Source organism: Corvus cornix, chromosome 2 (assembly GCF_000738735.6).
Source record: "Corvus cornix cornix isolate S_Up_H32 chromosome 2, ASM73873v5, whole genome shotgun sequence".
NCBI classification, from domain to species: Eukaryota; Metazoa; Chordata; class Aves; order Passeriformes; family Corvidae; genus Corvus; species Corvus cornix.
The window spans coordinates 48,246,608-48,318,696 of NC_046333.1; the positions used below are offsets into that span (position 1 = coordinate 48,246,608).

General features: G+C 42.5%; 1 protein-coding gene across 1 annotated transcript; it reads left to right on the plus strand.

Annotated features, from left to right (window-relative positions):
- The first annotated feature begins 41,371 nt into the window (after positions 1-41,371).
- On the plus strand, positions 41,372-45,567 carry SP8 (Sp8 transcription factor). Its single transcript, XM_039570580.1, is given in 3 exon segments — positions 41,372-41,407; positions 42,470-43,787; positions 43,790-45,567. Coding segments are annotated over 3 exon segments (1,497 nt in total). The 5' UTR covers positions 41,372-41,386; the 3' UTR covers positions 43,948-45,567.
- Positions 45,568-72,089: the final 26,522 nt, after the last annotated feature.

Below are 72,089 nucleotides of genomic sequence, written 5' to 3' on the forward strand. Positions count from 1 at the left end.
GATGAATCCTTCCTGTTGTTCAAAGAGGAGGATTATTTTTATGCAATATATTTCAAAAAATGGTTCCTGGTATAGAATCACTTTCAATAAACTGTGCAAGAATTTATCTACTAATGAGTTAATAAGAATTACTGCTGAAATTATTACCTTTACTACTGCTTAAATATATACATGAAGTTTAATTTACATTGATATTCTTCTGAACTTTGACTCTGTAAAGATTTTTAAATTTTTTTTAACCACCAAAACTTGTTGCTTTTTGATAGAGTATCTTGAACTAGAACTATTACAGTTTAAAAACTGATGGCAAATATGAAGATGCTTTGTAGTTAAAATGGCAGGTAAAAATTACTTTACAAGAAAGCCACCCATAATAAAATATTTTCTGAGGAATAAACATGTAGTCCCTTAATTTACATACTCCAAAAGTTCTTGCCAGTTCACTCTGACCAAGCTGCAGACAAGAATGGCTCAGGAAGCACATTATTATAGCAGTATTAGGTATGATAGGTATTAGGGCCAAGTACTGAAAATAGAATTGCAAATAAATCATAATTTAGCCTCAGAAAAACATCACCAGTCACACTTTGTATCTTTTTCTTTACCAAACAGTGGCTAGTGATTTTACAAGACCTGGTACAGATGTCTGTCTCTACAGTGGCACTAAATGCTTCTAATCCCCAGTTCCTGCTGCAAACACATAACCTGAAGTATGGCCTTTTTCAAAATACCTGACACAAAACTCTGGTTTTTCATTATCAAGAAGAAATCTTCCACAAATTGTTCCTGAAATTTTACTAATGGTGTCAGCTCCTGCTTCTCCCTGGAGAACCCAGACCCTTGATAGCCAGACCCTGCTTCACGGCACCTGGCTGCCAGAATAAGAAGTATCACTTGAATCAAATTTCACCCGGAATAATTGATACAAACTGGATACAATATACTTTTTATCACTGCTTTCTGCACTGCTATATCTTGTGTTGCCACTGACTGATCAGAAACCATGGTCTTCCTAAAAGCAAAATTTTGCTTTTCCAGCAAAAAGCATTCAGATTGTGGTGCCTTCAACAGCATCAGCACTCCATGTTCTTTAATTCTTTCCTTTCGAGTGCTCCTTCGCATCTAATTCTTCAGTAGAATTCTCTTTCAATGTTTTCTCCTTTCTTCCAGCCACAGGCTGACCTTCCCCATCCTGCTTAGTCTTAGCTCCATAACGTGCTGCTTCTTTCCTACAAGCCCCACTGTACTTTGTTACTCTGTCCTTCTCTCCCTCCCTTTACATAAACACCTAAAGAAGTAATTTCATGCCATTTAGAAAGTCTGACTCCTCAGCTTCTCGGGTCTTTCTCTCATGAACAGTCTAACTGAATCAGTAGGTCTTTTCACACAGCAAAGCTAGGAGAATTTTCCCCCCAAAATGTATCTTCTCTGAAATGGTAGCTTAAGCTTTTCTCCAGGTATGGTTCCTAAATCTGTAATTCATCCTTAGGATTAGCCAAGCAAACAAACTACCCCAACCCCCCAAAACCCTCACAAATACTGTAAGAACAATTTTCTCTATTTAGCAACAGATTTCAACTTCATCAAATAAATAAAATCGAGTTTTTCTAGACAAGTTATAAACAGCTGAAATTAATTACTTATGTCAGGGTTGTTTGGATTTTTGTTTGTTTGTTTTAAGATTGGCTTCATTTTATTAATATTGGAGTTTATTCTGATTTAAATTGTTAAGAAATTTTACACATTTTTAGCAGAAAGATCTGCAGACCTCATCTAAAAATAAAATAAATGTAGCAATCTGGTAACTAGAGCAATATAAACCATGAGAGGTTTTTACCCTTCATCTTCCCCATTTGTATTGTAATCTTATGTCTTTAAATCATTACCAACATTTTCTATTTGCAATTCTGTTAATGTTTCTAGGTTAGTATTGGTAAAATATCTGACTGGAAGGTACATACAAAAGTTACCACATATTGGGCAAGTTTTGGGCAACATCTGCTTTTATTTAAAGCAAAAAAAGAGTGAAGGGTTTTGGTTCAAATCTTACTCTTAATTTTGGTTATTGACAGCTAATTTTTCAAATGATCTCACACCCTGAAGTCTTCAAATACAGCATTCCTTCAGTTCATAAAATTAAAACTTCTTAAAGCTTAAGGGAAACTTGCACAGATCTCTGGGTCTGTGTAAGAGAGTCACTCTGTTTCTATTTCCTTGCAGAGCTATTTAAGGAGAAAGGCAAACAGGAGGCTTTCAAAAGACCAAAGGTTTCTGCTCAGCATGTGTCACAATGGGAGCAGAAAGTAAAAGTGGAGCTGCACTTTCTCCCAAATTTATTTCACAGTCTGAGCATCTGCAGGGAACACGTGGCCTTTTGCAACACCCCTTGTCTTTACAGCCTGCAAATGGCAGCAGGCCACAGCTCCCTCTGAATTCCGCATTTACCACTGAACGGAGTGGCAAAATGTCTAAGATGCTGCCAGCACTCATTGGAATGTGCTGCTACCCCTGTCCAGAAACACACAGGCCAGCCTACCCAGGCCATTCACAAGCAAGCAGAAGCAACGATGACAGTGAGTAACTGTCACCAAAGTAATTAAGGAAAGCAGGTGTAAAGCACTGCAACAGGGATTTGAGCAATTTGAATGTGATTTGATCTCAAGAGCTCCAGTTTAGACACATATGCTTTGAACTTTATGTGACCTTTGTGGCCTATATCTCTTAGGTGGGAAGGTTCAAAAAGAGATGGAGCGATTGTGCTTCCTCCTTCCTGTCACTCCAGAAGCGATGAATGATTAATTTCTCCTGTGTTTCATCTTCAGTACTTCTGACTTCCACTGCAACTAAATGATGCAAGAATTGAGCAAGCTTTAACGAACTCTGAAAAGTTTAATATTTGGATATAGATTCAGGAGGATCCCGTGTGTATCCAAACCTGATTTCTCCTCTGAAATGTGCACCAACACTCTAAGTTGCATATACACCCAGTTAAGCTTTGCATTACAACAAACAAAATTAATCACAGCTGATGAACTGAAACTTGCCACAGAGTCCAGCGTAAACAAAGTAAGCACTTTACATATTCTGTCTCCCTTGTTGTTTAAACAAAATAATTGAAAATTTTTAAGGTGAAAAATTTTCACGTATCAGACCACAACAAGTCATTAGAGCACTTTCCAGGAGCTGAGATATGTAACACTAATGAGAATGTGGATAAAGAAGAGCAGCACCACAGTGGCTTTCCCTACTGCCTCGTCCTGGCAGACAACCCCTCAGACCTGCAGTTCTGCTTGTGCCTACAAGAAAACTGCAGGGAGGGAGCAGAAGCAGTGCTGTGGGAGAGAGGCAACAATATAGGAATGGGGAGAGAGTGGGAGGGTGATGGCAAAAGCCCAAGGAATGGTGGGAGTGGGAATGGAAATGGAAATGAGGGAGAGAAGAAAGCAATAGCCAGGAGATCCACATAAAGCAGGTTGTGAATTACAGGGTTACGCATGGTAAGCCATCTGTCACTTCTCCTCAGGCAAGGATACTTGTTTGGTAGTGAGATGGATAACACTTGGCTGTGTTTCCATAGCAAGCATTCCCTTACTCCAAGAGTAACCAAATTTTAACTGGGACAATCCCCATTGCTTTTGAAGATGCATGGGAGGGCCATATGCTTTGATCAAAGCCATCTACACTACCAAAATCACAAAGAAGATGTCAAAGCACATCACGAGACATCCAGACTGACTGTCACAGTCCAGTCAGCACATTCGTTCTCCATCCAAGACAGTCACAGACTCATCACATGATTGGCCCTGTGTCTGAAAAAGCACAATCTTTTGATTTGTCGGTTTACTTGCTTCTCCATCTGAGGGCATGGCTTTGATAGAATCTCTGTTCTTATTACCAGATCTCCTACAGTTTAGATATTTGCTAAACTTTACCCTCATTATTTTTTTCATCTGATGGAGCCACCCTTCTTTTCTGGTATTTCTATAGTATGCTGGTTTTGGCTGGGGTGGAATTAATTGTCTCCACAGTTGCTAGTATGGGGCTATGTTTTGAACAGTGTTGATAACACAGAGATGTTTTTGTTATTGCTGAGCAGAGCTTGCACAGAGCCCAGGCCTTTTCTGCTTTTCGTACTGTAACGCTGGTGAGGGGACAGGGGGTGCATGAGAAGCTGGGAAGAGACACAGCCAGGACAGGTGACCCCAACTGACCAGAGAAATATTCCAGACCAAGTGACATCATGCTCTGTACATAAAGCGGGGGGACAAAGGAGGAAGAGGAGGGGCTGATCTGGGTTCAGAAAGGGGGGTCTGGCATCAGTCAGCAGGTTGTGAGCAATTGTATTGTGCATCACTTGGGTTTCCCTATTCATTATCATTTACCATTATTATCATTTACCATTATTACCGTATTTTACTTTATTTCCAATTATTAAACTGTTTTTATCTGAACCTACAAATTTTTCTTTTGATTCTCCTCCCCATTCCAGCAGGTTTGGGGGGGGGAAGAATGGGGGGGTTTAGCGAGAAGCTGTGGGTACTTAATTTCCAGCTGGGCTTAAACCACGACAATTGCTATAGCTTGGAAAAGCACTAGCCAAGGACAGAAATGCTACTGCTGCTGATCCTCTCCAAACAGAAACAAAAAGGGAATTCCTGTTCTGAGGAGCAAACACTGTTGATGTAAATGTATCCCTGTTTTCATGGAGCATTCGACCAGCCAAGCAAAGAGTTCTACATTTGCTTTTTATTTTCTTTTTCTTCTTTTTTCTTTTTTTTTTTAATGATAGTGTAATTTATGTTGGAAGGGACATAGAACGCCATTGGGTTCAAACATTGCTCAAAGCAGGGATAACTTCAAGGCTAGATTGTGTTTCCTAGGGGCTCATGCAGCTGAGTTTTTCATACCTCAAAGGATGGAGATAGCACAGCCATTCTGGGCAGCCTTTCTAGTGTTAAATCCACCCCCCAAGCAAGAATCACTTTTCTTCAGATGAATTTCCCTTGTTTCAACTTGGGTCCACTGCCTCTCGTTCTGCTGTGCATCTGCAAGAGCCTGGCTTAATCTTTTCTGTAACAGAGATGAAGATAGAAAATTATAATTATCTCTCTTTAGCCATCTCTTTTCCAGGCTGCAGAAATGCAGCTCTCTCAGCTTCTTCTCATATGTTATCTGCTCAATGCAAATGTTTGCATTTTCCTAATCTGTCAAATCTTAGTGGGGTATTTTCACTGTTTGAAAGTATGTGTCCTAGTGGATGTATCACAGTGGGTAATCCTGACAGAGATTCACTAAGCAATCAAATCTGGCAAAGCCCTAAGAAGCCCTCTCTCTGGTGAGGCCAGGGTTTCACCCTCAGAGCTATCATACAGTTTAAGACAAAAAGACACCCAGGCCTCTTTGTTTTCTGGCTCAATTGTTTTCCCAGACCTTGCTATCACTGAAATCTATCTTGATTTTCCACAAAGGGCACTGATTTAAGATGTCTGCATTCCAAATCTGATTGCCACCTGTGCTGCTGTTTTCACTACCATATTTGCAGTGGCTTATTCCTCAACACTGTGATTTGATCTTACCCACAAAATATGCAATACTGCACCCAGGCAAGTACCTTGGAAAAAATCAATTACTACACATGCATGCACAAACTCAGTAGCTCTTCTTTTGATGATACACCACACTGCAGATTGCATATACAAGGGCAGATTGAGCTTTTAAGAACATAAAAGCACTTAGAGGACTTCACTGTTTAACAGACACAGACTAATCTCTTCCTCTCTGACAGTCAGGCTTCAGAGTTCACCGTGTGTGCATACAGATACAAGATAATGAACAGATATTTATTCTATACAGAATTCAAAAGTAGAGTGGAAAATTCTCCCATTTCTACTGCGTGATATTTCAGATATCTTGCAGCAGTAAAACAAATTGTTACCCTGTATAACACTGTAGCTATTCTATCCAGTATTCTTTCCCAAAAGTTAATTGTGTTTCTTTCATTATAAGCCATTTACAGTCTCACTTGTGAAACACATGCCCTTTTCAGTCCTCCCTTTCCTTAAAGATAACGCAACAGTGCAATATGTCAGACCATTCACTGCACATACATGTCTATCTCTTTGCACAGAGAATGAAAGCTGCTTCCTACAACTTGAAACATTTCCACAATGACTAATTTTGGTCTTCTAATCAAACAAGAGAGTGTGCTTTATCATTTAATTTATTCTCAGTGCTTGAAATGAGCCAGCTGCTTAAAGGGAAGTTTGTTGACTTCCATCTAAATTCTTATCTTCATTAAATGACTATTAGTAATATAACAAATAAATGACTTAATAAACATAAAAAATTGCTTATCTAAATGTAGTTAGTGAGAATTATTGAACCAGATAATTTTCTCTTAGTTTTCTGAAAAAGATAAACCTATGTTATCTCACTTAGGTCACCAGGGAAATTAACTTCTCCACTATCAAATCTCTGCAAAGTCCACTTCCATTGAATGGGTACTTGTACCTCCTTTGATTACCTCCTTTCTGTAGATACCTTGAACAACCATTCAATGACTTTTCTTAGTAATTTTGCTTTTGGAATGTAAGAAAGTTAGACCACTGCTTTCTTCTGCTCTTTCAGTTGTCCATTTACACAGAAAAAGAACTTAAAATCCTATAAATATTTTAGGTTTTCTCAGAAGTTTGTTCTCACCACTGCCAGCCATGGAGAATTAAATAGGTCTTATTTTGTGCCAATGTAGGCAGGGTTAGGTATTCAGAGTCAGCAGCTCAGCAGCTCTAACTGCTCTGCTCAGACAAATGAGTCCCAGAAAGGTCCCAAAGAGGTTCAGAGTGATCCTGCTTATGCAAAGCACTGTTCTTCATGAAGGGCTGGATTTCCCCTCCTGTGAAACCTCCCAGACATATAATGCAGGTTCTCATACAGATTTTCAGCACCAGTCAAAGTAATTCTCACTTGCATTGCAATGTTCAGGTCTCTGTTTAGAGGGCTTTAGGTTTTTTAAACAATTGGGTTTGGTTTTTTTAAAAAAAAAAATCAACCCACACCAGCCTGATGTTCACCTTCATAGTCAGCTCATAAATCAGCAAGAACAAGATGGCAGCAATTCTTTCCAGAAATAATTATAATGCAGACTACCTAGAAAAGACATTTAAAACTTCTCATGTTCACTGAGTTACTGTCTTTAGATAATAGTGCACTTACCTTAATCTTGGAACTTCTAACATGGAAATATTTTGTCTCTCTAGTATTTTAAAAATAGAAAAATACAGCACTGGCTGCCTAATCAAAGATATTTCTGAATCTGTATTTTATAAAAAAGAGGGGTTTCTAAATCCTAAAGACAATTGATTTTTTTCCAGGAATGAACTTCCTGCAAATGAAACTATTTACAAAAAACCCCATGCTTTTTCACCAGTCAGGAGTCACAAGATGAGAACTAGCTCCCACCAGAAGTGAAAAAACCACAAAGTAGGTAGTATACATCTGGTTAAAAAATTTGAACCTGATCTCTATGACGATATGACTAAGTTTTATTCACCACTTATTACTTCTTATTAATTCACTTAAGTTGCAATTATGCAATGTAAAGAAAATCAAGGAACTCAGAAAATATATCTAGTTCATCACAACAATATTTCAAATATTATTTATATAAAATCTTAAGATCTCGCCTGCAAAACAGATGCTTCCACACTGAGGGCAAACCTCCCTGGAGGCAATAATAACTTAAGCAGCTCATCTGGAGCACACTGGTTTGTCTTGTTTTATAAACATTACTATTAATGATTTTTTTTAGTTTAAAATTAAATTATAATTCTTTACTTGGATTTCTAAGCATTAACCATAGTTAAAATATTCTAATGACCCACCTTAAAACATTAGCATTCAAACATCTTTAGAAATGTAAGAAAGGCTTTTCCGATGTTCCTGTTTTTCTGTGGGTCATCTCTTGCCCTTGGGTTCGTCCTGTCAATGAGTTCATGGAGTTTAAAATGGCTGCATTTGTGTTGAGCCATGGATGTGCTGCGAGGAGAGGGAAGAATCAGGCTCTGTTAAAAGAATGATCATGTAAAACAGCAACAACAAGTAGAGAAGTGAATCTTTATATTTGGCATCTTCCTCACACCAGATATTAAAAAACATTCTGTTCAACATCAGCAAGCTCAATGTCTCATTTATTTGAAGCTCAGCTCTCCAACTACAATCCTTTTTCTGTCTCTGGCACATGCATACTGATGCAACAGGTATCCACAGGTTACTTGCACAGATTGTCACAACAGATTTTTAATCTATAATAAAGAATGAGAAGTTTGTGTTGACTGAAAAGTAATGAAACTTTCTGTCAAGATAAATTTTACACATTAAATCTGCTCCGGGTTTAGATCAATGCAGATAGTGTCAAATAAAACAAAATACTACAAGGGAAGAATCACAAAAATTGATTGTGGCCAAAATACGCCCCAGCACTGTTAAGAGGTTTACTTCAGTAATGTCTTGGTCATTGACTAGATCAATGAAACTCATTCTTTCAACGGCATCCAATTATCAGTTTACCGTGGAGTGAGCTTTCTAATAAATCAGTATACTTTACATAAAAGTAGACAAAGCTTCAATGAAACTTAATAGCAAGTACAAAAATATTTTGGTTCCAGGAAACAGAGGTTTCTATCACACCCAAGAAAAAGGCCATTACTTTCCTTATTTAAGGCTGCCCCACAAGTAGTAACATTTTGAGGCAGTAACTTTCTGTTGGATAGTTTATGGTTAGCAGGATAACAGAGTTTGATTCAGCACTTAGGATAGGTGATCAAAATGCTTCAGTCATATTTACTGAATAAAAAAATGGCAGGCACAGTGAGTGCCAAACAACATAAATTCAGGCATGGTATCAGATAGTCAATTAAAAACCACTTTCCACAACACAAGTTCTGAAATGCTTTCTTACCAATATTACATGTCTCAGGTATATGTTTTTCTATTTTTTGCGCAAATAGTCAGCCAGTAACCATTCGAGCTTTACAGCAGAGTGGATAGAGTGGCAGACTTAGGTTCTCTATGGCTACTCTTCTTTGTGCTCTCTAAGAGGTAATGCCATGAAGAGCCTCCAAACCTGCATGCCGACAGAGACAGAGATAAATGTGAGCACCATACAATCTGTAATGTGTTTGTGTCACACCACCTCTGTAGAGCAGAGGTTTTCTAACTATCTCACAGTTAGGAAGTCAAAAGAAAGAGATGAAGGACCAGATCCTGGGAAAATCTTATGAAGATCCATTTAGAAATCCCAGCTGGCTGTCACATAAAACCAGGGGAAACCAAACAGACATACCTACGGAAAGCATGCAGCACTGAGACCCAAAGGGTCCAGTCTCAGAAAATCCAAATTCACCCTGATTAGCTGTGAGATTGAAGATCACTTAAAAGGAGATATTATTTGAAAATACTGAAATTTTACCCAGTTCAAAGCCAAATGAATGTCTCCATAGTGATTATAGGCAGACAGAGGCCAGGAATGGGACAGATGTGTCCAAATCCATCTCCAGAAGCCTGAGGTGAGGTTTATAGAATACAAAAGGCCATCAATGCCTCCTTCTCTCCTTGCAGAACGTGTATGTGTACATCCAGCTCTACTTGGTCCATATTTTTACACCAGAAAACCATATTCTGCTGTTATAATCTCATTGCTCTCATGGGTGCTGTTATTTAACCTTTAGTGTGCTCTGAAAGATTCTGCAAAAAGTGTAGATTGTGTGAGATAAACCACAGTGTCATTGCTGGCATATTTGGCCCCTGCATTCACAGCAGGCCTGGTGCCGCTGCCAGGCTGGCTTCACTGCAGTGCTGGAATTACTAGGAGCAAATCAAAGGAATAAAAACCTACAACACCTGAAGGTGAGCCTGGCCACTGCCCTGCACAGAGCAGAGCACTCTGAGAACACTCCCTGGTGCTGCACTGCACTGTTCCACCTGCCTGAGTTCTGTTTGCAGTACCACAGATATCTGTGGGAGCGGTGACACGTGCCCTGGGGGCATCTACTGCATCACAGCAGCCACTACACGAACTTGGATAAAAGAGCTGGAAAAGGGCAAACCCTAAAAGCCAGTTGTTATTTTGTCAAGCGAATGGAGTGAATGCCAATTATTTAAAAACCTAACTGATCAATTAATATTGATTCTGCTTTGCTTCCCATTGATTACCAGGCTCAATGTAAGAGAGGAAAAAGAAATTGTTCTCTTTTATCCTTGATCCTGAGGTATAGTTGTGGCAGCTCAGCATACAGCAGTAGGTTGTTCTTCATAAAATCTACACAGAACACAAATTCCTATTGACATCAGCATGAAAAAAATGTCTGATAACTCCTTCATCACAGATTGTATTGTACTGAAAAACTCACCACGGTGTGTTTTTCATTTTATGTGTACCAGAGGTGGTATATTTGAATGGAAAAGTCCATGGCTGTAGGAAATACAAATTGCCCACAAAAAGTTATCAATCAATCAGATACTGGAGTCAGCAAGTCATGAGTACCTAAGACTGGTACTTGAGGGGATATGATTTTTATTTTATGGATAAATTGAAATTACCCACAAAGAAGGAAAGATGGGAAGAAGGGAAGATGGTAATGGTGAACATCCTTTCCAATGGCAATAAACTCAGCAAGGTTCTCATCTCCTTTCAGCAGCAGATGTTTGTTCCTCTGTGCATCCTTGTGACAAAACTACTGCTTTAAAAAAAAAAAAATGCAGTTTAACACAGTGAGGCATAATTCCCAAGTAGATGATAAGAGATCACAAAAGTTCATAAAAATCAGTTTATCAAAGACAATTCAGTGAGGCATGTTTTGATCAGTGAGAAGTACATACAGAGATGGTACAAGCAGATTTTTAGAGATGGTACAAGTAGATGAGTTTCTGTCCTAGGAAAATTCTCACGTAAGTTGAAACCTCTGAACTTGATCTTTCAGTTATGGGAAGAACCCAATAAAGGCTCTGAGCCTGTTGTTCTCATTATGCTGGCAAACACACAACAGCTACCACTGAATTTAGCCCCCTTGCAGCCTCTAAGCCTACAAGTTGTCTTAGGTGTATCTAATTTGCTGGATCGCTCCTAGGAAAAATTTGGCAGGACTGTCAGATTCCAGCTTTGCTGATTACCAGTGCCACAGCAGCTTTAAACAAAGTCTAAATCACATTGTTGAACCTACTGTTGACACAGAGATGTTTGAACCTGGGTGAACCTGGAGTATAAAACACCTAGTCTGGGCAAAACCTCGTTATTTATTTCCAGAGGTTAAAAACAAAGTTAATACCTTGTGCTCTAGATACAATCCATTGACTGTGTGGTTATAAACATTTACATAATGTTCACACCAAATATTCTGTGTCTTCCCACTGTGTTTTAGTATTTGTGGGACCCACCCACAGCTAACATAAAAATCTGTGCATACAGACATCTTCATCATGAGCCTTAGCAAGGAGGTGAGCAGACCATATGCACCTCTGCTCAGGCACGGAGCCAGCTCTGGCTGTTCTGTGCCTCCCCCAGGACACACTGCAGTCCCTGGAAGGCTGAGCTTCTGTTCTCCAGCTGCAGCTGCATGTCCTGGGCATGGACAAGATGCACCCCCAGCTAGTTAGGGGGTTAGGGATGAAAGTCAACACCTTGAATCCTTGAATTCCCTTGAATCTGGGAGTATATAGAGCACTTTGTCTTAGAATTAGACTAATGATGACACAGCACTTTCAGAAAGTCCTGACATATCTTTTAAAAGCTTAAATATGAGCTCACCTGATCATTTTGGAAAGCCATCTAAAAACTCCTTTCTCTGTATTATACTCATAACTGAAATAGTAAAATATAGATATAGACACAGCTTCTGACAAATCTGTTTTTTACATTTTAGCCCTAAATTCCATTCACTTTCAGATGCTTACATATGCATATTTCCATATTATAGTTTTCATCTTCTTCTATGTTTTCCTCACAGTTTCAGTTTCTCCATTTAAAGGAGTAACAACTATTTAAAATGTAAAAGCTTTCTCTCAATTTTGAAGCACAGCTCTGAGATATTCATACACCAATAATTAGATTCCAACACTAAACCATCTTTTACCTTGTCTATTAAGAGTAAATTTATAACAGACTGATTATATCTCCCCTACAACGTACATACAAAAAAACTCCAATGAAATTGATTTAAGATGGTTTAAAACCAGCATCATCAAGATTAAAAAAAAGGACCTAGAAAATAATTATTTCTGTTGCATTCTTGTAGCTTATTATGAGAAGCAAATCCACAAAAGTTATGAATCTATACACAGACAGACATACAGACACACAGATATTTAGCTCTCATCAGGAAGACATGAAGACTCTCTTGTGTTTTGATCACTTACCTGCATTTCTATCTCATGCAGTATATTTTTCATGTAAGACTTCTGTTAACAAGCACTTTAATAGATATCTTTTTGGATGATGTAAGAAAATAGCCAGTTTTCATGCCTTCCTTATTAAAGAACTCTTTACTACTTATAATTTTTACGAAAAACTTTTTTTAATTGCTCATATTTCCATGCATATAGCTTCATACACTAGAGCAATTTTTATCCAAGAATCCTAAGGTGCTTATAGAATTAAATTAAAAATCACAGTGGTAACATGGACCAGAGATTTTGTGGGATGTGGATTCTTGCATGTATGTCTCAAGATGGGAAAACCAAATGATAAATTATGATTTTGGTTATGAAGTAATTTAGTAAAAACCAATTAATAACAGATATTTGTAATGATAGTCAGAACATAGCTAGGTGACATATTGTTTCTAGTATCAATGTCCTGGATAATCCATGACATCTGCAGTTACTTCCAGCAGCAACTAGTAACTCATATTCCCTGAGTCACCCACTCTGAAGTATTGAATGTGTTACTTCACAAACCCTGACCTGCTATCACTTGTTGAAACTCTTCCTGTAGTCAGAATTAGAGCCTGAAAAATAATTTGAAGATGCAAAATGCAGAGGTCCTTGGAGGAGGATATTATCTGTTCTGTCAGAATAATAATCGTAGCAATCATAATCAAGATATCTGAATTACTGGTGTTAGAATGCAAAGTTAATTCTGGCTCTACGATGTGTAGGAACAGAGCAGGACAGAAGGTCTTGAGGACTGGATCGTACTCACAATTTTATAAGTTATTTAGTTACTTAAAAAATATTTTGATGGGGGAAAAAAGTGGATGTGTAGCTCCAGAGACAGCAGAAAAGCAGCTTTCAAGATACATGTGAATTGGAAATGCTACAGTTGAAAGGGCTGCGTGTGTACCTTGGTCGCCCTTTGGCTTAGAGAATTACACAGTTACATGCTGAAAATTCTCACCAGTGTTTCACTTTAAGCACTAAGGAGAAGAAAAGGACTCCTCTACTTGGAATCAGACGCTTGCAAACAGTTGACCAAAACCTTTGTGTACTTCACTGCCGCATAAGAAACGTTAGCTCTGTAATGAGTCATAGGCTGTACCCCATATGGATTCTCTGTTGTTTCATAATAGAATTTATACTACAGTCATTTTCTCTGCAGGGATTCTAATACATATCTTTTTTCCACTATACAAATACCTATTTTCATGAATTTCACTGGAAATTCATATAATTGAGCCATCTCTTCATTGTTACATCCATTTCAAATTGATCAGTGAGTTAAAACTTTGGTAAAGGGAGTCTCTGGGCATCCTGGTAGAGGTATCACATTAGGCTCATTTCCTTAATGAGGCAGGTTAAAAACACGCATAAACATCTTTCCAAGTATGTTACTGACCAAGTAACAATAAAGTCTAAAATAAATAGCACGGCCAGGTATAATGCAATAGTATGTTAGGATCAGCATAATCACTGTTTGTCTCTGTGTTTTGCTACTATTTCTACATGGGTCCAGGACATGGCAGAACTGCATGACATGCTGATGCTCTGCTCCAGCATGGTAGGGGTGATTCAACAAAAAAGGAGCAGAGATTCAATAACACCACTGGGCCTTGAATTCAGTTTCTTGCAAGAAATTAAAAAATTCCACGAACAGTTTCTTGTACCACACGTTGATATTTATAAAATATAAGATAATGCATCATCAGGGAAATGTTGCTGATCTTACCTAGAAATAAAGTTGTTATTAGAATTTTTATAGTAGCTTGGGAGCTGTACCAAGTGAGCTATACTATCAGTTGGCTTGCAAATATCTTTCATGTTTGTGTTCCTAAGGCTGCTTCTACTGCAGAATTAACTTTTATCATCAACTAAGTCATTACCTTGCTTAGCATTTTCAACATTTCAATACCTTGTGTAGTTAGGAAATTATTACCAAGACTTAATCATCTTCAGTTTCCATACTTCCCTCTTGCATTGCTACAAAAATAGCCTAGTGAAGGTAACAGCTGAAAAACCTTTGTATTGATACAGTGAGAACACCTTGATAAAGTGAAATATGCTTGTGCCATCAGCCGAGAACAGTGAATTGGTAGAAGCATTACTGGGAAGAAGAAAATCAGATTAAATAATTAGTGTCAATTAGCCCAAGCAAATAATTCTATAAACAATTGGTCTCTAGTGCCCTGTTTAATTATGTGAGACTTTCATCGCTTCTTATCAAGTCTGCTTTGATTTATGTTAGACTCTTGAGCATCCCAGAAGTATAATTAATTCTTGTCTTGTAAATAAACCTTTGGTAATTAATGGTAGCAGGAAACAGTACACTGTCTTTTTTAAACTATCCCACTATGGAACTATGAACACTTGAAAACTATTTTAGTTTTCAGGGTAAAAGGGATTCACACTGCAGAAGGAGACATGATAATTGTAACTAAAGGCAAACTTTTTAGAAGGAGTAATACACTAACTACCATTATATTAAACAACCATTCTGTGTTACTTACTATAACCAATGTACACCTTTGTAATCTGGCTTTAGACTCTAATATCTATTTTACTTATATTCAACTCTCGATCCCTATATTAAAAGAAATTAGAGAGTTAATTCTTTTCAGATGTAGGCAGCAAATACAATTTCTGCAAAAGAAATTCATAGCTAAGATAAACTTCTCATTAAATGGCAATGCTTTGAAATTCCTAGCACAGTCAGTCCTTCCTAGATACAGGAATCTCAGCTAATCCCAGAACTACATGAAAACAAGTAAATCGGAAGAGAATGGAAAATCACTTCAGTTGCCCAAATAAATATAGTACACAACCTGAATTGTGCTATTTGAATTTGTAGGTGCAGCTCCTGTAAATCACTTGATCCTAAAATTCCTCTATTTGATGGCTTTGTTACACTTGAAAAATAAATGCAGTATCCTTTGCCTTGAGTAGATTCCCACAGCTAATGAGCGCAATGGCACAGCAAATAAATAGGCACTGAAAATGATCAGCTAATGTAAGTGTGTAGTAGGTATTTTCTAAATTCATTGGGAACAAGGTGAATTTCAAAAATGCTCATAGCTGGTCCATACTGTGCTTTAAACTACTGATATTACTACTGGTATCAGTGACGAGGTATGCTATAGGTCTTTTTGGGTCTGGTACTGCATGGTACACCATCACTGCACCTTAGCAGTTCTAGCACTGTTGGAAGCTTTTAAATACAACAAAGAGTACTAAAACCTCAGTCCTTTGAGACTTAGGAATGACCCACAATCCTGGCCACTTATTGCCCAGATTCTGTGGCTACCTTTCCCTGTTTTTATTCAGATTTCTCTCCCACAGATATTGGGGAAGACAGGACTGAGGATGAATATAGGGAGGAAACAGGGGGAGAGGGACAGTGCATTCCTGAGCATTTCCACCCCAATATGGTCTTGAGCATAGCATGCATCCACATGCACAGCTGGACATTCTTGAAATTTCAGTTACAGTATAGTGGGGTGCTAGTAGGCCATTGTATCTTTTTACCAGCTGTCAAAATTGAGCTTGACTCCATCATTTCTACAAATCTTCTGCAATTATTATAAGGATGCCATCACAGTGTTCCTTTGCCTCCACTTTTCCAGATTAAAGACCAGTTTCCTCAGCCTCTCCTTGAAAGGCAAATGATCTAAGTCCCTGACCTTCATAACCCTCTGCTGGCCCCACTCCACTTTCTACACATGCTTTCAGAACTGGAGAACCCAAGGATACAAATATTCCCAGTACAGCCTCATCAGTAACCAGCATAATGGAATAATAATATCCCCAAATCTACTGGCCTCAGTCCTTGCAGTATGGCTCAGTAGCAGATTTGTTTTATTTTCAGTGAGAGCATACTTTTGGCTCATTCTCAGCCTGGTGGCCACTGTTCAGGACCTCTTCAGCCACGCTGACTCTCCTCACCTGTACATGCGTGAGGTTACTCAGGACTCTGCACCTCTTGCTGAACTTCACAGATATTATGTTGGCTCCATCCTCACATTTCTCAAGGCCCCTCTGGACTGAGTCTCTCCTGCCTAGCATGTTAACTAATCTTCCTAATTTGCTAAGAGCACCTTCTATTATATCACTGTTGTTGATGATGAACACATTGAACTGAGTCAGTCCCATTTCAGCATCATGGTGGTCTTTTTATTGTCAGCTGTTAACTGAACATGAAGTCCTCAATAAATGCCTCTGGGTCCAACAGCCAAGACAAGACCAAGTGCATTTATCAGTCGCTTATACGGGAGAGCTGTGGGAGATGGCATGAGAACCTCACTAAAGTCAAACTTCTTATCCACCACTCCTCCCCCATTCACATAGCCAGTCATTCCATTATATCGAGTAATCAGGCTGGTGAAGTCTGATCTGCTTGGCATTTGTGCTGGAAAATTCATCTCAATGGTCTAAAACCTTCCTGGATTCCTTACACGGTGCTACGCTGCCTGCCCAAAAAATGTCTCTGTGGTTGAAATCCCAAGGCGGGTGAAGGCCTGTAATCAGAAGATTTCTGTAGCTGTTTGGAAAAGTCTTGCCCATTCCATCCTTCAAAGTTAACAATTGTGTGGAAAGCTGTCAGGCTTAATCTTGGAGATGCAGTCCTTCACTGGGAATTGAGGAAGCTGTTCTCTCCTAAGATTAGAACCTTTGATTCCTTTAATTCTGACTGCCTTGTTTAAAACCAACTGCCCAACACAGAGAAATATCTAAAAAGTCAAGGAAAATCTAGACAATGAGGGATGCATTCCCTGTAGAAATTGTAAATGTTATGTGAAAAACCAGAATGGTCATAAAAAAGGGATTGGGATAAATGCAAATGTTAAGCCAACCCAAGCATGACAAAGTCTGGGAGACAACACTTCAGGTACAAGTTCAGAACACTGGGTTATGCAGAGAGTTAAAGCAGACAGCAGGCACAATGACATGTTAAATTACCCACATGATGTATAGCTTAATGAACCCCCTTGTGTTGATCATGCTTGGCATTAATCAAGAGCCATGAACAGATTCCCTTATTTTCTCAATGCTGCCCTGATAAACTGCAATTTCATTTAACCTTGGACAGGAACTTTAATAGCTTCCACGGGACAACTGTCAATACTTTCCTGGGTATACAGTGATTAAACTGCAACACAAGATGCATGTCATGAATTTTCTTCATTTGAAATTAGAGTTTTCATTTTTAACAACTATTTGCATAAAATATGCTGAAAGTATGGAAATATGTAAAGGCTTGCATGATCCTTAGATAGAAATACACCAAGACGAAGGTTTTTAAAAATAAAATAATTAACAACATATTAGTTAGCATATTGAAAGCTTCAAATAACCTTATGTTTGGGAAACAAGACAACAAAAGACAGTAATCCAAAGAAGGGCTTGACAATGTGTCCTTAAGTTAGCTCATTACACATCAGATATTGGACATTACACGCTCCTTTAGCAAAGGCAATACTTAGAGGCTAAAGGCTTGGCTAAGGGGGGAAAATGCGTTGTTCCTCAACTTCATTGGTTTCTAGAGACACCTCTGGGTGCTTTTTTCCTCTAAAAGCAGTTCTGGTTACTCCTTGAGTCTAGCCTCTCTGCCTCAGAGGCAGCATAGAAGAAAGAATTACTAGATCCACTTGGTCTGGAGGTTACTAGTCCAGGTGAATGTAAAAGGGGACAAAAAACAAGAGAAATACAAATCTAGCGCCTTTCCCAGGCAATCCGTTCTAACAGTGTTCTACTAACTACTCCTTTTTCACTACCTTCATTTAAAAGATATTTTTATTTGTTGACACTGATGACAAGGGGAGAACAAAACTGGATCACAAATGACTGAGAAATTTGTTATTTTTAATTCTCAAAAATCTTCATTATAGTTATGGACTACAATTGCAGGAACAACCAAACTACAAATGCCTCTGCTTAGACATCATCCGTTATTTTTGCAATTTTTTCTGTGTGTTGTTTTTTCTACTAAACATCAATAATCTTAATAAGAAAAAAAAAATTCTACACTTTCCCAGATTGCACTGGTACCAGTGAAAAGCACTACTAAGAGTACTGGTAGCAACCTGTTTGTAATAGCACCAGCTAAAATGCCCTGATGTTGACTGATGTGGGCCATTTAGCAGCAATGCACAAAATACACACAAAATAGGGAACAGGTAGGAAGCAAACCAGAGAAAGAGAATGATTCTATCAGGATCATGCACAAGCTAAGATCAGAGATGGAAAGAGAAACCAGGAATAGGGTGACCAGGGCCAACATAAGCACATGATTTAGCAGCTTATATTAAAAAACTGCATCTCTGAAGGTAAGTGAAGGTAAAGTTTCCAAACCTTCAGAAGCGGATCATTACTGTCAGCTAAAATGCTGTCTTGAAGAGTTCCCATTTGTGCAAAATGCTTCATTTGCAGGTAGAAATGTAAAAATCCTTCACTGAGAAGGAAAAGTAAAAAAAATCCAAACATCCTGCTTCCAGTCAAAGGCAGAGCAAAACTACAGGGTAAGGTAGAGCTGGAAATAGGTTGCAGGGTTGGTGCCTGGAATGTGTGCAAGTTTTCAAGCTTTTGTCCTGATTTAAGCAGAGTATAAACAGACTGAATCACAGCTCAGACTGCTTTTAAACCATGTTAGATCAACAGCCGTACATACAGCTAACTCCAAGCCTAGGGTACTAAAGAGAATTGTTATTTATAGTGTTACAACTATGAGGTAACAGTTACTGCTGGCAATTGACACCAATGAATCAAACACTTTTTCGATATCTCAACAGGTGTTCATCACAAAATGGACTGTAGCTGAACAGGGCCTGGAAAACCCTGGGCAGTCACAACAGCTCTGGTGTGAACCCATTATGTGCTCAGAAAGTGCACTGAGTGCACGTAGGTGAACTTAACACACAGGTGAACTTAACACACCAAGAGACAAAAGGAGGGCAGTTGGTGGTGTAAATGTGAACAAAGCAGTTTTGATCTCCTAGGCTTTTTCTTTCTCCCACAGCTCCTCCATGAGCTAAGTTTAAAGTTTACCCCTCCACCAAGAAAAATGTGATTCTCTACTCTATATGCTGAAAAAATGGGAAGTCTGTGAATAACTGGAGACTTGATACTCTGTTTAAAGGATAGTAATGACCTGGACAGCACTTAATATAAATTTAGAGACTCTGATGAAAGAATACCTTGCACTTGAACATGTTTCACACATTCCCAGCCAAGACAGTTACAATTGTATGCTCTTCCTTCCTGCATAACACAAGCTACAGTTATCCCAACAATTTCTGCCTCAAGCCACAGCTTGTGATAAGGTTGTAGTGTACCTTCAGAAAAACATGCAGGTTTGATTTAATTTGTATAAAATTGACTGCATCCTTTGGCAGTATTTTCCACTGGTTAATTGTTCTCCCTCCTCAGAACTTTCCAGTTTAAAAACTGCTGACTTTGATTTCTGCCATTGTATAAAGTTATATGTGGCCTTCTGATTTCTTTTGTTTTTTTAAAGAATCTTCTTACCTCAGCTAATACCTTGCTATGCAGAGGGTTATAGACCACAGTCAAGTTATTTCTTACCTTTATTTTTTAAATAATCTAAATATATTAAGTTTCTTTGGGCTGCCACTGTAAAGAGCACTTTCTAAGTCTCCAATCATTCCTGGAGCTTTCTTCTGAACCCGCTCCAATTTAAATTATCCCTTTAAAAAGTTAATATCTTAATGGGACCCAACATTCATATAGCAACACTGACATGCAATTACTACTTATTAGTGATAGCCAAATCTAGGTACCTCTCTAATATCGAAAATACAATTTAAGCTAAGAGAAAAATGCATATGCAGCTGACTTAGAAAGAGTTGCTTTTAATTATTACTTAAGAAATCTTTTTACTGGCAATTTAGCATCCCATCACAGTACAGTAAAGCCAGGAATAAATATGTAAAAGTTTTAATTTAAAAAGAACAGCATGAAGCTTGAAGGCTGATTTAACAGATATTGCCAAGCTCAATCACCTGATGTTAAGTTGGAAAACGTTTCCTTGGTGCCATTAGAAAACACTGTTGGCTACAAAACTACAGCGTAACTAATGCTGTTAGATTTTACATATATTGAAAAAGTAAGACTCCTGGTCCCTAATCTATACCATCAGACAAATCAAGAAAGAGAATCAGGCCAAAAGAACAAGCAATGAGCAAGAAAACTTGGAAGGTTTATTTCATCGTGAAGCCCTGTGTACTCCAGTTTAATAAAGACAAGAGCCTTGCAGTTAAGCTGTACATCCTCTGAATTAGACACCTTTAAATAAAAGGGACCTTTTCCATTTTCTTTTTCAAATGGCAAATACATTCTATACCCCATGACAAATCTAAGGAACTACAGTAAATGTTGAAGGTGACAGCTGTAAGGCTATATGAACATGTTTCTTTTCAGAGAGATAAGGGCATTTTGGGACAGATTTTGTGATCTTTGGTTTGCCCAAGTCCTCCAATTTATTTGGCTAAGATTATAGAGTCAAAATCCCTGGATTATCTTGCCCCTATCTTCTTTCAAATGCATCTTGTAAAAGGCTGCCTACTGTGGTCTATAACCCTCTGCCTACATGGGTAGGAAAGTGGCAGTTTCCACTGACCCTTTTGCCGTTTCTATGGGGTCTCCACAGACACCAATTCATTACTCTGAGGGAACTGGTGGAGACATTTGCATCCAGATGTTTCTAGCCATAAAAAAACCTCAAAGATTTGCAAGAGATCTCAATACCAGGAAACTACCCCTTCCCACCGCAGCTGGTAAAGGAAATACAGCAGGCATGTCCTGCCACCGGAATGTGCATACCTGAAATAAGATGGTTTAATGGCATCACCATCTATTTAGGTATATTTCTGGGGGATTTCCAACAGGTTGATATGCAATTTTTTCTGCCATGTTAATGCTATTACAAGCTTTACTCTTTACCCTAAGTGTATGACTGGGAGATGAAGGTTTTGATTTGTTGAGCTATGTCAGCCAAAGCTTAGAATTACATTTATGCTTAGTTCATTCCTGCTGTTAAAGAAAAGCTATCCAGAGTATCAGCAGAACAAGTATTATCTAGATAGTTACTCAAATCTCTAATGCAAAAGAGAGGAGAAAGTTCAACATGCTTTAAAGAAAAAAAGTGAAACAAGAATTCATCTATTTAGTATGCCAAAACTCTTATTACCAGCCAAAAGTCATTGACTAACTCAAATATTAAAGTAGACTATTCCTAAAATTGAAAAGAGAATCTTCAGTCCAGTCAATAGATGTAAATTACTAAGGTATTTTTGCAAAGAGATGTTTGGAATAACTTTTTACAGAAGAGAGGTTTAAGCAGAAAAGTGTATAACGCAAAATTACCTAAGTCAGTCTGTTTGCTGTTTATCAGCGTATTCTGAAGATCAGATATTTTGATGACTAAAACATTGATAATATTTTAACACTTATACAGTACCAGTGATCTGAAAGAACCAGGTGTCAAGGCGATTTAAAGACTGTAAGTCTGAACATATATGTGAAGAAGCCTCAGAGGTGAATGGATGATGGATCCAGGAAAATACAGAGATAGCTGGCACCAGTTTGTCCTTTGCTGCTAATTCTAGCTAGATCTAGAGCAAGATCCCACTGCAGGTATTCCATGTAAAATATACCTGCTTGCAGCAGAAGGCAAGAGGAGTAAAGCATTATATTAAAATCTTGTGCTCTGCTTGAACTAGGGTCTCCAGCTCATCAATAAAAGTTAGAGAAAATTGCAATGTCTGGGGGGAGAGACAGGGTAGGCAAGGTAAGGCAAAGCACAGCATGGCAAGGAATTGTTAAACCCTGAAATTCCTATATATTCCACATAAATGTTCTGCAAGATTCCTTTGAATATCTTAGAAAACATTAAAATATAAAGGCTTGGTGCTCATGGTCCTAACTGTTTGTTCAGCTGTTTGCCACAAGGCAGACACACAGCAGTGGGACAGAGGACTCACAAACTCCCCTCACTACCTGCCAAGAAAAAAATTAGACTAAGCTATAACTTTTGGTTGATTCGAGGTCTGTTGTGGGACACTTCTGAGGTACTCTAGAGATCCTCTGATGGATGCTTCAGAGCATGACATCAACAATGGATAACAACAGCATCAAAAACAGCTGCCCACTAAGCAGTGCTTTAATTTTTTTTATCCTTTTCTGGTTTTTTAACTGTAAGAACTAAACGGCAGAGGATGTATCCAGAACTTTCATGTTTTGGTATATGACCAGTCTTAAAAGATAGAAACCATGCTGCAGAGTATTTGTAATTCAAATACTTATCTGGAGTTATTTATATTCTTGTCACTTCCCCCACCCCCAGCTAACATGGAGTCAGATTCTATTCTCAGTTAGCCCGATGAAAGTCCACTGAAATCAATGGAATTACTTGGATTCACTCCAATGCAACGGAGAACAATGGCACTGAACATCACCATTGTGCTTTTGCACCTAAGCTGCTCCTTTAAAATATAAGTATTTGAGTAATTCCTGCTCTTTATTTTCAATGGAAATACATCTGCTTCTTCTTCACCTGGAAATTTTAAGTGAGTAGCAATGTCCAGTCTCTTTACAGATGCACTGTCTTCCAATGTGCTTGGTAAATAATCTAAATCGACCTCCCTTCCCCCCTCCCACTACCTGGTTCCAATCCCACTCAAATCATATTACTTATTATTCCTGCTATGAAAATCATCAAATACAGTAGGTAAAGATTTATTGTATCTCTTTAAGAAATAAATAATTCATTGAATACATTAGATGGAGTATTGTAGACTTTCCGAAAATCAACAAGATAGCTATTTCTCGCAGTTGATATGGTTTAGAATGCTTTTAATCTTGGAGTAGATAATAAGTTATGTTTCTGGAAAAAAAACGAAGTAAAAGGGAGAAAAGAGAGTTGTGTAAATAAACAATACTGCTTTCTCCTCAGAAATGCATCTATGTCCAGAAAAGCATTTAAAAGTGCAAGAAAAATTAAGAGCTTACTTAAAACAATACAATTCAATATTTTAAATCCTCTCCTGACAAGGGATGATACAGTTTTCTCTGAAATAATCTTTAAGTTAGTGTAACAAGAAAATATAATATGGAACAGGACTACATCCAGCTGGGAACCCAATATATTTGTTATGAATTCTGGGATAAAGTGAGAATAAAGCAAGGGGTGAAGCAGATATTTTTAACTGGCTTTTCATGACCAGTGAAATGAAATTTAAAATACCACTCTTGTTCTTTCCAGCACTCAAAGTGTAAAGTAGATGACAGGTTCAAAATGACTGGACTGCAGTTTGGTCACAAATAATAGAAGACCAGCATGTCCACTGACTGCTCCAGGTGGTTATGAAAATCCAAGCCTTTGGTCTTTGATCATAGATGACATACTAAAAATAGACCTACATCCTTGAGTGAGACAGAAGGAGCCAGCAGTCTTATTTCTGTACTGCAGAGGTCTTCAGCTGAGATCAAGTAATTTTGTCTAGAAATCTGGTCATAATTCAGAACATGTTTAGTAGGGATTATTCATTTGGATCAGGTAGATTTCTGAAAGATTGGGTTTACATCCAAAGATATGTACAGTCAGTTTAATCTAACATCTCTGTCTTAGAATTTGATTGTCGTGGATGTTGCTACTTCATTACAAATGAGAAAGGTATTCAGTCATGCTGGATGGGGATATTTATATGTAAATACAGGAATTTTTGCTTTGGCAATAACTTCATTTCTGGGATGGAAGTTTATGCAATTCTCCCAATGCTACATTAACCACCAAAAAAACCTGACACAAAGTAAAGCCAAAAGACAAGCCCGTTACTCTGTCCCTGAACACATATAATGCCTCACTTCTACCCAGCAGCCCCTACAAAACTACACAATCAGACAAAGAAGATGGTTCGAGCCAAATTTGCTCCTGATGTCAGTCCCCGGAAAATCAATACATTTGTTCCCAGAGTGACCCAGGCCACATGCATGCTTTATGTAAGTGGTCTCTGGGTCCACTGACACGGGAAACTTTTCATGTCTTCAGGAGGAAAACATGAAAACACAGAGATGTTCACACAAATTATTTACGTTGAAAGTATGTTCATGTTGCAAATTTAAGCCCCCTCAACTTCTGAAAAATCAGAATTAAGCTTGCTTCTGCAACTTTAATTTGAGCTCCTTGCACATATGCATGATAATAAGCCTTTAACTGCAGAGACACATACATCATTCAGTTCATAGGATGGACGATGCTCCCGGAGTGAGCAGCTGTTCAATATTCTTTTTATTCTTATCACTCAATATGTGGCTCCATGCCTTCCTTACTGCACATCATTCAAACCCTGTGCAGAATACTGAATTATTAATATCTTTATGGGTGTTTCTGTAGCATTCTCTACTAGGGTTTCTGAGTGCTTCCCAAATACTAATTAATTTGCCTTTAAACCTGAGAAGTGAGACTGTACTATTAGACTCACTTTATAGATGGGGAACTGAAGTGCTGAGCCATTATGGCCAAGATTGATGAAAACGTGTACTAATTTGGGATCCTCAATATGATGTGCTTAGAACTAGATTATCCAAGATGCTTAGCATTTTTATGGTATTTTATGTGTTTAAAGCATAAGTCCCATTGATTTCAGCAGCATCTGTGAATGCTCAGCACTTCTGTGAATCAGTCCTCAGTGCACTCAGGAAATACGGAATACACAAGTGCATTCCACCTATAAACTTTCACTTGAACCATGTGAGGAATCTGAGTCTACAAAAGGGACAAAATCAGGATAGATGAGGGTTCACTTCTGGAGCTACAATTCCAGGAGAATCCTTTCATCCATCACAACATAGAGTTGTTTTCACAAGAGAGCTTGCTGGCTCCCTGTTCTGGTTTCATTTATGGCAGTTTCTCAATTTTTCATGATACTTGAGCAGATGACAGCATTTTATGTTAAAGTATCCCAAGAAACCCCTGTGCCTGACAAGGTGTGAATGCTGTAAAAACAAAACAAAACAAAACAAAACAAAACAAAAAGACTTAATTTTACAACTGATACATAGCATGAAAGAAGACACTTAGAGCTGGCAAGGAAAGATTAATTCTGTCCATTTGTAACCTCTCAGTTGAATGTATTCAAGAAAATAATTGTAAAATAATTCTTAAAATTAGCTAAAAGATGCTAGCTCCTAAAATTAATTTTGGAATTTATGAGATTTTAAATTCTAAATTATTTTTTTCTTTAAACTTCTTTAAAATGTCAAGATTTTAAACCACTGGTATGGAAAATTTACCAGTTTTAATGGAAAAATTCACAACATTATAAGGTGGATAAATATAGAGACTTAAAATGGAAACTATTGAGCTTCTTCAGCTTCAGAATTTTGGAGGAGGTAGAGGTTGGACAATGACAGTATATTTATTCCTTGTCAGATTCTGACTGTCTTCATTGTCTTCTTTTCTTACACTATTACTCATATCCCTTTGATTTTAAAAAAAAAAAATATTCACCTTGATAACTATTGAGCTCTCTTTTTGGTTATTGTTTGGAGGGGTTTTTATGGGTGGTGACAGTTTGGGGGTTTTGATGATAGATTCTCTTTATACATGGCCATATTCTATATTTGGCTACTTTGTGATTTTCATCCTATTTTGTAAATTGATTTCCTTTCAAGGAACGTGTGACTTTTTCCCTGGGATGCATTTAATACCTACACAGAGAGGCTGTGAATAGGGAAGGATTTGGCAGCTACAGCCACTGTACTGTGTTTCTCAGCAGCCTGTTGAAACTCTAATGACTGATCTAATAAGCCAGAAGTATTAGAAGGTCAGAGTGAACAACATTGTTCAGTATGACCTTCCATTATTTATGGTTTGTCACATCAGCTATCAAAGCTCCAAGCCAGGAGCTGATAAGGAGCTGAATCAGCAGCACAGCCATGACACTGCAACATTCTCCGTTTGTGTGAATAGTAGCCCTGCGTTGTGGTGACCTGTGCAACCACCCATGACACATGTCCCTAAAGGTAGTCCCTGCCTGTTCACTATTTCATGTAGAAACTCTCTTTGTAAAGTTCAGGATGAACAATACAGTTGGCACTCAACTTTTGCTTTTCTTTGCCTTAGAAGGTCTAGAGACTCCCAAATAATCTTTGGATTCAAAGGCTCCTCTTTTTATAACAGATCTATTTTCACACTGTTCAGGCCATAATTTAATTATTAGATAAATTGTGTGGTTAAAACAAACAAACAAACAAATACAGTTTTAAACTTGGAGGAAATTGCATCTTCTTCATCTGAGAGAAAGGGATGTCACCCCAGCAGCAAAATTGCTTAATAAAGCAAAGACAAACTGGAGAGAGTGAATCAGTTCCTAAAATCAACTCCTGTCTGCATTTTAGCACAGAATAAGATGGACTGGTTTAGGGTTGGAGCAATCCAGTGGGTGAGTGTTACAGCCCTCAGTATGTTAGACTCTCAGTGGGATCACGGAGACAGCAAGAGGACAACTCATGGCATAGCTCCTGTAGGCTGTGGGATACTAGAGGTGCTAAAGGATCTCAGAAGCCAGTGCACACACTCTGCAATCCAAGCCAGAAATGGATGCACACAACCATCCAAGTATCAGGTGTTTGAATGCTGTTCTCTTGTATGCAGATCAGGGTAACCACGTTAACAGGTGTTTTCTTTATTACATTGGTTTTTATTCTGTCATTATGAAAATGTGAATGTTATTTTATCGGTTTCTGATGTAATCAATGGCAATGTTGTTCTTCACTTCTAGAGTGATTTTCTGGAAGCTGACAAAGTGACAGTATTGTTCAGGTCATTAAAGGCTGCAAATTTGTCTCTACTTATTTCACATAATTTAACAAATCATGATAACATACCTTTCAAGGTTGCTAACCCAAAGCACAAACTACATATCATAAGTAATAAGGAGTTTAAGAGTGATTCCTTTTCATAAGGCAAAGGCTCTGAGTTGCTCCAGTGTCTATGTACTCATTAAAATCTTCCTAAGCTTATTAACTTTCAGGATCTGCTTCCTCGAGAATATTTGGAGGAGGGACTCAGTCAAAACATCCCCAAGGATAGTTACAATGTTTATAACTCTTGCAATTTTATTGTGTCACAATATTTGGTGTTTTTTCCAAGCTATAGACCCCAGAAGAAAATGCTGTTGCAAAATTCACAGCTCTCATTAAAAATGCACACAACCAAACCAAATTCTATTCTGTACTGTTTCACAAAAAAAAGGCATAAAATAAGTGTATACCCCAAACTCATAAACCAGAAGGAAAATGCAAAATATTTAATCTGTATCATCTCATGAGAAGGCCATGCAGAATTGGCAATGGTTTGTTTGCCTTCTGTTACAAAGCCCATGAAAATTCCTATACACAGTGATCTGGAGAAAACTTACTGGGATATTTCTATTGGAAAATGAAATTTCCAGGCCAGGGTTGGCTTTGTTTACTTTCTAAATATGACAGCTGACAGGACTGTCTTTTCTGAGCAATGAGAGAAGGCCAACAACTAATTCAGTTACATGTTATTTCCCCCAGCAGACACATGAAGGAAGGTATTGACCTTTGGGCAGTCTAGCAAGTCCCTGTCCTTCCTTTAAGCTATTGTCCTTTTGACTAAAATCTTCACTCCTGCTCTAAGATTCCAACACTATGGAAACAGAGACCTGAGGAGGCACCAAATCAACTGCTGTTTCCAAAAATCTGGGGGCCTAGATGAAGATGAGTATGTCACTCCATATAGGCCAGAGACAGGTTTGGTATGTATATGAAAAAAAATAAATGAAATGGAAGGTATAATTTTAGTTCCTGAACCAGAGAGACTGGAGGGGAAGTAGGATCTCATTGTTCATGATTCTCTTCTGTAGTGCAGGAGATTTTCCTGTTTCTGTGAGATTCTTTTCTGGGTTGGTCCAGCTATGGACCCAAGATGGTTCTTCTATCTGTAAATAATAATAAAAAATATTTTTTGATCTTTTTATGCAAACTTGGGTACCATTTTTGTAATTGGTAGTGACACATTAAAATCTCCCCTAAATATAATCTGATATGGTCTTGTAAGGTCTCATTGTAGGACTTGATATGGGTAAATGCCTTGAGATTAGACTGGCATTTCTGTGGCAAATGTAATTCATTTATTTTTGTTTAGAAAACATTAAATGAATCAATACCAGCCTTACTAAGAAGCTGCCTCCTTTCTGCATTTTTTAAGATGAGCAGATAAACAGTGGTTAGAGCTCTGAGAATCCAAGCAGTAGGTTACAGTGGGACTGAGATGCTGAGCCATCCTTTCAGTGGCAGCATGGGTGAAAGGCAAATCAAAATCACCACGTAACCACAGACTAAGTGCCACCAGCCACACAACAGGCAGCCTGTCAGCCTAACTTCAGAGGGTGGATTGCTCTGCACAGTAGAGCTGTTTCACAATGTTTAAACCCCTCTGTGCAATTTGCACTTCATGCTTTCCCCAAACCTTAGGACTGCGAAGCTGAAATTGTAGGTCACAGAGGTGTATGCTTCACACAATTGCTGCTGGATGGAACTGAAGTTTATCACAGCAGCTCTTAATTTTGGTAATAGGAAAAGCAATGCACATTCTACTGTTGACTACTAGCTTGTCTACTATTGGAAGAGGACATTACAATTAATTTAAAAATTACTTTAATTTCTGCTCTGGGTTTGGGTGATGAGTTTTTTTCTATTTGTTTTTTGTTTGATATTTCTGTTCATTTGTTTGTTTCTTGCTTTTGACAAATTTGCTGGATATTAACCTAAAGATAATGACGTTAAGCAGTTCTTTTACATGATCCTTCTTCCCAGCCTCTTCCATCTCCTTCTCCTCTTCCTCTATCTCTTCCCTCTCTTCTCTGCTCCATACATAGTTATGTCAAAAGATACCACTTTTGAGCTTGTGAGGAATAAGCTAAATTACATCCCTCATTTTCATCTTCCTCCAGCAGTCAGCACTGTAGGGTAATTCCTAACCTCTAAGAATAAGTATTTCTGCTTTATGCTCATGCATATATCTGCAATTTACATGCCTGTGGGCCACCTGCCTAGGTATAAATTATCACTAAACACTTTAATTACAATTAAAATATGTTTTATTAACAAATGCAGACTAAACTAACTAGATATTAAAAAAAACAAACAAACAAAAAAAAAACCCCAACAAAACCCAAAAAACTCATAGTAGGATCAAAATTCCAAAGACCTTTTACACTGCAAATTCTACTGTTCAAGCAGTGGAAAAACAATACAATTACATGCAAGGGCTTGTAGAGACTTGCTTAATGCATGATGAACACGCTGACCAAATACACAGTCCTCCTACCTCTCTCTCCCAGAAGTATCTGAAAGGAAGAGGACAGCTGTAGTCTTCCTGATTTTGGGCCATCGCAGAGAATGGGATGACAGATGTTGAGCTATTCTTTCAGTGCGGGCAGGAACTCCTCTCTGTCAAACAAAGAAGATTGACAGTCTCAGAGCCCAGTTTATTTGTATAAAAAAGCCAGCTGCTTCTTTAACAGTTGAAGGCAGTATTCCTAGCATAGCGAAAGTAGATGAATAAATTAATAACTACTAACGTGATGTCTGTTGAATGATTCTGTGGAAACAGTAATTCCACAAAAATGTAGCACAGACTCAATGTCACTTTTCCCCATGGAGTGAAATGCGTCTTTACTACTGAACATACCAGGTTCCTAAATTCATACTTGGAGCCATCCTGCAAGATCTAATTAATGCTTACTGCTATCATATATAAAACACGGACTGCATCCTAATAAAAAATGACTTTAAACTTTCTGCCTGTGAGAGATTTTTCTGGCTTAAACAGATTTCTAATTACCAGCAAATGAACTTCAAACATTTCAGAAAATCTGTTTAGTATTTGATATCTCTTTTGTCTACTTTTAATATAGCATGATACAAACTGATATTTAAAAGGCCATTCTTTACAGTACTATTCAATTTTTCATTAGCCAAGAACATCTAAGGAAAAAAGTAGTTTATGCCATAGAAGTCAATTTTGTATTGCAGTGTCTGAAAAACTGAGTCCGCATACAAACAAACTACGGTCCTATTACAAACCTTTCCTAGTCACTAAAACTGTAAATTCCTTCTAATTAGCTATCATCCCGCTGAACCCTCCACGGCCGGACCCGAGCACGAGGAGGCGTGTGCTTTACTGCTCTCCACCTGTATCGGCTTTGCCTGCGTGGCTGTGGAAAAGGCAGAATTGGGGCTGCTGGTGCTGAGAGCGCTGCTGCGCCGCTCGGGCTGGCGGCGGCCCCGCGGCTCCGAGCGCGGCCGCCTGTGCGGGCGCCGCTCCCGCGGCGGGGGCGGAGCGGGGCGGGAGCGGGCGGAGGGGTGGGGCGGGGGGCGGGCGGGGGCCGGGCGGGGAGGGCCGCGCCCGCCCGCGCCTTTTGTGCGGCGGCCTCCCAGCCTGTCAGCGGGGCGGCCGTGATTGAGGGGGAGGCTGCGTGCGAGAGCACGGGGCAGCGCACCGGGGCTGTGCCCGCGGGCTCGGGCTGCCCGCATGGCCTCCTGCGGGACTAAGGCAGCAGGCTGTGGCGGAAGGGTCGGGTACGCGGGTGCGCTCGCTCTGGACGCACTGGTGGGTCAGGACTTTACATACAGGTGCACGTGGTCTGTGCGCACCACTGTGACTTGAGAGAGGGGGGTCTGTGGGTCGCGGAGGTCACGGCTGCGGTCTGTCAGGGAAGCCCAGGCTCTCCGTCTGAACTCCGGAGTACCTCCGACAGGGGTAGGGGTGTTTCCTCGTGCTTTGGCTCGGCCACCTCAGCGTGGCCCAAGTGTTTATCTCAGTGTTGTTTCCAGCCCAGGGACAGCCCTCTACCCCACTGTGGCAAAAGTCAGTACTTGCATCATTACCATTTTTTTCTTCCCTCTATGAAACAGGCCACTACAGCAAACTTCGGCTGAGACTGTTCAGTGCTTGAAGAACAAGTTTACATTTACACAAAAATGAGCATCCTTTCAGAGGAGCAATGAGTTTTTCTACCAGAAATCATTCTGGCCTTTTACCATATAGCTCTGGTACGGAGCAGTTGCTAGATAATTTGCTACACACCCCAGGAACAATGATGTTGCCTTCTCCTTGTGCAGGCATCATTGCTCTGTGTCCACTGGATCTAAAATCTCAGTCTGCATGTTGTCTTTGGACCTGGTCTTATGGAATGCAGTGCTGTCACCACTTAGGCCATTTCAAGAGGCCACACTGCATCTTGTCCAGCAGAGCTCTTCTCCTTGCAGATGGATGTCTCTCTTGGGTTGGTTATGGCAGTGATGTTGAATCCAAATGCCAGTTTAAGGCATTCAGAGCTTCCTGTTGGTTTAAACCAAACTTGCCTGTCCACAGTTGCCAGATATGCACAAGGCACCCTTTTACAAATGTTGTAAGAAACAGGGCAACGATTCCTATCCAAAGAGAAACAGACCCAAGTCTTGGGTCCTGATGGAGACTGACCCTTCTGAGAAACCTTCCGGGTATCTTAGGCCGACATGACTCAAAAAAATCGAAGTAGACCTGGTCACCTGGACAGACAAAAACAACATGTTATACTGCTTCAGTAGGGTTATTCTCCTCCATCCTCTCTCATGTGGCAGGAGTGAAAAATTTATCCACTGTAAGTGTGGGCAGATTGAGGTTAAGGAGAACGTTACACGGGGTAGATGTCCTGGATAGTTGCATGTAGGGTAATACGTCAACTGGGAGAAAAACACCTTGCCAACACTAGTTGTGTTCCCCGAAGCACAATCCCAGTGGTGACTTGCCGGTTCCCCAAGCAACAGGGAAAATAAGTGAACCTGTTGGTGAAAATATCGAATGTCATACTTGTGTTCCAAAGGTTACCACATATGTAGTCAATGAATCCCCACTGTACTAAGCTAGTATGAAAAAATGGAGCCCCTTGAATTTTTTAGGATTGGCAGGTACTTGGTGCATTCCTGAAGATGTGAGCAGAAGAATCCTGTGATGGAAAGAAAAACCTGTCATGGATATGGAGGTGTTTCCAGCCTATTTCTTTGTGGGTGGATTTATGATGTGGAGGCAAGCAGGAAGAATTTGCCAAGGTGATTTGGATCCTCGGGGAAGTAGGGCAGGATCCATCCCTCCCTCTACAAAAGTAACTCAAACCGCGAGGAACATAGAAACCCAGGGAGGTAGGACTCCCCCTCCCAGCTCAGCCAGCCCGGGCCGGCGGCACTCCGGGAGCGCTCCAGGGAAAGGGATGCCCTTCCGTGGCCGGTGTGGGGGAACAGCGGGGCTGGGGACGCCCTCACTTCTCATATCTCGCATCTGCTTTCGCCTCGGCCATTGCGTCCTTCTTAAACGTTATGCACGAACATACATATACATACCGCTCGCCTCCGCTGCATCGTCTTTGAAGATGTTTACCCAGAGAGACGGTATTGCGGTAGCGCTTTATTGCAATATAATGCACTGGGGGAAAAAATAGAAGGGGCTCATTATTGTGGTTGATAAACATCGGAAAAGCACATGCCTGACCTTTCATTTGTACAATTAATTGTTCCAGCAGAAAGAAAATGAGTCTTAATTGTGCACAGCTTCCTAGAGGATCAGCTGTATGCGCCCCTCTGCGCTCAGGGAAAAACGCTGTGAAGTTCTCCTGAAGGCTTTTACTTTCCACTAAGGCAATAACAAGAAGAAAGGAAGGTCTCTATATCCCACCCCTCTTCTCTCTCAAAGAGAAAGGATATTGAACTGTAGTCATATTTCAGTGACCTGCAGCATTTCCTTCAGTTTTGTAAAACGGGCTTTTCCACTTGTCCAGTGCTATTTCGCGCCCATAATAAGGAAATTTTTAATAATGCACAGCCATTCTCCATTTCAGAGATCAAGGGTTAGCCCAAAGCTGCACCTTAAACCCGAGCTCAGAATTTAGCTGTCAGATCACGTCGATAGCAGTGGGTGGGTGGTCAGGGTTAGGAACAGGACTTCCCAAGCCCTGCTGTGCTGGCGTCCAAACGGTGTATGTGCAGCTTGCGGGCTCTGAAGGGGCCGCTTCCTGTGTCCTCACGCAGGACTCTCGGCTTCCAAAGCCTCGCTCGGGAAACGAACCTCTTTGGTCAATGACTGGGGACATCAGCCACGGCGAGCCGGGGGACAGAGCGCCGCGGAGGGGAGAGAGGGGACGCGCCCGGGAAGTCCCCTCCGCGCCGGGGGACTGTGGAGCGCCGGGACCGCGGGATGGACCGAATTCCTCTCACTGCACTGACAGTCCCGCTGGCCCTGGGGGGCTGAAGCCCCCGGGAGACTGAAGTTTTGGTCCTTTCAGAACCGCCGGAAAAGCGCTTTTGTCTGGCCCCGGTCGATGATTAATAACCCCCGGCACCGATCCTGCCCTCAGCATCGTCCCTGGGGAACCGCGGGGCTCAGCCCGCCCGCTGGAAAGGGATCGGGCCCTTCCCGGAGCGCGGGTGGGATCCTGCCTCGGGAGTGTGACCGTCTTAAACGCACATTTTACCGATACTGATTTTTAATCTCTAAATCACAAAGGGACACATTCTGTGCCCCTTAATAGAGCACAACGCCCATTGACTTCTGTCCCATTGACTTCAATGGGTGTTTCGCTCCATTAAGGACCGCAGAATTTGGCCTAAACTGACCGCAATAATTTTGTTGCCGGTAATGGAGCTTCAAAGCCGTCTCTAATTAGCCGACAGTAAGAATCGTTAAACATGCTGTACAATTCCGAGTGTGCTACGTGGGGGCTGCGGAACAGCTGAGCAGTCCCCTTCAGACCTGGAGAAGCTTAGAAACCGTGTTCAGAAAAAATTCCAACTTTTCGGAGACAACCTGGGGACAAGGGTGTCTGACGAGTCACTTCATATCTGCTGCGTTAGTGTCCGAGCGTGAGGAAGGAGCCGCTCTGAAAAGTTATGAAAGATCTGATCATACACTCAGCTTTTGCCCCCCTTCGAAGACGCGTTTGAAGAATCACAGTATACGCCGCTGCTCCTATTTATCAAAGATAAACCCTATTAGTTGTGTTTATCCTTAGCCCGGAGCACTCCTAAAGAGTTACGCTAAATCCCGGAGTGCCTCCGAGCACTTTGTAGTTTGGGCTGGGATGATCTTCACTACGATCAGGCACCTTCACGTCTAGCTTTATGACTAGCACTTTTCTCAGTACGGGGGCGGGGGTAGAGGGGGAAACACCACAGAAACAAATTCAATCCACTTTAGCTGAATTCTTCTGTAAAGGCACTTTCATTACACGACGCTCCTGCCGTTGGTGGGCACAATCTCCTTCCTCAATTCCGCAGCTGTAGATCCAACAGCGTGAAGAAATATTTCGCCAAGATTTTTATTTAATAACCTACTTGTTATACACGTACATTTAAATCCCTGCAAGCTGTCTAATACCTGTAAATTTTAAATTGGAGAAAGCGTTTTCCTCTTGAGAACAAGTACTGAAGCAGTGAGAATGGAGCAAAGGCTTACGATCCTTCAAGGTGAAATGCAGAAAGAAGAAAACAATAGTTGTTAAATAGCATAAACTTCCAAGGCGATTCATAACATTTTCTCGAGGAACTAACCATATGAGGAAAAAAGAAACCCTCCCGAAAACTCTAGGCATGTCCAGTATATTATTCATCTGTGTTTAAAAAAAAATGGGTTCGGAAGTTTTGGTCAATATTCTAGGCAAAATATGCTCAACAGATGATAGTGGAGATGCAGCCAGAAAACAACTCCAGCTATTTAAACTGCCAAATGAGACATAAAGCCGCATTGTAAAAATCATCTGGAAAACAGGTTTTCCTATTGAAGTCGCTATGTGTTAATTACTGTGATCTGGAAGAGCTCTGTATCTAAACGCCTGGAAGCCGACTTTCACCCCGCATATGTAAATGAAGAAAGTGCTGAATCTAAGCCAGAGGGTTCATGTTCGGATTCATTTCCGTGCATGCCTAGACATTAATATGTGTTCATGTAGGGTTCGTACAGTATGAGGTGTTATTTCCTTATAAAGAAACACCAGGTCTCGCTTTCCATTCTCCTTACAAAATTATTCGCATTATTTATGCTACATTGAGCGATCTAATTTCTTCGTGATAGTCAGCTAATTGCTCTGGCAGGTAATTAGAAGCGGTTTACAACGCAAAGGGCTTTTGCGGTGGCCCTCGGATTATTAAGTTGCTCTGTAAATTATACCATATTTGCCGAAGAGACGGAGGGGGAAGGGGCTTTTGAGAAGTTCTTCTACTACGATCAGAGCTGAAACACGTCCCTGTCCACCCCCCAACACTTAAAAAAATGGGGGAGGGGGCTCTTCCAGGGCTCGGAGTCGAATTATTCTCAAGCACGCGATCTGAAGCCCATTTTGTTCGTGCTCACTGGTCCAGAATAACTTGGCCATAATGGCCGGGAACGGGCCAGGTCTGCAGCAAGCTTCCTGCGCCCTGGCAGCATCCAGCAGGCATGTGGGAAAAGAATGGCTTAAATGGGGACATCTGTTCAGTGTTGCTCATCTCGCTCCTGCAGCCAGGTCGGGTTAAGAGAATAACCTGTTCACCACCTTGCCTCCCTCCCGCTGTTCGTCTGCCCCCCTCCCCCGAAGTTAATAAGGCTGCTGGGGGGGGGGGGGTGTGGAGGGAAGGGGGGAGGGAGCGAGGGGGGTGACCTAATTGCTCTGCCATATAGGCAAATAACGACAGGGAAAGGTGGCAGCTACATTGTAAGAGGAACAGTAAATATATCAATATTAGGGTCTCTCAAGTCAAATCGCAGGAGTTCTGCATTCAGGAGACGGCTGTGGTGCACACTGAGTGCGTGAACGGACGTGGGCAAAACCTTCCTGGCATAGTGCTTTGAAGGTACGTCTTTTCCGGAAGACCAGGGGTTCTTCCACTTCACAAACGGCAGCAAGCAAAAATTTTAAATTTTTTCCCAGATTGACACTTCTGTGCAGTTGGGAGAACAAAGACCTAAATACATACATACACGCGTAGAAAGCTTTCCTTTCCTTCAATGTTCTCTGCAGGCTATGATTTTGGATGTTTTAGGATTTGCATATGCGAGTGTCTGTCACACACATTTATATATGCGCACACATCCACAGGAGCCCATGTGTACATATATTTATATATTTGTATGTTTATATATAAATAGCATGTATTTCGGGGCGTGACCCAGCTTCAGGCAGCCTATCTAATGGGAACGTCCTGTCTTACACACCGATTTTCCAAACGTTTACTATATCTTGGCACCCGCTTGTAAAGCTTGTACTATGATTTGAACACGTGTGGTTAAACCATCGGACCCAGAGCAGCTCCTAGATTATTTGTAATTAAGCACAATTCCCAAAGTAACATTTATCTTCCCGAAACTGCGATTGCAATTGTCAACCGTCTGGAGGAGACGCGAGGTAATCTGGAAGCATTACCTCCTCTCCTAACGGAGCAGAATGAAAAGAAATCAATATCGCTGAGGAGAAGAATTTAGTAGTTTTTAACTGTAAGTGGTGCCTGGGAGAAGGTGACATATAATAGGAAAAAAACAGAAAGCAGCTTAAACAAATCTATTCTAGGCAGCACCGAAGGACCGGCAGCGGGGGCTCCGCGCTCTGCCCCGCCCGGTGCCGGCGCGCTCAGCCCGGGCGCTCGCTCTCCCCTCCGGCGCCTCCCGGTACTTACACGACCGCCCAGGAGCCGATGCTTGCACAGCGATAACGTACCGGGAGAGCGGGGGGGGGAGTGGGGGCTGGGGGTTGGGGGGGAGAGGGCAGGGAAAAAATGGGGAGAAGAAGGAGGAGATGCGGATCGGATCTAGGCGCACACCGGCGAGGTAAACAGAGTGGGTGTAAAGGTGCCTCTTCCTCTCCCTCCCCAGGCACGCACACACCAGCATGTGCACGGTGTCTTCCCGGGCTAATTTAATTACAGGGACCTTTCGGAGGCGCAGCTAGCTGCTTTTTTTTTTTTTTTTTTTTTTTTTTTTTTTTTAAGCACAAATCCAGACAAATAAATAAATAAACGACGAAAGACATCGAAGTGAATCCCCTCCGCCGGCTGCAGACAGGTCGGCGCGTTTCCCTCTCTAAAGTGGCTCAGCGAGAAGCCCGAGCTCTGCCGGGCACCTCCCCGCCGGCTGCGCGGGGCAGCAGCCAGGCCGCCCCAGGCTGGGAAGCCGCGGCGGGCAGCGGGACGGGGATCCCGGCAGGATTGGCGGGTACCTGGGACACGTTCACATCGACGGAAGGAAAAGCCTACATAGCAATAGATGGAGGCACCGGCGCACACGCACTGTTCGCTCCCGCCGCGCTGCACCCGGTGCCCTACAGGGAGCTCCGGTCCCACCGAAAGTGCCCAGTGAGGCAGTGAGAGAAACGTCCCAGGTAAAGCACAGCAGTGCAGAGGTGCAGATAGAGGTTAAAGAAAGACATTAACCACCCTCTTTGCTCAGTGGCACAGCCAGGCACAGCACGGTCCTTTCTGACTGGTGGCCGTTTTGTCTCATTTACGTCCTATTCCCCTTTCTCCGCTCCCCGAACAAGCCGAGCCCTCGTGCGCCTGGCGAGTTGGTTGTCACCCCTCGGTAAACCTTCCAGGTGACAGATTCCAGGTGAAGGTGGCGGGTGAAGGGGACACTTCTTGGCCCCGACCTACCCAGGGCAGCAGGTGTGGGGCGGTGGGGCAAACACGGGGGCAACGCAGCCTTTTCCAGAGCACGGAGCCCAGGGAGGGCGAGGACAAGGCCCCCGCCTAGAGGCTTTTCCCCCGTGACCACGGGAGCGGAGCTAGGAGCTGCTGGACGCTGAGGGGCGAGAATTCTTCCTCGCTGGATGCTTGACAGACGGCGAAGCGGAGCCGCACTGCCAGGAGAGTCTGGCTCCCACCCGTGTGCCCCTAAACTGGCGCAAGGGTGGCGTGAAACGCTTTCCCTCGCTAACACGAACATCCAGCACACGGCGTGGTCAGCCTGTAGTTTAATCTTTCCAGCTGTGCCTTTTCAACTCGCACAGACCTCTGTTTCCTCAAAGAGAAATCCCCCTCTACACCCTGGTAGCGCTGTCTGTAGACAGGCGAGGACCTCTGGTACAAGGGTCTATCCATCTCTGTCCGCTTGCCGGTCGCAGCGCGAAGAATCAGGGTTTGCTCCAAGAAAATCCACCCCCCTTCCCGAAAGGTTAGCCACAGCCATCGTTGTGGCTAAAGTTCCGAGATTGCTAATCTACATTGTAGACTCAAGATGTTAGGTAGACTTGAGCAAGTTGTTCCCAGGATGTAAATTAGGTCCCAAAAGCTGTTGTCCAAATCGAAGAAACAGAGAAATTAATCTGGGAGACTATCCATCATAGGCTGTAATAAAGGGAGCGACATGGATGAGACAGATGATATGATTAAGGAGCTGTGGTCGTTTTAATTAACTTTTTGCTGTCCTGTAATGATCAAACTGGTCAACAGACCCGGTCAATAAGCATGTTAATATCAAACAAATAAAACCAGGGATGATTAAAAACCTCCTGGTTTATTAAATTTGAAATTCAAATGAAATTTATGCTGCAGATGCATACAGAATGCTAATAGATTTTAGCTTTATTGAGAGTGGATCCCACAGGTTTTCAAGAAACGGCACGAACATTTATCTCCTCCCGTACATTAAACTTCAAATGGGGGGGAAAAAAAAGTTTTAATTAATTTCTGGAAAACCTCTCTTTGCTGGTTCCCCCCCCCTCCCCCACCCCCACCTGCATATTATGTTGATGTACTGCACCCTTAAGTGCAGTGGTCAATAAGGCAAATACAAACAAAATTGTAAGCTTGCTTAAATCCTTTGCCCAGCAGGCAATGTATACAAAACAGGAAGGTTACAGATGTTTCCGTGGCGAATTCAGAAAAGATCAGCTCACCGCTCTCAAAGTTCAGAAGCTGCTGCTTTTCCAGTTTCGGGGAAATTATCAGAGTAGCAGGAGAATGCCCACTGGCAGGAGTTTTGTGATTTCTGTTCTGATGTATTTACCTTTTTTTTTTTTTTTCCTCCCTCTCAGTTGAGTTCCCTTGTAAAGACTCCCACGACTATTTTTACAACGAGTTTTTCATAATTTCCCACACGGTGCTTTTAAAGGAAAAGCGCACTGAAAATTAAGGATTTTCGACCCCAAATCAAAAGAGTCAGGGCAAGCATCGGAACAAACAAACACGAAAAGATCAAAAAAGGACATGTTTCCTCTGGGCAGACAAGTGCAGACAAAATACGGATGCGAATGGAAGACCCACCCGGCGAGGCTGTCCTAAAAAGAGATATATCACTAAAGGCTTCTACTTCCCCGGTGTATGGCAAAGTCTCTCAGACTTTCTGGGGCTGAAAGGAATGCGTGTCGATCTTTTTACCTAACCTGGCACACCACAAAATGCGATTTTGTGTTCCTCTAAAATGTAATGCTCACGATGCTTGTTTTGTTCTTACGCTTTCTGATCTATGTCTTAATAGTTCCTCCCCATCTCCAGCAGATAAAGAAAGTGGAGATAAAAAGTTAATAAGCATTCATACAAGGGAGCATCTCCGGGAAATGTTCTTCCCCTCTTTGAGGGTGATAGTATTGATTAAATTAAACCCGAAATTTAAACAAGTGTGCGTTAGGTCTGTAAAATGAATATCATTATAGAAGGAGACCAAAGCAATGAAGTTAATTCTTTTTTATTTGTTAAACGGAGTTCCCTCCTTCCCCCACCCCTTCCTCCTTCTGGGCTGGCCTGTCACGCCTTCTCAACAGGCTAAAATCATTCAGAGCAGCTCGCAGAGAGAAACGCGACATTTATGGTAAGCGTCAGCCTTCAGAGAAAGAAAGCAGTTCATTAATTTACTTCACTCTTACTTCAAAGTATGATAATGTACATTACCCCCTTGATCAATAGATATGATGTACAGTCAATATCCCCACGACACGGAAACGGGTTAAAACCGAAGCCGAGAGAAAAACATCCCCTGGGAAGCCAAGCGAAGCCGCGGAAAACCCGCGGGGGTGAGAGCACCTGGGCGAGCGGGGCCGGGCCGGGGCGGCCCTCGCGGGCTGCTCTTCCAGGGACAGGGGGAGCGGGTTCTGCCCTTCCCCGCAGCCGTCCGGGGCTGGGAGAGGAGCCGAGGGCAGCAAAGCGCGCACCTTAGAGGTGCTCCGGGACGAGGCGGCGGGGCCGCTTGGCAGCCAGCCCCGATTGTGCCGGCGCCGCCAGGGTGGACTCCGCTTGTCCGACCCCACCGCCAAGAATCACGTCTGAAACCGCGGGTCTGCGAGGGCGAGAAGGGAGGGAACGACAGGCAGCAGTGGCCTAAAGTGTTCCCCCCCTTGCCGGGACAACGGGAGAAGAAGGGCTGACCAGAGGGGATCGGGATGGAGGGGTAGAGGAGGGGGGGCTAGTGGAGAAACGGGTTGCTACCGCTCTCGCCAGTCCGTGCCGATAATCAAAGTAAGGCTGAGATGATGATGATGATGATAACACAAAAATTCAAATATAAACCGTTCCGCGGGAAAAAAAACCCAAAACCAACTGTTGTCAAATTACGCACACGGTGTGGGGGGGTGAAGTAAAGGGGCGGCCGGGGCGAAGCAGCCCGGCCCGGGGTGAGTGGTCCCCGCAGACCGGGACCGCAGCCCGCGCCGCTCGCCGACGGGAGTGCGTGAGGTCATCAGCGCCGGCGGGGCTCGACGGCCGGGCTCCACGGCGCTGGTGACCTCACGCAGTCACGTCGGCGAGCGAGGCGGCGGTGGCGGGGATTGGCTGGCGGCGGCTCAGCGGCACTTCAAAGCCGGCGAGGGAGCTACAATTGTGGTGGAATGGGCGGAACTGATCATTGTATTGCACACCTCTAAAAAAAACACTGCCTCTGATTTATCAATATAAAAAAGATCCTCTGAGAGGAGGGCACTTTTGTGTGATGGCAACTTCACTTCTAGGGGTGAGTCTAAGGATTTTTTTCTCTTGCTGGTTTAATTGGTTTCTTTTTATTGTCGATTGGAGGGGGTTAAAATAACCCCTGTCTTGACCGGGGCTATCAGTCTCCTCTATTCAGCCTGGGTTTTTTTCTTTTTCTTTTTTTTTTTCTTTTTTTTTTTTTTTTTTAACTTAAGCACAAGTGAGTTTAGGAGAAAAGAAAGAGTGAGAGGGGGAAAAGGGGGCAGAGTCACTTTTCAGTGAGCAGGAAAAGGTTTTAAGGGCATTTGTAGAAACAACCTACAGCGCCTGGGCTGTGCTGTTCCTGTGCCCCCGGAGAAGTGGCTTTTCTTCTTTACATGTGACTGCTGGAAGAAAAAAAAAACAACAAACAAAAAAAATATCCCAAACCCAGCACTACCGTTTTTTTGTGTGTGCAATTTTTTAAAATTCGCAACAGATTGTGGCTTTTTATTTCCCTTTAAAATAACACAACCCACCGTGTCTAGCAGGTACGTTCAACTCGTGTATGCATACATATTTACATATGTTAAATTTATATATGTATTTCATTATCGTTGCTATGTAAGTTAGGCTGATTTTAAGGACGCTTAAAGAAAAAAAAAAAAGTAGTAATTTGATAGTCCTGCGATTCTATATTTAAGAAAACAGCCTTACTGGCCTGAGGGACGGGGACCGGCCACGTCCCGGGGAAAGGGAGCAGGCTGAAACGTAGCTGCCGCCGTGCCGGGGGCATCTTTCAAGCTACGGTAACAGGCGCAACTTTTTTCCCCTCTCTTTTTTTCTCCCCCTTTTTTAACCCTTCCCGAGCTCCTCCGGGGGAGGGGAGTTGGATGGTGAAAAAAAGCCCCGGAAGGCGTTTGGAGGCAGAACCGCGGTGCCGGCCCCAGCGAAGGGATCCTCCCGCGGGAGTCGCAAAACTTTGCGCCCGGGGCCGGGCGGCGGAGCGGAGCGGGGCCGGGCGGCGGAGCGGTGCCGGGCGCGGAACGCGGGGCGCGGGGCGGCGGCGCAGGGCCGCTCCATCCCTGACGCCGGCGGGACGGCCCTCTCCCCTCTGTGCCCGCAGGAGGAACCGCGGGTAGGCTCCACGCCGCTGGCCATGCTCGCCGCGACCTGCAACAAGATCGGCAGCCCCAGCCCCTCGCCGTCTGCCCTTTCGGACAGCGCGTCCTCCTTCGGCAAAGGCTTCCACCCCTGGAAACGCTCCTCCTCCTCAGCCTCGGCGGGCAGCTGCGGCGCCGTGGGCTCCGGCCTCCCGGGCTTCGGCGTGGCGGGCGCGGCGCGGAACGGCTCCTCGGCGGCGGCGGCAGCGGCGGCAGCGGCGGCGGCCGCCCTGGTCTCGGACTCATTCAGCTGCGGCGGCTCGCCGGGCTCCAGCGCCTTCTCCCTCACCTCCAGCAGCGCGGCGGCCGCCAGTTCGCCCTTCGCCAACGACTACTCCGTCTTCCAGGCGCCGGGCAGCGCCGGTGGCGGCGGCGGCGGCGGAGGCGGCGGCGGTGGGGCGGCGGGACAGGAGGCGGCGGCGCACCAGCCCGTCTTCATCTCCAAGGTGCACACGTCGGTGGAGGGGCTGCAGGGCATCTACCCGCGGGTGGGCATGGCGCACCCCTACGAGTCCTGGTTCAAGCCCTCGCACCCGGGGCTCGGCGCCGGCGAGGTAGGCTCAGCGGGCGCCTCCAGCTGGTGGGACGTGGGCGCCGGCTGGATCGACGTGCAGAGCCCCAATGGTGCGGCCGCGCTGCCCGGCTCGCTGCACCCGGCGGCCGGTGGACTCCAGACCTCGCTCCACTCGCCACTGGGCGGCTACAACTCGGATTACTCGGGCCTGGGTCACTCGGCCTTCAGCAGCGGCGCCTCCTCGCACCTCCTCAGCCCCGCCGGGCAGCACCTCATGGACGGATTTAAGCCGGTGCTGCCCGGCTCCTACCCGGACTCGGCCCCCTCGCCGCTGGCCGGCGCCGGGGGCTCCATGCTGGGCGGCGGCCCCGCCGCTCCGCTGGCCGCTTCGCCGCGCTCCTCCGCCCGCCGCTACTCGGGCCGCGCCACCTGCGACTGCCCCAACTGCCAGGAGGCCGAGCGGCTGGGGCCGGCGGGGGCCAGCCTGCGCCGCAAGGGGCTGCACAGCTGCCACATCCCCGGCTGCGGCAAGGTCTACGGCAAAACCTCGCACCTGAAGGCGCACCTGCGCTGGCACACGGGCGAGCGGCCCTTCGTCTGCAACTGGCTCTTCTGCGGGAAGCGCTTCACCCGCTCCGACGAGCTGCAGCGGCACCTGCGGACCCACACGGGCGAGAAGAGCTTCGCCTGCCCCGTCTGCAACAAGCGCTTCATGCGCAGCGACCACCTCAGCAAGCACGTCAAGACCCACAGCGGCCCCGGAGGCGCCGGGGCCCCGGCGGCGGCGGCCCCGGCGGCGGCCCCGGCCCCGGCGGCAAGAAGGGCAGCGACACCGACAGCGAGCACAGCGCGGCCGGCAGTCCGCCCTGCCACTCCCCGGAGCTGCTGCCGCCCCCCGAGCCGGGCCACCGCAACGGCCTGGAGTGACGGGGGGAGGAGCGGGGCCATCGCGCCCCCCAGTCCCGCCACCCTCCCGGTCGCGCAGCTCCCCCGAGCGCGCAGCCCCGCGGTGGGGACGCGGACACGTAAGTAGCCGGCACGGCTCCGCAAGAACAGCGCTCAGCCCCGCGGCAACTCCGCTGCCCTCCCGGAGCCCCGCACGGGGCTGGCGGTGCGGCCGGGCCGCGCAACCCCCGCGACGGGGCTCGGCAAGGGGGCAGAGCCGCGACCCCCCGTGGGGCGGCCCCGCCGCCGCCTCCCTTCCCCTTCGCCTTGAGACCCCCCGCCTCGAGCTGCTTTTAGAACGGAAAAAACACCCACGTTCCCTCTGGCTTTGCTGCTGGAAACCGGCCCGTGCTCCCTCCCTCCGCCACCGGCGCCGGTACAGCCACAGTGCCCCGGCGGGGCGGGCGGACGGGCCGGGGCTGCCCCGCTGCGGGGCTTCCGACGGCAGCGCCGCCAGCCGCGCTCCGCGCCCCGCACAGCGCCGAGCCGACACTCGGACCTGCTCTCATCCCGGTGCCTGCTCAGAGCCCGTCTGCTCCCCGGGACCGCAGCGGCAGTGTGCTTATTTCCCTTCCCCCTTTTTTTTTTTTTTTTTCAATTTTAACAAATCGTTTACCTCCTCGAGTCCAAATTTCACTGCGTTTGCCAGCGCATTTGTATAATTCTCGTTTGAGCAGGAATCGCGAAATACGTTAAAAATGATTAGGTTGAAAGTCGTATATTTTTTTTAAACTTCAAACAAATGAAGAAGCACCGTGGGTTTCGAGCGAAGATGTATTTCCAATGCCAAAAAAGGGAGGCTGGGGGGTATAGGAAAATTAAATATTTGTAAAATACGTCTGAACCTATAGGTTTGTACCACTGGGGAATCGTTCTAGATTAGCTAACAATTAAATAAAACTCCACCAATGTATCGGTGTGAGGTGCAGTTGTCCAGGAGACGATTTTGTATAGTATTTTTCTTGTAAATTACTTCCAGTAAATATTTGAAAATATATTGAAGTACACTTGAGCTTTTTTTTTCTTTTTAATTTTTATTTCTTTTCCTGTCACGAAAAAAACTTTCTTGTTGCAGTCCTGGTTCACTGCATTTTTTTTTTGTTTCTGGACTCCTTTCTTGCAGTGTGCATCAAATCACACTTCAGGATATAGGTTTTGCTTGAATATTAATTTAGCTAGGCATACAACTGTAATTAAGCAAACAATATTTGATAAATGTTGAATGACATTTAATTTAATGGAGCATGTACTTATTTGCATTTGCTGGCAGTTCAGGTATAGTTACGGTGAGAGTTCTCCTATATTTCATAAAGTGGGTTTGCCACGACCCATGTATTAAATAAACTGTCCAAGTGAAACTGAACTAACGTTGGCCTATGTGTATTTCCTGAAAATAATATTGATAAATGTTAATAAACACTCCTGACACTACATTAGCGGTTTGCAATGCTGCAAACTAATTGTCTCATTGTAATGTTGAAATAATTTGGATATTTCACATTGAAATGAAAAGCCCTTCGCTGGAACATTTTAGATTTGCATTTTAAATGCATGAAATGTAATTGATTTTTATCTGTAATATTTTAAATGGTATTAATAAACTCCAGAAAAACATTCTACCTTAGGTCAGTCAGTTGTTTTTCTTCTTTGTAAGTCCATTGTTGCAGTAAATTATTTGCTTCGAACTCAGATGACATAAGTTGTTCTCCAGAGTTTCAGAGAAAAGTGAAAATACAATGAATGCAAATTTTAACACCTACTGAGAGCAGCTTTGAGGCATTAAAACGAGTAAGAAGTTGTTCTGTTTCATGCCTTTTACAATGCACTATTAGAGGAAAATAAATGAAAGACATTAGCCCTTTTTAAAAAATTGTTTTTATCAGACTAATAATACAGTGCCTCTCACAAACCCGAGTGTGTTTGAGAAGCTGCTTTGCATATACCTCCGCCTTGAAATTATTTTTCACATCATGCCAGATCCATTGTGAAAGGAGATTTAATATTGAAATGCTGAGGGCCATTATTGCTTTAAAAGACAAAATAAAAAGTGGTCCTCCGCTTTTGTTGTGAGGTGAGGTGGTTGTGGCTGGGAGCGATGCTAATTGCCGTAGCGAGCACTAGCTTCTTCAGGTCTCAGGGCTGGGAAACTTCGCGGCTGTGTGTGAAAACTCCCTTCTCGTTCGGGGGCGTTTTCGCCACAGGACCCGGAATCTGGGCAATTTCAGGGGCTGCAGGGTGTTGTCAGCCAGCCGGTCCAGCGCTGTCGCCCTTGCTGCGTCCTTTAAATCTTTTCCACAAGCGGTCCCCGAACAACAATAAAAACACAATTGTGTCTTTGGCATTTGCTTAGCATTTTGGCAAAAAACCCCAAAGCAACTAACCAAAACCGAAACCAAACCAGAACCTCAAACTCCTAACACTTTCTTCTACCACCTTTTTTCTTTTTGGGGCGGAGGGGGGGGGGGGGGGAGAGGGGGGCGAGGTGGGGGGGGAAGCGTGTGGAGGATGTGTTGTTTCTGTTTGGAGATCTGGCCTCTTGTGTTACATAGGGAGGTGATGCTCACTGTCGGGGCACTGAAAAATCGGGGCTAGAGCATGGAATCTGCATAGCAGAATGATCTTTTGTGCATACATGTAAAACACGTTGTTAGTAGTACCTTAAACAGCAGGTATTAAAATGCGGGACATAAAAGCACAGACGAGTCAACTCCCGATGCATTCAAGATTTTGGTCCTCTGCTTGGTGTAGGGGTTAGATGGGACTATTATCAACCACTAGAAACAAGAGTTGTTCTGGTTGACGTTTTCTGAGCTGCATTCTGATTTTTCTTCATTGCAAGTGCAACCAGGAGAGGCCTGCAATATTTGCCACTGAAACAAAGCAACAGTTTGCTCTGATTTTATTTTTTCTTTTATATAATGTAAATGGGGTGGCGTAGCAGCACCTGATTTCCCCACTGGGAGTGAGAGGTAGTGGTTATGTTACTTAGAAATTTTGGTCCCGATGGAATGGTCTGAGCACCTAGTAAAAAGAGTAAAGGAGCAGAGGATAACTTCTAATACTGCTTCTCTGATACCCACCTGAAAAGAGAGCGCTATCAAAATGCTATTGTCCAGGAGCTTGATGGTTGCTTTAGGGCACTGGTTGCTCCTTCTCGGCTGTTGCTCAGTGCGATAGAGCCAGCAGCAAAACTCATCCTTCACCCAGGGAGGAGCGTGTGCTTCTTCTGTTTGGGAGCTGCCAGTTTAGACCCAGGTTGTGTGAGAACACACATATTTTTCCTTTCTTTTACCAGCAAAACCCAGCACTTGAAGGCTGAATAGCTCCTTTTTGTAGTGGATTTACTTTTTCTAAACCCTTCCAGATAAGGGCATTGAGTTGCTTGATAGGAGCCGGGAACTTGTCTCTGCGTTGTGCAGATCAAGGTAGAGTTAAACTAGTTTGCTGACCTACAGGTCAAACCGGTGTCCATCAACTTACCTTCCAACTGCCTTCAGATGATTGTGCCCATTCCCGTTTGCTCTCTGACCTTTTAAGTCGCTTCCCTTCAAGCTCGTAGCAGTGTCTATCGAATTTCGTGTCCTGCTTTACCCATTATTCCGGCTTTTTATTGTCATTTTCCAGTTTAAATTTTCAATAGAGCAGTGATGGGAGATGCGTGGAGCTGAAGTGATTTAAAACGCCACTTCATTTCTGCCTTCTGGTAGTGCCTTTCCTGCTACCCTCGGCCTGTGCCTGACGAGACTTAACAGCGATCAAAAGGTGTTGACTTCTCCTCGATTCCAGTCTAGGAATGCGAGAGCAGAAAACGAGAACTGAAATCTCAAATGTTTTATTTGTGGATGTGATGGCTAATCCAGCCGTCAACACCTTCACAGCTGTAAAGGTGGTGGAGTAAGGATACTTGATGAAGTCCAACAAATCTTTCAGTATGAATGGCTGAAAGTAAGTATGCACTTGCCAAAACCTGCCACATTTCAGCTACATTCCGTGAAGCGACCTCTGGTTTAGCTTTGCGAAGAAGGAGCGAGGAAAAGGTGTGAACAAATTAGGTGTGCAGTTGCTCATGCTCTCGCCAGATTTATGATAAAAGGACAAAACTCTTTCGCTCTGTCAGAAGAACCTTATATTTCTCAGAATAAATCGGGGTCTGCTTTCTCAGCTCACTCCATTACACTTTTTTTTTTTTTTTTTTTTAAATCATAAAAGCATATTAAAAATTCTTCAACAATTCCATGGAGGAAAGCTCATTTTGCAACACCTGCTTTAAAAAGTAGAACACCAATTTTTCCCTTGTTGTTGTGGCATCGTTTAAGCAAACTGGCTGTCTTGCTAAAGTGTGTGGAGAAATTGTTACACATCAGGAAGGTGTGTACTGAGAAAAACTGCACTATTTAGGACAATTACTGTGTTTCCTGTTCTATGGTTTTCTAACTGCCACTTGGAATTACTCACTTTTTAAAAAAAGGGATTAGGGAAATAAGGGATAATGGCAAGTGCATAGGAGCTTTAGTGGGGCACTCTAAATACAGAGTAATTCCATTTTACACTTGTGGATTTCGAAACAAACTGGGATCCTGTATTACTTGTTGAGAAGCGCACAATTTTCCAAGAAGCATATTTATACTGCCTGCAAGGCCCGGTGAGGAGCTGAATAATGGACCAGCCTCCTGGGGAGCAATCTTGGTCTTGGCAATCGGAGAATTCTGCTTCTCAGGCGGAGCGATACTGCTCTGCAAAGTGTAAAAAGCAGACAGGGAGCCCCACGCTTTCGCAAAGTCGGTGTTCCCAGGGTGGCGATGCTGGGAGCAGCCCCCGCTCCCGGCTGGAGACTCGGGGCTGCCCTGTGGGTCGGGGACGCAGAAAGAAGGCTTGTGAGCGTTCATCCCTTGTTATGGAAAGAGAGATGGTTGGGCGAGAGGCTTCTTTTGAACAGCTTTTGCTTCTGGGGCGATGTCAAGCCGTGCAAGTTTCTTTTGCGGGGACGAGGAAAAGAATATATATATATTTTTTTTCTAAGTATTATTATTATTATTGTCGGCAACATACTTTGCTTTAAGCCTGTCTTCATCCCTTGAGACGGGAGGATGTGCATGCGTATGCTTATGCACTCGCTGCAACCTCCAGCTGTCCCACGCTGGCAATAAAGTCGGCCGCTCGCACATCCCGGCTGCTGCTGAGCAGAAGGCTTTGCACCTCGCCTGGTCTTCCTCCCCATCGCTGCACCGGTGCTTCTTTCGAGAGCGATTAGCTGCCTCCCCGTTGCTCCCCTTGCCCTTTTCCGCCCTGGCGCGGGCACAGCCACACTCGCGCACACGGGGGAGCGGGGGCGGCGCGGCGGGGCTGCCGCGGGCTCGCAGCGCCACCCGGCGTGTGCGCCCCGTCGGCAGCGGGACCCCCGAGGGGACCGAGCCGCCCCGGCGGGGCTGCCGGGCTGGGCCGGAGGGGGAACTCTCGAAAGTCGCGCAGAGCTCTGTGGCTGACCCGGGTGGTGCCGGCGGGAGCGTCAGGGAGGCGCGGGGCTGGCCGCCCCCGCCCGCATCACACGCGACCTCGCACCGGGCGCCGGTGTGTCCTCCAAACCCAGGGTGTTTTACTCCAAATCACAGCCAGTTCTCTCCCCCTGGAGAAGTGCCCTGATTTCCCCCAAGCGACACTTCGCGACGCTCCTTAGGACGGCGGGCTTATTGTTTTGCAGAGGAAATGGTCCAGAATTCGTTTCTGCGGGCAGCTGAGCAGCTCCACGGGAGAACGAAGCTCCGTGAAATCGCCTGGAAATAAATGAGATGGAGAAGGTGCCTGCAGTCCCCCGACTCTGCCGAGCATTCACGCGGCGGCTGGAGATGGGGCGGCCGGGGGTCCCCGCCGCAGCAGGACGATGTCCTTGTCACAGATGAAGAGACGCTTGAAATGCGAAAGCAGCCACTAGGGCAGGATTTGGGATTTATTTTAGGTGTTTCATCCCCGAATTCTTTAAAAGCTGCTGGGAGAGGGAGGTGACAGGGTGACAAGGGCTTTTGGCTGAGTTGCTAAACCCATTCATGTTGTTTAACGCCAGGTCGGAGACGGCTTTTTTTTTTTTTTTTTTTTTTTTCCTTTTCTTCCTCGAATTTATTGCAGAAAACTCTCCCGAGGAGACGCTCCAAAGTACTTTCACTTAGCTTTTCAGGGTAGCTCAGGTGTTCTCTTCACCGACTTGTGCGTGTGAAAGGCAGAATGTGTGTTCCTGACAATTAAAATTGCTCCACAGTTAATTAATGCTGCTCCCGGGTTTAGTCTTAGAAAGCACTTTTTTTTTTTTTTAATCAAAGTGTACAGAGTGTTATTAAATTCTTACAACCCTGTTGGCACCCGGTTTGGGAAGGGCTAACGGGGCAGCCGGCAGCCCCGCGGGAGGCACTGGCGGCGGCTCCCGGGGCGCGGGGGGACGGAACGACACGGTGACAATGCAGCGGAATGGGCACAGCGGGCAAAGGTGTCCTCTCAGAGGAAAGGCGGCCGGCAAGGAAAACCCCTTCAGCCTGCAAAGAAGGTGTTAAAACACTATCGCCGCCTGCTTCCCTGCCTCCGATTGCAAGAACCAGGCGGTCGGATTTTTAGCTACTCGGAGGAAGAAGTTTAAACACTCAGAACTGCAGGGTTTTTCCCCTTTGCACTGCTGTGCCGTCTTTCACAGCTCTCGAATTTTTTAACCCCTTAGTCGCCTTCTCTCCTCTACTCCTCAGAGGTTTGGGATTTGTTTTGTTTTGTTCTGTGGGCGGTTTTTTGTTTGTTTGTTTGTAGTTTTTGGTTTTAGGTATTTTAATGTTCATACTCGAAGATCAGACATGGATGCCTGGCAACAGGTATGAGGATTTTCTTCTCCACTAAATCAATCAACCTGTTGTGAGGATGCTGCCTATCCTTGCAAATCTTGCCTATTGCAAAATCATTACCACCACACCTCACTCAACTCCCTTCTCAGAGTTGCCGAGTGAGACCTGTGAACCTCTCTTTTGTCAAGGTAAAGCCACAATTATTTGCCAGTAGCGATTTTTGGTTTCTCCAGATAAATAAATAGCCTATAAAGCAGAATTGCTGAATGGCAAAGGGTACTATCTTTGGGGTGGAGTTTAGGTGGGCAATGCAAACAGGCTGTCCCAAGGAGGAAATCCCTACGTGGTAATAAGATGGTACCTGAAACGTCAGTAAGAGCCAGCATCACTGTCTGCTGTGTGTGTTTGCTTTGCTTTGGATACCTCAACCATTACCTCACTAAGAATGGGGTTTAATTTGCTTATCCATATACATATGAAAGGACAAAGCCAAAGGGAGAAAACACTTGCCAAATACAGTTTTCAATTGCTTACTGTGCTGAATGCAACAGCACACTGCTAACTCTGTACAGCCACCTTCTGTGTTAGGACAAACACAGGTCTCATCTTTTAGAGGGGCGCAGACTCCTTCCCTTCAGAGCACTGGTGTCACTCACACGTAAAGTGACACAGCCTTGGCTCAACAGCCAGGGAGTTTATCAGCCTCATGCACCAAGCCCAAGATTTCCAGCAGACTTCTGTTTTAATGCCCACTTTGACACTGGATCACTTCTACTTTCAATTAAACTCAACAGCCTGTGGGAACAGCTGCAGACTAAATTTACGTCCCATTTTGCCAAGCACAGAATTTTTAGAAGAATGAATGAAAGAAAGAATGAATGAATGAACTGAAAACACATGTAAGCAGCATATCTTTATTTAAAAAGGGCTTTCAAAGCTCCATGAATTCTGCAAGACTTGGATCCTGAAAAATTTCTCTCATCAAGGACATCCTTGAAAATGTAAGTGCAATGTATTTGTTTTTAGTTCTGCCCAATCCTTCTCTCTTCATGACACAGAAACCCAAAAATTCAGTCTGACCTGTTTCTGCTCATAAATGAGTAAAGCTTAATTGATGTCAAAATCACGCTGTGGATCTTGTTTCTGTTCTGGAGAGCTACTGTGTACCCAAACATGAGTTCAGTTACAAAACACAGTATGTAAGAGTTCATAAAGTTTTATAGACATTAAATCACAACCTGGCTAGCATTCGTGTCAGGCCCTGCTAATTTTCACTTGCTGTGGCAGACATTCAGTTTTTCTGACTGTATGAGTCAGGTAAGAAAGATGATGGACTTCTAAGGTGCTAAGTTTCCACATCTGTACTCTCTAGTCTATCGTGAGGTAAACATTCCATGGTACATTGTATTCAGCATCATGGCATGTCAGAGAGGGAGTGTAAAAAAGTCTATAATCTATACATCCAAGCTGAAATATAGATATGCAGAACAAAAGATTTTCCTCCTCTTGATGCAGTATTTTTTTGATCTTAAATGTACAGTAGGCAATGATTTCCTGTTGTCAGTAATACTACATATAATGATTGTGGGCAATAGGAGAAGCCATGTTGCCTTCTAGAGATAATACATATTTTACAGTTTAGACTACTTACTTTCAGTATCGTTCAATCAAAACTTAAAAAAAGATGAAAGCCATGAAAAAAATTTGGTTAATGGTCTTAATTAACAAGTCTTTTCATCTAGTAGTATTTATCTATTTTGTTTTGATTTTGTAATTTGGTAGCAGAAAGACATATTTATTTCATAATGTAATTGCTGACCTGCTACCAAAATGCTCATGGGATAATTATCAGAAGTTTAAAAAAGACCCAAAACCTCAAGAAAATATGCATATCATCACTTCTTTTCGTATAAAGGAGTTGAGAGAGAGATTCAACAGATAAATATGAATGAGAAGTTTAAAAAAGACCCAAAACTTCAAGAAAACATGCATATCATCACTTCTTTTTGTATAAAGGAGTTGAGAGAGAGATTCAACAGATAAATATGAATGAAAAGAAATTCAGCCTTTTATAAAATAGTTGGTGAATTGTACCTACTGATTGTGGGCTGAACGCACATTTTACCTGCTGCAATATATTTAAAATTACATGTGTGGATTTTGCCATTTGGTAGCAGAGGAAAATGCTCTTCTGAAGTCAGGTTTAGTTCAAGAAAGTTCTGTTACAAATACTTTCATATAATTTATTGCATTTCTTCAGGCACAGAAGAGTTCAGAAGGGAATCAGAAGCTGCATCTACATTTTTGGCACATAACTTAGCCACACCTCCCCTGTTAGTAGTAGTCATCATGATCTCACTAAACCTGCTATCCTTCCTTTTTTTTTTTTTTTTTTTTTTTTTGTCAACTGTCATTTCTAGCCCAACTGCAATAACTGCTCTGATAAAAATCTGTGTTTAGTCTGTGTTGGACAAATTTTCATTCTCATGAAACACTGTTTTTACTGGGGCTTTACCTGGGTGAAGACTGAGCTGAAGAGTCAATAACACATCAGGCTGTGCCTTCATGATAATGTGCTTTAGGACACAAGCACAAGGGAGAAGGAAGGATCTTGGTTATGGGTGGGTTTCAAGTCTGACCTTACTATGGTCTTCCCGTGATGGCATGGGTTTCTCTAGGCTGTTATTTCTGTTTTCTGAGGCATGATATACATTTCCAGAGAGTACAGTACCAGCAGAAAAAGTAGGCAAAGTTTTTCCCTTTCTGGGGAAAAAGAAAAGAAAGCCAAGATGAAACCCAACCAAGAGAACAGGAACAGGAAATAGAACACAGGCACTTGGCTACTGTCAAACCCAGCATGCACCTTACTCTACAGGTCCCTGCATGCCTAGGTATGGATGTCCCTAAATGCTCTCAGGCTCTGTATGGCCACTTCGGTGTCTTATCCTGCTTGGTCCCTTATGAGCTTGACCCTGTTGACACGCTTGAGGATTCCCTATGCACACTATCGGGATTTAGCTCCCCACACAATGTACAGGAAACTGCTTTTAATGAATGATGAGAGGAAGGTCACAGCAGTGTGCCTCCCTTCCCTGTGGCTCACCACTGGCCTGGGACTCAGCAAGGTAGGACTTCCAAGTAGTCAGAGCAGGGGTGCTCAAGCTGAGAAGTGAGCAGAATTTCAGTCATTTGTCCCCAGGCGCTGTCTAACTGCTAAATGCAGGCTGACAAAACTAAGCACATGCTCCAGAGATCAAATGATGTGTGGTTTCTCTTGTGTTCATGCCAAACAAGAAAGAGATCTGTATCTCAACAGAGATGTAAGTGCCGATGAAAGCTGCTTCTGAAATGGGAGCAGTAACAAAAGCTGCCAGGCTGGAGAGATACTGTAACATGTAACAAGACATGAGGTTGACCTTCTCTTTAATTGGGATACAGTAATAAACTCCACTACCTAGATGCTTATTTTCTTCATTTTCAGTAAGCTAATTGCACCTCAAACCAGCCAACAGATACATGAGTTCCTGTGAGGAGAGGTACAGAGGCAGACTGGCAGTTTGATTATATGCGAATCATTTCCATAAGAAATCACTTCAAACTACAGACAAATTTATTTCCACATGTGCACACTGGCAAACAGCATTTAATGAACTCAGACTAATCTTTACATTTTTTGACTAATATAAGTCCCTAGCATGACTAGAGACTGCCTGTTTTCTTGAGGTTGCATTTATATTTGACAAGTGCCTTTCCTGTTACATAAAGCTGATCTGTGTAACTGAGGCTGTGGGATGGATTGCTCTAATAGGGGAAATTCAGAAGAGAATTGTAGCCCACTTAACCCAGACTTATAAACAAATTAATTAACAAAAGACCATTCAATTCAGAATCTAGTACAAGTAGGCTTGCAAACAAAGTCACTGAGTTGCAGATTACTTTTCTTAAGAGGCACTGCCTTAAAACCTGGTTTTGTATGTAGAAAAATTCTGGCATATTTTTTTTTGATAAAGTTAAGTCAGTGATTTTCCCTGAGCATAAGAACCTTGGATTTCACTTTTAAGTGATAGGAAGACATTTCACACACTGCAAATCCTGCCACCAGGACCAGTTGCATTCTTCCCTGCGGGCAGTTGGTAGTATAAAACCTCTATTGTGATGACATTCGGTATCACAGGACTATAGCAGTTATGGAAAGCAGTATATTTAGGCTGGATTTAGGATTGTTGAAAAGAAACTCTTTCCCACCGTGTAAGGAGCAGCTCTGATCCTTCTTCCAAGACTGAAAGACTTAATGCAGCAGCATGAAGTACATTTTTATGTGTAAGAGAAGTGGAGCTGTGCGTAAGTTATACTGCAGTTCAAATAAACTAATGGAATACCCAGGGTACTTTCAAAATTCAACAGGAAAGTTATATATCTAAACATATAAAATCTCCTGTCTATAGAACTCTACCAACACAGGGAGTTAGGACCTTCAGAATGAATCTGAACAGTCAGAGGCTTGGTTAAACCAGCAGGAGGAAGGGGTGCTGGTGGATCACCATGCCTGCACCCACGAGGGTGGTGCTGGTGGGCACACAAACAGGCACTGCAGTCATGCCTCCAGGCATAAAGTGGCTCCTCTTAGCCAAATACATGACATGCTGAGGGAGGGAGAGAAGTCTCAGTCATACATACTTGTTGCATAATCATCAAATATGCCTGTAATACAATTCTGTCAGAGGCAATTTTCACTTCCATGGTTGCCTTGGGAAGCCTTCCTTTCCTAGGCTGAACTGCAACTATCAAACCTCAGCTGGTTTGGCTGAAAAAATATCATGGAATGATGTCTTTTCACTGAAATGGGTTGTTTCACACTGTGTTGTAATGAAAATGAAATCTAAATTAGGCAAACTCTGTCTTCACTAAGTTATGAACATGCCAATTTTTATGAGAAGACAGGTCTTACTTTGCTTTATTTGCAAAACCATTTTGAGAAAGTTTTCATGTTTTCACAGTGCTTTCCACAAAAAAGTGCCAAATTTTTCTTCCTGAAAGTAAAATTAAAAACCAGATGCTGAAGCAGCTGGCTAAAAATCACAAGTCTATAATAATATATTGATCTTTTCCTTCCATCATTTTTTGACACAAAAAAGGTCTTTTTACTAATTGCTAATTAGATTTATTATTAACATAGGAAGAGTGCATGAAAGCTTCAGTCAGCATTGCAGGCCTTGTGCTGTGTGCTCAGGTCAATACTTGTCCTGTCTACTGAAAGATAAATAGTATGTTTTCATAGGATGATAGGCTAGACTCCCTGGCAAAGCTCATGTGGAAGTAACACTACCACAGCAAGTGTCTACTTGAGGATTTGCTAAAAAACCCAACCCCAAAAAAACCTCCCCTACAGGCATATTCACAATTTGTTTTCTAAAGCATCTGCAACAAGTCAAAACAAGTGAGCAGGACAAGAGGGTGGAGGGCCCAGGTGAACAGCAGTATCTATGTGCAGGGTACATAAGTGGCTGTCCCAGCTGAAGGTTCACAGCTGTTACATGCTTTAAGCTTTTCCAGATTTCAAACTACAAATCAGATATTTCCAGCTAGACCACCAAATCACTAAACTGTGTTACACAAGAAAAATATTTAGCATTATGGAAACAAGCAGCAAAACTCTTCTGACATTCTCAGTTTGCACCCATAGAAGAGGAACGTATCCCATCCAAAGTGATGGATGAAGAGAAGACCTGACACATAAGGCATCCTGAAGAGGACAATCCAGGTAATTGAAATTCAGAGAAAGATAACTCTCTCACAGTCAAACAAAATACAGCGAGATGAAATATTATAAGTTTTGATGCAAAAAATACAAAGGGGAAATATTATAAGCTTATCTTTAACAAAACACAATCTGTCTATTTGAAGGTGTGACTCTAGCCTGTCTCTCAATAGTCTTCCTCTATTCCATCCTCCCTCCCATTTCCCTCTTGAAAGAACAGTCTGGTTTGCAGCTTGTTTGTTTTGTCACTCCACGTTTTTAGAGGACAGTCTCCTGCCCAGGATGTCTGGTGGGCTGCCCTATGCTCAGCAGTGACTGTTCTCTTGCTGCTACCCTGGTCTGAGCAAGTTCACACAAACAGAAAGCAACAGGTCTTTGCCATTAAATGCAGAGAGCAGTGCACACATGGGGCAATGTGGAAGGTTAGCTATGGAAATGGATGTTGGAATAGGGCAGGAAGAAAAGGGCAGCTGAAAGAATCTGTAAAGATGGTCCAAACAGTAGGGGATAAGTCATGGGAAATTGTGGTGATGCCTGCCTCCAGTGTGTGAGGACAGAGGACTTGAATTTGAAAGTTGCAGACATCTAGTAGTAATTCATAGAACCATAGAATGGTTTGTATTGCAAGGGACATCAAAGATCATCTAGTTCCACCCCCCTGCCATTGGCAAGGGCACATCTCACTAGACCAGGTGGCTCAAAGAGACTTCCAACCTGGCCTTGAACACCTCCAGGGATGGGGCACCCAAAACATGTCTGGGCAAACTGTTCCAGGGTCTCACTGCCTTCATTTGAAATGAAGCTATTTTTAAAAACCCTGTCTTGTTCAAGACACACAGCTTGTCTGTTTTACTCGGCTTCTAATTTAGTGATAGCACTAGCAGGACTCTGGTGAAATCAGACTGAAGGACGAGGCAGGGAAATATAAGGAGTATTTAGTGAAGATCCACAGCTGGATAAAAAAAACCCCTGTAAGGACACTTACTTCAATCTTGTGAAAGAGGAGAATAAGGGGTTACACCTGAAGTAATTGTATGGAAAACAGAAATATAAAAGGGAAAAAGGCTCTTGTGATCCTTGAAGTGTCATTGTGTATGAATTGGCTGAAATGAGCCAAGTTTAGACTCCAGGCTGCAAAATCTTAACTGTGATGATAACTAATCATTGGAATTAAAATAACCATTTTATAGAATCATCAAAAAGGCTACAGTAAAGTCCTTCGTACTGTTAACTACTTAGCCGCTTTTATTTTTTAAAGGAAATAAAATGTAGTCTAGGCAGAAATTAGTTTGAGGAATTCCCTGGTACATAATTTGAGGGTAATCACAGGAATGAGTTTACTATCTCTGAATCTATGTAGATAAACCATCAGCTACAAAATTGCAGAATTATTTGACTGCCAGAGGCTGTAGGAAACTCTAATCTGTATTTAACATTTAAAACTCTACGAGAGCTAGAAGAGGCTGACTCAGAACTCCCAGATCTGTTCCAGTGAGGCCCACCATCAGCTCATGCTAAGATGTTTTTGAATAGTTAGGTTTGAGTGGGCTATTCATTTACTCTTAGATGTTTGCATAATAAATTTGAAATGTGTTTAATTTATTCCTCGATCACTTGGTGAAAATACAGAGTTTGAGAAAAATCAATTTTTGACCAGTTTTGCTGACTCATTAATTTAATTAATCAATTTTTTTTTTTTTTAGAAATCAAATGCTGACTTCTGCAGAACTTTATTTTAGTGTCAGTGAAGGATCATGTTTAGCCTTTTTTTCAAAGCTGATTCATGGCCCACTGAAATTTATAGGAGCCATTCATTAGCTATAATGAGCTTTGAAATGGGTCCCTTGTGAAACAGACTGCACAGATGAGAACAGATGCAATCTTACTTGGATTTTTAAACCATACAGCTTGAATTTGAATTGTTTGTGTTCAAGTCAAAGTGTGCTGACTTAGAAGAAGAGATAATTGTAACAGTTAGATGCATCTGCCTGCTAACTTTTACTGATTGCTCTGCCATGAATTCCTCATGCTAACAGATGCATAAATGGAATTCTGCAAGAGTTTGCCCTGGCAGTGTTATATTCAATATTTTCATTAATGACCTAGATGGGAAGAAGAGCATGTTTATTAAATTTCCAGAAAATGTCAAGTTGAGAAAGACTGGATGCCGGAGGACAGGATTAGAATTCAAAATTACCTTGACTAACTGGATAAATTGTCTGAAAAAATTGGGCAATATTCAATAAGAGCAAGTTCTAGGAACTAAACTCAGCAGGGAGTCACCAGTTGCAACAATGTCATGCTGTTGTGAAACACCCTCCTGACATACACTAGGCAGGAATACAGACTGCAAAGCATGGCAAATAATGCTTCTGCTCTGCTCAGCACTGCAAATGCCTCAGCTAGACCACGCAACCTGGCTTTGGGCAAAAGGCTTCATGAAGGGTGTGTGCCAGCTGGAAAATATCCAGCAGAAACCCACGATGAACAGCAAAGATCATTTAGGTTAGATATCAGGGCAAAGCAATCCTTCCAACAAGGAGAGTGGAGCAGAGGTTGCTGATGGTTAGGAATTATCAGCACTGGATACCTATTTGTATCTGATTAAGTTGAAGGTCTGCTTTAGACACTCCACCTGCAAGTCTAATAAATCCTTTAAGTGAGATTGATCTGTGTTTATTCTAGGCTTTGTACACCATAGTGTGAATTAGTTGTGGTTCAGTAACTGTTTTGGAAGATAAGTCTGCCCTAAACTCAGAAGTAGGCTGTGTCTGGCATAGGATATTTAGAAGTGCCTCAGGTATCAATATCTAGGCACTTCAACTAAGATTATTCTACATCAAAAAGATGCACATATTATTTAGCCACAACATTTTTAAAGATCTTTAGTGCTTTGACAAATCTGAAAATACATTTCTGATTTCTTAACCCATGACTGAGTAATAATCAAACTGATTAATAATAAAGCATTTACCACTCCCATTTCCTCCTCCATGTAACTTCAACAATTCCATGGGTCACACAATTAATGCAAACCAAAAACCCTACCATTTTCCAAATAATTGTAGTAATGATCTTTACTGAACTGAGTGCACTGAAGGATTCAACATCACAAGAGATTGAAACTCAAGCACTTATACAGTCTATTTTTCAGATGATTTGTCCAGTTTTTCAAGGATACATGTCTTATTAACACTTCTTGAACTTTTAGTATATACTTGGCAGCTGTGGGATTATGTTCATCTCTAAGAGAGTAAGCAGTCTTCTGTTATGGATTGAGATTTCCTATTCTGGGCATTTAGCTCTGCAGGATACTTCGTCAGAACCAGTGAACAGATATTTCTTTCAGGAAATAAGTGGAGGGAAACTCATTAGGAAAGCACAAAACTTTAATGTTGTTATATGCTGAAAATTGACTGATAAAACCAGTAAAAAATTCTTTTCCTTTCCAATTGCCCCTTAAAGAAGCTCAATTTAGCCTTGAGGCTGTGCACCTACACTTCATATTACCACAATGTGTGCTAACCACATTGTCAATTAACTTATAATTTATCTACAAATGTGAAAAAGAAAATACAGATCAAGAAAAAAGATTGTGACAAATTTGTCGCAATCCTCAAGCTTCTCTGTAAAATATCACTATCATATCAAATATTTTTTTATCATATTTTCTCCTTACTAGCATTTTTTTTATCCCTTGTTCTTAAGGTACTATTCAGTTTCAAGTAGTTAGCAGTAATACAGATTTACTCAAAGAGAAATTGAAGCATGAGATGCAAACATTTGGGGTACCCAGGGATAGACAATTCGGAAGCAGAACACAAATCTCTAAAAGCCACCTGTAGCAATTTAAATTGGGACCGAAAGTGATTAAAACACTAAATAATAAGTTAAATTTGAACTGAGCTGAGATGCAGTCTGAAACCAGAACAAACTATTTTACAGATTTTAATTTGTTTAATTTGCGGTTCCAAATCAGGTCCATCACTACAGTCCTTAGCACCAAGAGTTCAGTTTAATGATTTAAACCTCCTCTTATGAAAATTAACATAAAAACTAGAACAACAATTTAAGATTATACAGCTAATTAATTATATCTGTCACTGTTAGTTCCAAGGGAGTCTGCTCAGTTGCATATTTTATGGAGGAGGAAAAGAGGGAGTAAGCACTTGAGTGAAAAGGTGAAAAATTGTCTGCAGGCACATTCATATTCAGCTCCATGTAAAAAGTGTGTATTTATTCTCTGAAGGCAAGAATACTGATCAGGTTGAAAGACTCCTAGTCCTAAATAGGATCTAGGTACTATGGAAAAAAGCCTGTAAATCCAGCAGGTCAGACAACGCCCTTTTGATACTAACTGCTCTTTTTTTTTTCCTTCCCCTTCTGACAGCTCATTTCTAAAGAAGACCTCAAGCTACTGATGTTTTATGGCAATGTTTGTGCATTTGCTAAATTAAAATATGCTTCATGTCTTGCCATTACTGCTGGTGAATTCTTTTTATTTTTTCATTGGTAACAAGAAGAAGAATAACTGTGTTTGTGCAGGTGATGGTTGGTAAGTGGTCGCAAAGCAGGCCCTTCTGGGCACAGGCAGGAGTTTGTTCCACCATCTGAGGAAAAATAAGAGAAGTTATAATGTGTCTACGTGGTCTGGCAAAAAGAAAAATGGGTTTGGAGGCCTCTGAAGGCAGCTCTGGATATGAAAATTCACACAAGTTAAGATGGGTAGGATCTATTTCTATGAGTCTGCAAAGCATGTCTGTGTAATGCCTGTCACTGACTAGCTAAGGAAAGAGGGCACTTTTGTAGGTCTGCTTCACTGGACAGGTTGCACACATTTAGGATTGCAGTATAATGCCTCTCACACTTGATAACCCTCTGCTGGTAAAACCTGGTACTTTATTGACCCTTCCAGCACAGGGATGGGAAGAGCACAGGCTACTTCATGAAGTTAAGTCTAACGACCCAAACCAGCTGAGTTTGACTCAAATAGTCAGTGCCTAATCCAAATAAAATGGAGATCTACAGAGCATTGAGAGGGCACAAAACAAGACCAAATTAGATGATGATAGTCCTTCATATGCTGGGATATACTCTCAAGTAACAAAGCGGCCTCCTTGCTTTTTTCCCTAAGGTTAAGCAGCTGTGTTGTCTCTGTGTTGTGACTTCTTCAATTATGTCTTAGGAATATCAGGTCTGAATTTTCAAGTTATGGGCAAAACCTGAAGGGTTTGTCTACCCAGAGAAATTTACTGCCAGAACTACAACTGTCTTCATGGATACACTTATTCCTTCCATCCCCATAGGGAATTACAGCGGTATAGCTAAGCTGGTAAATTTTCCCATTTAGACAGGCCCAGACATCTCAAGAAACACTGCTAAATTAAATATTTCTCCTGGGGGAGTAGCAGATATATGCATACTTTCATCAGGTTTTGTTATACCTACACACACAACGAACAACTTTAAGAGACAACTACCTGCAGTTGTGTTACAAGGATGTTTTTTCCTGCCATATTCTGTCAGGACTCATTCATCCTGCAAACATCAGCCCACCTTTGAGCAGCACGGCTCTCTGTGACCCTGGCCCAAATTTTGTGAAGCAAAAATCTCTTCGACGAATATCTGCAAATCTTTTTCCTCCCAGAAAACCTAAGTCTCAATTGTGCAGTAAAGTTGTTAGAAGTGCAGGTTAAAATATGAGTAGTTATCTGCTGAGAATTATTCTACCTTTTCTGCAGCAGTAGGACTAGAATCTGGTGTAATCCCATTCTCCTGTTTTTCATCTTAGATGTATGTTGGAGAGAAACAGTTGTGGTTTTTTATACTGCATGTGTACTGACTAACTTTAGACCAAAGACAGAAGATGCATTAAAATTACTTTTTGTATCCCATTTACTTCTAAATATATTCTCATATTTACTTCTAAATATATTCTACAGGAATTGTTTTTGTGTAGACTCTCTTGTAAAATATAAGGTATAAGAAGTACACATAGGCCCATGTGTAATCAGAAACTATGAATAAAGTGCTTCTCCATGTGAATTTAGGGCTTAAGTATCTTGGCTAGAACAGGGCTATCCACCCAAGAAAATCTTTCAAGTGACAGAATCAGGCCAGCCACACACTAATGAACACCTTGATCTCTGTCATCCGCTCATACAAAGACCAGAAATCCCTGAGCCAGAAACCTGGCTCTCAAGGTGTTAACTACTAAAATCACCTTCCAGAGCTTCTTGATGCTAAGCAAACTGATGAATGCGTGTCTTTTACTGGATTTTAAAGGCTTCTGTTGTGTACCAGTTAAACCATATTTTTAAGGTTTAAATACCTGTCTTAGTTCAAACAAAAACCCCAGAATACTCAGAAATCCTCCCCTATGTATTCTGAAAAAAAAAAAAAGGAGTTTGTACAATATGATTTGTACTCATGGCTCATTTGAACTATTGCAATGTCACTGGATAGTGGATGTGTCCAGATAAACTCTAAAAGAATACTGATGTGAAAGAAGGCAGTGAAATATCTACTTGTATGCAAATGGCTGTTAACAGGCTTCAACAAGGTCTATGGTGGTTTTAAAAAATTCCTGAGCACTTAGTTTCAGCAGTTCATAGCAGCATCCTGGGCTTTGGCTTGCTTTTATGAGGATGTCTATAATTTCTCTCCATTCAATGACATTGGTAAAGGGATGAAAGGACAGTAAAGAATTAGCAATTTGGGAAACATTTCCTGGTTGTGTAAGAAAAATTAGACATGTGGAAACCTTAAACACACAAAACTACAATAAAGTAGAAACGATACTAGTATACTAGTATTTTGAAACATAAGCATTTAAAAATCAAAAGGGAAGAATGAACAAACTCAGAAAAATTATTTTCAAGCAGAAGTAAGCATGGAACTTGCACCAAGACCTTGCATCTGCCCTGCAGTGTATTAGTTGAACACGTGTCTGAACAAGGAGCCAAGGTAATAACCAGATGTAGCTGTGGGGTGACAGTGGGGTGACATAAGAAACTTGAGGACCAGCTGGTACCCATTCTGTACTTCCACTGTGGAAAGGGCAGAAATTAGTGTTTCCATCTGGAGTGTCCGCACTGGATCAAATTAATCTTGTTCTCTTTGTCTTTTCCCTTTTCTTGTACATTGCTAAGGAACTCTGTACATTTTTATACAAGACCTCAAGACTTATGTTTTTTGAGGGCTTTCCTGGGAAAATCACAGGGTGTTTTTTGCTTTTCCTTGGAGAAAGCAGGGAAGGGTGGATGTTGAAAAACAGCTGTCTATGTGCCTGCCAAACAAATCTGGCATGATAACACGATTTTCTGTGTTAGATATGAGCAATAGGAAATGCAAGAACAGTTCTGGTATATCCTCTGGTGAAGTGGAACACTTATAAGGACAGGAAGGTTCACGGAATGAGATGATGTGAATACAAGAGGACTAAAGAAGTCTCCAAAACCCAAAGCCATGGCAGTTGCTGAAGTCAAACCACACTTTACTAAGTTTTCATCATCCTCCCTGACACAGAGCATGAAAGCAACATTTAATTTCCACTTATATCAACTGGAATTATTCCTCAGTAAAACTGGACCCACACAGGCATGGTGGCAGTTTATCTGTCTTATGTGATGCAAACAGGGATAGCTTAATTGGCTTCTGAGTCATGGTGAAGCAGAATGAAATAACAATTTCCTTCTCTTAATCTGTAACTTGCTGATAGTAATTTTTAAGATGGGTAAGAAAAATAAAATCTGTTTTCTTACAGATTACAACATTAAACTTCACTACATTAGTAGTAAGTAACTATTATAATATAAGGGCTCCCTGTAGCCCTTGAGACTGGACAGTAGTTCTCTTTGCACAGCTGTGGCACTAACATAAATCAATCAAATCATCAGTACAGAAAATTGCAGTCTTCTACAGGGCAACAGAAGAGAAGCGCTTTTCCCTTATCCACAGGTGTCAACAGATGACAGTAAGTCTGATTTCAACTTGAAGGGACAGACAAGCCTTCTAGAATGAAGGCATCTGAGTGAGATAGATACACAAAAGAAATGTCACAGAGCTCTAAACTTCCATCAAATGTGCCCTTTGAGATGTGATCAACAATGCTTACATGCTAGTTATCTTCTGAAAACTAACAATTTCATTTAATCATTTGTCTTAAAATGCTCATGTTGGATTAAGACTCTATTGTAGACATGTTTATAGGTAGCTCTGTCATACTCTGATGCCCTGAAGTATTACATTCACCAAAAGATTTCTGCAATATCCCTGAAATGCTGATGTGGGTGTAATGGTGACTAACTATTCTGAATAACCCTTATTAGCTGTTCTTCAGTTTCATTCTCCTGTAATAAGTCTTTCATTTTAGGTCTGAAGCTGTATTCTCAACACTTACAGGAAAAGAATTTGTTCAGCATTTGCATGGAAAATAATAGCAAACCTAACCATATATGTCTACTTGTAGGGGAATGCGTGATGTCCTTCCCAAATGAAACAATTTTAAAACACTCAGGTAGGATGCAATTATGTAACTACCCCAGCCTCTGGGCCCTGAAAGTCTTAAGATTTAAATACCACACTACTCATTTTTGGTCTTAGTGCCTGTCATCTGTGATTCCTTGAAAATCATTCCAGGACATGGCATCTCTGCTGTCTTTCAATATAATGTAGTAGTATCAGATGTTCTTGTCACCAATAAAACTGCAGCATGAATAAGGGTTGTGTACTGTACTGCATTGTATTACACTAAGTGTAATTAAAACACCTACTTCAGTTATGTTTGATCTGAGCTTAATTTTTATAGATCATGTTTTCTGGTTATGGAAGACAGCAGTGGGATACAGGCATTTTTCACTAGGCTGTTTCTGCTTTATTTTGCTGATTTCTGTAACATAAAGAAGTTTTTACATCACCAAAAAAAAAAATTCTTGAAAATTACCATTTTTTTCATCACAAGATTCTTAATAGCAAAGTTCATGACATGTCTAGTAAATTGTGGTTTTTGTCTTGCCTGATAGCATATCTTGGAACAGTTCTTATTTAATGTGATTTTATATAGTTAAAGAATTGATGGGAAAAACAGACATTTTCAGGAGTGGGACGAAAAGACAGTATTACTTTAAAAGGATTATCAGGTGTAATGCTGTTCCTTTGAGGAATTAGATAGAAAGGGAAATAGAGAAGTAAACAGGGTATCTCACTGTAATGCAAAAATAAGAAATAAAAGGAGCTGTCCTGCATGGTTTATGACTGTGCATCAAGTACTTATTTCTCTCTCAGACACCTTCTCTGTGGATTCTGCCTCTTGCCAGAGACTGAAACAACAGAGACCACCAATTTTGGCATTAACCCCATACGAAGGAAGAAGGTATCAAGGCATTGCCACTGAGGCACTGAGCTCTAAAGCAGACCAGCAGAAAAACACCATTTTGGGTTCGTGACCAAAGTTTCAGAACAAATTGAGTTTTTAGACTGCATGCAGAACAAAATCAAGCCCTTCCACCAAAAATATAGCTGAGCAGAGAAAACTAGAAATAAGCAATAACCCTTAATACATATTTTTACTCTCTAAACTCTTAAAATAATGCAAAGAAGGGAAATGAGTCTTCCATAGGCCAAGAAATTACCTTATTTTCCGTCTCAGATCAAACATGACTTAACTGAAGTAGGTGTTTTAATTACACTTAGTGTAATACAATGCAGTACAGTACACAACCCTTATTCATGCTGCAGTTTTATTGGTGACAAGAACATCTGATACTACTACATTATATTGAAAGACAGCAGAGATGCCATGTCCTGGAATGATTTTCAAGGAATCACAGATGACAGGCACTAAGACCAAAAATGAGTAGTGTGGTATTTAAATCTTAAGACTTTCAGGGCCCAGAGGCTGGTGTAGTTACATAATTGCATCCTACCTGAGTGTTTTAAAATTGTTTCATTTGGGAAGGACATCACGCATTCCCCTACAAGTAGACATATATGGTTAGGTTTGCCATTATTTTCCATGCAAATGCTGAACAAATTCTTTTCCTGTAAGTGTTGAGAATACAGCTTCAGACCTAAAATGAAAGACTGATTATGGGATCAAGTCCAGAGGAGGGCCATGAAGTTGATAAGAGGACTGGAGCACTTCCCCTATGAAGACAGGCTGAGAAAGTTGGCGCTGTTCAGACTGGATACAAGAAGGTTGTGTAGAGATCTCACAGCAAACTTCCAGTCTCTGAAGGGTACTACAGGGAAGCTGGAGAGAGACCCATGGTCATGAACTGTAGTGATAGGACAAGGGGTAATGGCTTCAAACAGAGAATGGGTTTAGATTAGATGTCAGGAAGAGATTCTTTGCTATGTCAGTGGTGGGGCACTGGAACAGTTTGCCCAGAGAAGTTGTGGATGCCCCATCCCTGGCTCTGAGCAACCTGGCCTAATGGAAAGCATCCCTGCCAGTAGCAGGGGAGCTGGAACTAGATTATCTTTAAGGTTCCTTCCACTCCAAACAATTCTATAATTTTATGATTCTATGATTATGTTAAACTCTTAATGAGGACCCCAAAACTGAACACTGCACTCCAGGAGTGGCCTTACAAGTGCTGCACTGATGTTCTTCAGCTGATGCAGTACTGTAAATGATGCTCAGTCTGTGGTTAGTCTTCATGACCAGAAGGTCATACCACCCAATTTACCATCCACCAGGATCTCTCAGGCCCTTCTCTGCAAAAGCTGACCCCCATCCAGACAGCTCCCAAACTCTCCTGCTACATGGCATTACTTTTGTCCCAAATATGGTGCCCTCATGAGGTCTCTGTCAGCCCATTTCTTCAGCCCATCCAGATCTTTCTGAATGACAGCCCTGTTATCTGATGGATTGATCCTTCTCACAGTTCTACACCATCTGAAAAACTTCTAAGTTGTTATTAAGGCATTTTAAAGCTGGATATTCAAGTGGAAATATAGTAAAACACATTGGCAAAGTGCAAACAGATTCAAGTGACATATAAAACAACATTTTCCAGAATTTTGGTTCCAAAGGATAGTCCAGATTAAAATATTTTTGTCACTGGTACAAGGGAGAGCAAGTGTTGTGGCACTGATATAATTGGTATTTGGCTGCCCTCTATTTCTCAACATCCTTACTATCTCTCAGAGAGAAAAAAAAAGGAAAAACTATCTTTACGATTATCCATCTTTACAAGAAAAACATGGAAAGGTACAGGGACATGCATTCAACATTAGATTCCACTCTGAAAAGTACTTTTTCTTGTCTAATGAGGAACCCTTTGTGTCTGCTGTGTTGAAGGGCTGAAGAGACAGAGGGTGAGTCCCCAGTGAGGCTGGCCAGGGAATTCAGAGCCCACTGTTGCCCCAGGACCCCAAGTGCAGCCTTTCCTCCAGGGCTGGAGAGGATATGATATGTGGGAGGCCCAGGAGATGCTTCAGACTCTGGCTATGGTGGCAGAGAGCTGAACTTCACCTGAACTTTCCCTGAAACTTCTAAACAGCCAGTTTACAGCCCAAATGTTACCTTGGTGATGCTGTCTTTGCACCAGGACAACTGGGAGACATGCTTGCAGGGGAAGGGCCTGGGGTGGTGAGATGTGGAAAGATATGTGAATCTGTGGAGAGCATGGGGTGGGGATGGGTAAGAAGCCCCAGGGTTGACTGGGTCAGTGCTGATGAGAGGTCCTCCATGATCCTGGCCCAATGTGGCAGATGGCTGGAGTGTCTGAGGGTCAGGGTCACTGCTGCTGGCACAGGGCTTGGTAAGGCTGCCTCATCCTTCAAGGGCAAAAAGGAGGAACAAAATTATTGCTTAGCCTAACTCTCCTTTTAACACAACATTGCCAACACCAGAGGACAAATGAGGACAAAAAAGTGAATTTCATAAACTTTAATTTTAATAATCAGCTACTAAAAACATATTCCTGTACACCAGTGGCCTCTCTTTTGCATTGTGCTGATCTGCTGTGCTCTGTCCACTGATGCAATTCTCTTCCCTTGCTCTGGGAGGTCAACATACATCTTGTCTGGAACAAGGTATGTTTGTGTTTAGCACTTAAGCATTTTTAATATGAAAAACTTCTTTTCCAGACACTCCCCCTTTTGAGGAGCTATTTGAATTTTTTGATCATCTGCCCTTCAGATCCGTCTCACCTACATTGCCAGTATCTTCCCAGATATTATGAGCATATATGATTAGGCACAACAAGAGTAAATACATTTTACTGCCAGCAGTTTGATGCCAGAATCAGGCAGGATCCAAAAATGTGTCATCCACTGAAAAGTTCTGGATAAAAATGCAGAGAATGCCTGGACTTTTAATTTTTCAATTTAAAATAAATATCTTTCTATATATTTTGCTAATTACTACAAAATGCAAAGTGGTAAGGGGACAGAAGGGATGCCTGAAGAGGGAATAAATAACCACTAACAAGTTGAGAAAGTTATTTTAGGTAGTTTTAATTTAACTGTAAAATTCTTAGCAATGCATGTTGCATATTTTCCCTAAAAAGGGTCAAATCCTTTTCTCCAGCCTCAATTTATTTGTGTGCTTGACACACTATGTGGTGTTAGAGCAATTTCAGGCATGTCTTGCCTTTTGGATGTGCAAATGTACTAGAAGCATGGTTGTGGTGAATTTAAAAAGTTGTACTGTCACACCCGAGATCAACAAGGTCCCCCCAAGCCTCCTCTTCTCCAGATTAAACAACCCCAGCTCTCAGCCACTCCTTGTAAGACTTGTGCTCCAGACCCTTCCCAGCTCTGCTGCCCTTCTCTGGACATGCTCCAGCACCTCAATGTCCTTCTTGTAGTGAAGGGCCCAAAACTGGACACAGAATTTGAGGTGTGGCCTCACCAATGCCCAGTACAGGGGGACAATCACTGCTCTTGTCCTACTGACCACACTATTGCTGATACAGGCCAGCATACCATTGGCATTCTTGGCCACCTGGACACACTGTTGACTCATATCCAGCCAGCTGTCAGCCAGCACCCTGAAGTTGCTTCCTGCTGCTCTCAAGCCGCTCTTCCCGCAGCCTATCACGCTGCCTGGGGGTTGTTGTGGTCTGAGTGCAGGACCCTGAACTTCTCCTTATTGAATGCCATGCAGTTGTCCTCAGCCCATCAGTCCAGCCCATCAAAGATCTCCCTGCAGAGCTTTCCTACCCTCCACTAGATTAACACTCCCACCCAACCAGTTTTCTGCAAACTGACTGAGGGTGCACTCAATCCCCTCAGCCAAATCATCGATACAGGTATTAGACAGGACTGACCCCAACACTAAGCCCTGGGGAACCCCAATAGTGACCAGCCTCCAACTGTTTTTAGTTCCCTTCATCACCAGTCTCTGGGCCTGGCCAGACAGTTTTTCACCCAGCAAAGGCTACACCCATCCAAGCCATGAGCAGCCAGTTTCTCCAGGAGAATGGTGTGGGAGGTGGTGTCAAATGCTTTACCAAAGTCTAGATAGGCAACATCCACAGTCTTTCCCTCATCTGCTAAGTGGGTCAACCTGTCATAGAAGGAGGTCAGGCTGGTCAACAGGCCCTGCCTTTTGTAAACCAGTGCTGACTGGGCCTGATTCCCTGGTTGTCCTGCATGTGCTGTGTGATGGCACTCAGGATGATCTGCTCCATGACCTTCCTCAGTAACGAGATCAGGCTGGCAGGCCTGTAGTTCCCCGGATCATCCCTCTGACCCCTCTTACAGATGGACACTACATTTGCTAATTTCCAGTCAGCTGGGACTTCTCCTTTTAACCAGGACTGCTGGTAAATGATTGAAAATGGCATGGCAAGCTTTTTTGCCAGCACCCTCATTACTCTTGTATCCCATCTGGACCCATACACTTGTGGGTGTCTAATTGGCATAACAGGTCACTAATCCTTTCTTCCTGGATTATGTGGTTTTCACTCCCCATCACTAACTTCCAGCTCTGGGAGCTGGGTAACCTGAGAACAACTGGTTTTGGTATTAAAGACTGAGGCAAAGAAGGCATTAAGTACCTCAGCCTTATCCTTATCCCCAGATGTTATGCTACCCTCTGCATCCAGAAAAGAAAGGAGCCACTCCTTAGCCCTCCTTTTGTTGCCAACGTATTTATAGAAACTTTTTTTTGTTTATTTAATCACAGTGGCTAAATTAAGTTCCAATTTTATCCAAAAGGCTGCTGCTGAAATAGGAGCCGAAGTGTTTTGAGAAAGTCTCTGGTGTTTTAAAGAATACAGACGTAAACTAGAATTTATTTCCTTCTACTCAGAAGGCAATTTATCTTTGTGACAGTGAAATATTTTCCAAGATGTGAAGGGAGGTGTAAATCTGCACATTCTTAATAAACACATTTATGTTTATTAATTTATATGTCTTGCCTGAAAACACCCTTCACAGTCAGTCTCACATGAATAATTAGATACACTCTCAACCTGAGTCCTTCAGTACAGGGAAAATACAGAAAATCAAGACTGAATCCTTAACAGGACCCACCTATCTCCACTCTAAGTATTTCTGAAATACTCACCACTTAGAAGCATAAATCACTTGAGAAAATTCAACATCATCTCCATTTGAAGAGGAAGGGAGTTCTATAAATGAGACAGCTTCACTAGTAGATGTGGCTCATATATGCAGGAAGAATCTGTGCACAGTAAGGTGCACCACACACAGACTGCATGCACAGGTGGAAACACTGATAATATCACTTAATCTCTTCCATTGCTTTCACCAGCATAAGATGTGACGAATTCAGGTGCAAACGACTGGTTGGTGAAAACCTGAAAATACACTTTTTAATACAGAGAACCCACAAGAACAGATCCACTCTTGTGAAACCCCAGCTGCAGTACTGCATTCAGCTCCAGAGTCCTCAGACAGGAAAGGCATGGACACATTGGAGAAGATCCAGAGGAGGGCCACAAAAACGATCAGAGAACAAGAATATGTTTCCTATGAGGACAGGCTGAGAGAGTGAGGGCTGTTCAGACTGGAGAAGCGAAAGCTCTGCAGCCTTTCAATACTTAAAGGGGCCTTATAAGAAAGATGGGGACAAATTTTTAGTAGGGTTTGTAGCTATGAGACAAGGCATAATGATTTTAGACTAAAAGAGGGTAGATTAAGACCAGATATAAGGAAGAAATTTCTTACACTGAGGGTAGTAAAATACTGGAACAGATTTCTCAGAGAGGTGGTGGATGCCCCATCCCTGGAAACATTCAAGGTCAGCTTGAAAGGCACTCTGAGGAACCAGATCTAGTTGAAGATGTCCCTGCTCATTTCAGGGGGATTGGTCTAGATGACCATTAAAGGTCTTTTCCAACCCAAACTACTGTATGATTCTATAATTCTGTAATCCCCGGATTCTGTCCGGACCTCATATCACCAAAGCCACCCATCACTTGAAGAAGGAGGAGAAAAGCTTTCTGGAATTATTAAAAACAGCATCCTTCAGGCAAGGCATCTGGGCAATGATTGACAACAACCTATCACTCCATCAATACTCCTTGGAAGTCTGTCTGTCTGTGTTTTCCTGGCAGTTTCAATGAGACGTC